General features: G+C 39.1%; 1 protein-coding gene across 3 annotated transcripts; it reads left to right on the forward strand.

Annotated features, from left to right (window-relative positions):
• The first annotated feature begins 4542 nt into the window (after window positions 1-4542).
• Window positions 4543-55119, forward strand: LOC111154256 (thioredoxin related transmembrane protein 3). Of its 3 annotated transcripts, XM_022513757.1 has the most exons (16): window positions 4543-4738; window positions 5765-5819; window positions 12930-12969; window positions 14154-14277; window positions 21856-21901; window positions 23241-23321; window positions 26925-27024; window positions 27630-27707; window positions 38035-38101; window positions 40513-40611; window positions 42948-43005; window positions 43193-43246; window positions 44068-44124; window positions 48297-48426; window positions 50237-50305; window positions 51708-55119. In XM_022513757.1, the coding sequence occupies exons 1-16, from the start codon at window positions 4693-4695 to the stop codon at window positions 51963-51965; spliced, it is 1362 nt and encodes a 453-aa protein (XP_022369465.1). In that variant the 5' UTR covers window positions 4543-4692; the 3' UTR covers window positions 51966-55119. The 3 variants fall into 3 exon arrangements, with proteins under 3 accessions (XP_022369465.1, XP_022369466.1, XP_022369467.1); XM_022513758.1 differs by lacking the exon at window positions 23241-23321 and having other exon boundaries at window positions 4577-4738; XM_022513759.1 differs by lacking the exons at window positions 4543-4738; window positions 5765-5819; window positions 12930-12969; window positions 14154-14277 and adding an exon at window positions 15155-15189.
• The last annotated feature ends 16970 nt before the right edge of the window (window positions 55120-72089 follow it).

The following is a 72089-nucleotide window of genomic DNA, read 5'->3' on the forward strand; positions in this document are numbered from 1 at the left end:
CCTCTCTGAGGGGGCTCTCACCAAGACAAGATACAAGTATCAATCTCACTATTAGCAATAAACAATGTTGAAGGGCTGTTTACAACCACCATAAAACTCTTTGGGTCCAAGGTTATAAAAGCAACATTATTAGTAGTCCTGTTTGCGTGTTTCAGGTACTGCAAACAGAGGTTAGTGCCAGAAGGAAACTTTAAAGCAAAACAGTTCAGGTTGATTCCAGGACTGCGAAAAATTAACCTGAACAGAGCACTATGCTGAGGAACTGTTCCTCTAGTCCTGGTTTACTATTATGATGGAAGGTTGATATGCATCAAATTCAAATTATTCTACTGCATTTATTTAAATGTTACATAAATTTCATCTTTGATCAGGTACTGTGGAAAATTTACACAGTTTTCCCCCTAATGTTAATCGACACTTGGTTTTTCTGAGAAGAGAAAGCCTAATTTAATCTCTTTTTGGCACATTGCTAGATCTGGTTTGATAACATTTTATTTGGAATTTTTTGCATTTTTGTTCATGAATGAATTGACCTGTATAATTCCTTTCTCACAAATGCTTCCTCTGGTTTTGAAACCAAGTTTCTACTAGCCTTAATGAACGGACTGAGGAGTGTTTTCTATTTTTTTTTTTTTTAAGTTCTCTGGAAGAGTTTTGTTTGTTGTTTTTTTTTTTTAAGATTTTATTTATTTATTTGACAGAGAGAGACAGAGAGAGATCACAAGCAGGCAGAGAGGCAGGCAGAGGGAGGGGGGAAAGCAGACTCCCCACTGAGCAGAGAGCCAGATGTGGGGCTCGATCCCAGAACCCTGAGACCATGACCTGAGCCAAAAGCAGAGGCTTAACCCACTAAGCCACCCAGGCGCCCCTCTGGAAGAGTTTTTAATAGATTTTTTTTTTTTTTTTCATAAAAGATAGCAACTTTTATGAGACACTTTCAAACTTTTGATTTGATTTCCTTCATGGTTATCCTGTTACCCTTCTAGTTCTTGAATTGATCTTGGTAAATTTATATTTTAACTTTTTAAAAATAACTTTTTGTTTATAATTTCTTTGATTTTGTTTAATTTTTTTTGTCTATACTGTGTTAAAGTTGCTTATCTCTTTAACCTCTGATATCTGTATCTATGTCCATGCTTTGGTCCTAATATTAATGCAATTACACTGAAAAAACAAAATGGCAACATAATCTTTATACATTTCACAGTGTGGGTATTCTTCCCCTGTGCCTGGATGAAAATTCTATCAACTCCATCTATATAAAAGACCTAATTAAGTTGAAAACACAGCTCAATTATTTGCATACTCAGTCTTAATATTAACAAAATTCTGAATTAGATTTACCTTAAAAAAAGTTTCCCTTTCTCCTCCTGAGATTGTTTTAGGCTGGAATGTTGCAGTGGGACTGGGGGTCTTGATTCACTTTCTTTTTTGCCTTTCCAAGTGAGTGAACTGGGGCTTTATGCTTCAAGGGTCAGTATACAGAAAGGGAACATGAGATGTGTACAGGTGTTCTCTTACCTGAATTGGTTTCCCTTGAATTGGCTTCCCCGCCTCTGGGCTTGAAGGATGATTCAGCCTGGCTCTAGGAAGGTGGCCCTGATTTCTGGATGTTTTAGGTGTTTTCTCATTTCCTCATTCTTTCTCATGAGCTCTTTCAAGATTCACTAAAACAAGAAATTTGTCCATTTTATTGTTTGCTTCAAAAACACACTTTGGGACCTCTTTTGAGTCTACTATAACTTTTTCTTTTTCCCTCTCTGAATGAGTTAACATATAAAGCATTTAGAACACCACCTAATTCAATAGATAAGCCTTATAAGTGGTTAACTCTTACAACCTACTAGGAAGTAAACTGTACCAGGGTCCCTTTTGTTCACGCTATGTTCTCAGTGCAGTTTTTGGCAAATAAAACAAACATCCCTGTGTATCTTTTGTGCCATTCTTCTTCTAAAGTCTTTTCATCTACTTCTTAAAGAGAATAGTTAACTAATTTTCATTTTTTTCTTTCTAAAATAAAAAAACATTTACATCTATAAATTTCTCTACACAGATTTTGCTGCATCCTATAATTTTAAGAGACATTTTTTTTGGTTCACTTCTAAACATATTTTAATTTCTATTACTTTTTATAGAGATGTTATTTAGAAGTGTTTTTAAATTTCCAGATTTAGGGAATATTTTTATCTTTTATAGATTTATAATCTTACTGTGGTGTGGTCAGAAAATACACTGATGGGGAGCTTGGATGGCTCAGTTGGTTAAGTGTCTGCCTTTGGCTTGGGTCATGATCCCAGGGATCTGGGACTAAGTCTCACATAACGCACCTTGCTCAGCACGGAGCCTGCTTCTCCTTCTGCCTGTGGCTTCCCCTGCTTGTTCTCTCTCTAACAAATAAAATCTTAAAAAAAAAAAAAAAAAACACTGATAATACCACTTTTTTTTCAATCTGTTTAAACTTACTTTATGATATGCTAGGTCTGTAATTTTCTTCAATGTATGCTACATTATGCATTCCCTGCCTATTTAATGCAGAGTTTTATAAGTGTCCACTTTGTTCTCAAACTCATATTCTCAGGACCTCTGTAAACTCTTAAAAATACATTAAGAACTCCATAGACCTTTCTTTAATGTGGGTTGTATCTAATATTTACCAAATTTTCAATTAAAACAGAGACTTCTTTTAAAAGCATCATTTAATACTAACAATAAAACTATTACATGCCAAGGAAAAATAACTACTAAAAAAAACCTTGATTTTTATTTCTAGATCTTTTCACCTTAGGTATTTTACACAAAGCAATCTAAAAATGAATGGTATTTTCTGGATTTATTTTCCTTCAACAGTAAAAGATCTTCAGACCAGAGCAATAGTATCACCTTGGGAACTTGTGAGAAATGCAAATCCAGACCTACTGGCCAGATTCTGAAAGGAGTACTTAGAAACTGTGTTTTATCTAGTACTCCAGGTAAATGATGCTCAGTACAATTTGAGAAGCACTTTTTAACACCATGTAATGATCATCTTTCCATTAAAAAAACTTATATAGCTATATTTACTCTTAAACCTGCATCGTTAGGGTATATATACAGAAAGTACGCAAACTGTAGGGGCAGAGATCAATGCATTTTCACAAAGTGAACCAATCTGTGTAGTAGGGTTCAGATCAAGAAAGAAAACATTACCTGTACCCCTGCCTTCTAACACTATTAATTTCCCTGATTTTAAACTTATGTACATAAAGTCATACAGTTAATACCTTTCTTAAATTGGGAAGAACCCAGCATAACTCCAAGGGAAATTGGCTGATCAAACATTTGTAACATTAGTCACAATAGGGTGACTGAAAGCGGGAGAAAAAAGGGAGGGAGAGCATTCTGAAACAGAAAGAGATCTGTGAGGCAGTGTTGGGTTAGAAAAAGAGCAGCTGTAGAGTCTGAAACTGTTTCAAATGGCAATTCCATCATTTGGAGCTATTAAGTAAATTACCTTTTCTGAGCCCCTGGACCTAGGTAATTCCTACTTTGGGAACCTGAAGGAGGATTAAATATTTACGCACATTAAACTCAAAATAGACTAGACACGCAATTAAAAAAAATGTTTAAATCTGTTGAAGGCCCACAATGGATACTATGCTGTATGCATTAAATGGGTGAAATCTAGGGCTTGCTCTTAATCAGATCGTAATTCAAACTTCCGGTCATTAGGAAGAGAGTTTTCGGAGATCTCTTCCTGTTGGAATTCTGAACCCACGATGACCTGGCTGACATCATAATCCATTTCTGTTCTCATAACACATGTTCAATAATTGACTTAATCTAAATTTTCTGATATTTTGGGTCCTATAAAAATGTCACCTAAATCAGATGTGGTGATTGCAGCAGGAATCACCTTACCAAAAAATATCACTTTTATAAATATTCTGTGTTGTGTAGGTGAAATAGCAGAAAATATTTTATAGTTATTCCTCTTAACAAAAGGAATCAGAAAATAGGAACAAATCATCAAAAACTTGTATTTTATAATCAACTTCACTTTTTCAGGTTCCAAGAGAAACAGTTTTTAAGACAGGACTCCTTTAGTTGGCAAAAACGCATTAATAGCGCTTACTACCAGAGCAGAAATCTCATTTCGCAAACAGGGTCAAAGAAGATTCCAAAAAATACACGGAGCTTCACACATCCGTAGCCTCCCATCTTTCTACACACGCTGACACCCACCTCTTCTCACGAATTTGATCGCTCGCGGCACAGAAGCTGCAAGCGAAAGACCCGGCAGAACTGAACTTTAAACCGCATTGGAGTGCATCTCACTTTCCTCTCTAAATTTAGCTGGGATCTAACCTCCCGGAAACGCCCCCCAACTCCACACGCCGCTCCGCCCCGCAGGAAGGCGCCCACTCGCTAGGTTCCCACGCTCCCGAAGGCAGCGGGAAGCACACGGACTTTGAAGGCACGACTGCGCAAGCGCCCAAGTTCCACGCATGCGCCGTAGTTCTGCGCATGCTCAGAGGCGGAGGCCGGAGGGGGTCCTGAGAGGGTGGCGGAGGCCGGCCTGCCCCGCCCCCGCTCTCTGCGCCGCGCTTCCCATCTGCGCGCCCACGGGCAGCTTCCCTTTCCCGGAGGGCAAGTAGCAGCCGCCGGTTTTTTCTCGTTCTTTTCCGTGGTTTTTGCGGCTCTCCTGGAGCAGGCATGGCAACTGGGAGACGCAGCGCCGGCCTGCGGCTCTGCGCCACAGGTAAGGGCCGCCCGGGGCAATGGGAGTGGGGGCGATGGGACGGACGCGCGCGGGGACCCTCTCCCGGGTGGGTCGGGCCTGGACAGGTCTCCCGCCAGGTTTCAGAGAGGCTCTGGGATCCTCCGAAATATACCCCGCTTCTGGGTCCTTCCCCTAACGCGGATGTGCCGGGGATCAGTGCCAGAAAAGGATGCGCCTGTCTTCCATTTGATTCTTTGCTTCGTGTGGCAGGAAGTTTCAACAGCGCTGACTCCGTTCATAGGCGAGAAGGCTCCGCCAGCCTAGCTTGTGGCCAGACCTTGCTTTGGCTTTAGGTTCTGACTCTTGGCACGTCCGAAGAATTTTTACCCACCGGGGGGTATGGCCAGAGACAGGTCGTGATGGCCAAGGACAGGTCATGATCAGGTCGCCGGACCGTGCGGTGTGAGAAGTGATCAGAGTAGGTGGTGGCCTTTCTCTTGCCTCCTTTTGCCACCGTCGAATGCCCTGTCCTCACTGTGGTGTGTTCACTTCCTCCGCAGCCTTTTGGTTCCCCCTGTGTGCCGGGCTATGAGAACTGTTAGTGTAAGAGATGTCGCTCAGTTTTGCTTCTACCTATGAAGTTGAAAAATAAATAAGTAAATAAATAAAACACAGTGTTTTGAATGTGCAGTTGGAGTTTATACAGAGGAGGAGATAATTACTCCTGGAGAAATAAAGAAGAATGATTTCTGTGTAAAAAAAAAAAAACAAAAGATGGAATGGAAAAAGGAAAAAAAAATGAGAGTAAAATTATGTTGAAAGAGAACCTGTGTTTCAGCTTTACTAGCCTACACCTTGCGGGTCACAGCCTGGGTGCCTGCAGAGTGAATAGGAAAGCAATAGACTACATATGCTTAGGCATTGTCCGTGCCTTGGAATGGATCAGTGATGGATTTTATGGTAGACTGTAAAAAATCAAAAACATTTTATAGATGACTAAGCATGTAGTGTGAAACAAATCAGCACTTACTGTAAACATTTTGTCCTTTTTCCCTTTTTTTTCAGTTTTTTTACTTGATATGGCTTTCTGCAAAGGATTTGTAGAAGATTTAGATGAATCGTAAGTATATATGTATTTTAAATGGTATCTTAACTGTTTTAAACTCTGGAGTTCTCTAAATGTTTCCATGAATCTATTTTAATAATAGAAACCTTAGTGACTGGTGTTCATATGGCACTAATTTTGTTTCAGAAGTTGTCCTGAGTGCTCTTATAGATGTACAAAGTGGGGTTGTACTCAATAGAGTTTACTGACGGTTCTATATTCTGTTTTACCATTCTTCATTATATTTGTTAGCTTTTCTGCTTATATCACGATTGAGCAGGTGCTGGAATTTAGTAACCATACTGTATATTTGTTTTTATAGTACCATAGCATTAATCAGAAAGTCTTGCTTTTAGTAGGTAGGTGGGTGAGGAGTCCTGTTCCAGACAGACCATAATCCTGTGTGTGATCTTTCGAGTCTGATCATAGGTAACTGCAAGGCTTTTCCTGGCAGGCCTTGGGGGGAAGCTGCTCTCCCCACACCAGACTTGGTGCACAGCTAGTGCATTGCAGTCTCTGGAGGGAGTTGTAGTCATAGACCCAGGCCCCGAGGCTAGCCAGGCTCACATGCATATCTAGCATGTACAAGTGGCCTCTTTTGGAGGCCTCCTTATTGGGGACCTTACCTAGAGCACTCCTAGGCATCTCTACTGAGACCTCCTTATCTAGGGGGTTGGCTGAGCCATTCTTTGCTTGCAGTACTTTTCCACTCCTGTCCCTTTCCTCCTTTCCTTCTCCTTCCATGGGTTCATAAGGAGGCAGAAGCCTTTGGTTCAGTGCTCCTCTGCAGTGGGGTGAATTCTGTCTATGCTGCCTCCACCTGACCCTCGCTTGGTACTGTTTCACTCGAAAAATGGAACATTGAGGAACTGGTTCCTTTTTTTTTTTTTTTTTCCCCCTGTTGGCTTATGTTGTCACAGTAAGTAAATAAAGTCTTGACTATTACTTTCAGTTTGACTTGTTGTCCTAATTAACTACCTCTACACAACAAAATAGTTACAGTAGCAGGGTGGTCATATGAACACAGTGCTGTTCTGGAAGAGTCAAATTCCTGAGGATCCCAGGGAGCACTTTACTAGCCATGCTAGTGGATATTGGGGAGTGACAGCAGATTCTGAAGGGAACCATGGTGGGGTTTTTGTTTTTGTTTTTGTTTCGCTTTTGAGATTTTATTCATTCATATGAGAGACAGAGCATGTGCAAGAGAGAGCATGAATAGGGTTAGGGGCAGGGGAGAGGAAAAAGCAGACTCCCCACAGAACTGGGCTTCATCCCAGGACCCTAGGATCGTGACCTGAGCTGAAGGCAGACGCTCAACTGTCTGAGCCACCCAGGAGCCCCTGAAGGGAAAACCATTGCTAACATGGAGGTAATCTTATTAAACTTGGTGTCTTGAGGGCTGTGTCACTATAGACTTCTTCCTTTAGAATGCCCTCACGGTGGTGACTTTCACCTGGGGGTAGGAGGGTGGCAGAGAAGGAAGGAGCATATGGGCAGGCACAGATACCTAAGATCCTCTCTCTCTCACCTGGATACTGTGTGAACTTGACAGGTTTGGCCCACCCGTGACAAGTTTCTTGTCAAGGAAGAATGCTGCCCCACTCTCACAGAGGCTATGGCCTCTGTGAGCCATCTTGGTGATCCCTTGGGTCTCCATGGAGAGACTAGGACACACTGGATAATGAGATTATTAGACAGACTCAGATTTCTAGGTCTCTGTTTGCTTCCTGCTTCTTACCAGACCCACGTGAGCCTCCTCACCACATCACTTCATTCAGTCTGTGACACAGTCCAAGCCTTAAGTGAAAAATATCCAGACATGGAAGAAGCAGCCACCCTACTAAGCCAGCAAAGATTGACCAGCACAAAGAGTGACATAAGCGTGGGAACTGAGCACCCTTTCGTGGGCAATCCAGACGTGAGCCTTTCTAGAAAAAAGTCTCTGAGTCTGTTTACTCAATAATGGGGTCTCAAAGGAGGAGAGTGATAGCTCCTTACTGGGCCCCTTGTGGCCAGATGTTAAGTCACAGGAGATCTGATGGGCAGCCCCACTAGGATCAGCATGGTGACAGCCCCTCTGTCACAAACTGTGTCCCCACCAGATGAGTGGAAGAGCCCTAAACGTCTACCCCGACCTAGAATAGCTGTTACATTGAGGTCCCCCTATCCCCAGGGTGAGCTCGACATCCTGTGTCAGCGTTCATTGGGAAAGTGGGGGAGAAATGTACTTCTCGGGCCTTTGGGATATCCATGCACAAGAGAGTGGGATCTCTAATTCCCCTTCTACCAGGATGAGGAGGACACATAAAATGCCTCCCAGGTTTGAGTCTGTGATGACCCTTTTGCCCAGGCTTGGCTCAGGGTGAGTACTTTCAAGCTGCTACTACTAAATGTGTTACTGGCATAGCTGTGTTGCCTCTGTGTACTCCCAGTCACCCTTGTCCCTACGTGTCAGTGGGAATTGCTATAATTAGGGCCATTTTAATGGAACATGTGGAAGACTGTAAACCTACTTGGTTGGTATCTCTTAGTCTTCTGAAAACAATATTGGCTGCCTGGTGAGTAAAGGAAACAGTCATCCTGATTGCTGAGCTGAAGGAAGACAAAGTGCAAAGTGCTCTGTGAGAGCATTTCTCCATTCAATAGCCCCGTTTGGCCTTTGCACAAGGCCTTGGGGACCAGGAGACTGCTATTGCTGGTAGGTCCCTCACTACTCTGCACTTGTCATCAGGGTACCTGACGTCATGAAGAGGCTACTGGAGGTAGCTTGGTCTGTGGCAATTAACATTGCAAATGCCTTTTCCAGTATCCCTCCCCAATGGGCTGATCAGGGTCAATTTCCTTCATGTGGAACGGATTCCAGCACATTTAATGTCCTTCTGTAAGACTCGTTAATTCCACATCTATATGCTATCAGTGGGGAGGCCGTGGTCTGGAAAAAATCTTGCATCTGGAGGGAGCACTGGCTTTTTACTGTGTTGATGAGAACCACCCTAGAGGGCCTAGACAGGGCACTGCCCAGCAAGTACTGGATGCCATGTTGACCCACAAGTGACATTGTGGCTGGGCTTTTAACATAGGCAACATACAAGGACCTAATTCCTGGCCCTGATCTGGGAAGCAGAGTAACATCCATTCCTGAGGAGACTTACCAAACTTTTGACCTTTTTTGACTGCCCACCACCCCCGCCCCGGCTAAAAAAAAGGAGGCCCAGGGATTGGTGGGCCTATATGGCTACTGATGCTGTCACACAGCCCTGTGGGGACCTTGATGGCACCCTTCCATCAGGTTACCAGAAGGGCTGCTGCTCTTGAGAGGGGCCCCAACCAACAGGATTCCCTGAAGGCCCTACGGCAGGCCACGAGGCCTCCCCCTTTCCTGATCTGCTCCGATCCGCAACCGCCATTTGAATTACACATGTCAGCAAACTCAGGTCACTGATCAGAGCCTGTGGCAGGAGGACAGCACTATAGGCCAGAACAGACCAGTCGTTGGCTGAAAGGTACACCCCCTTTAAGAGATGATTATTGCCCTTGGATGAGTGCGGTAGTAGGCTCACGAGCGGACTTTTAGTCACCTTGCTAAAAAGGCCCGTTCTGGGTCTCAAGTGGAGAAGTAACTTAGAGGAGCCCATCTGGAGTCTTGCAACTCCATGAAAAGGTCTCATGAGTGCCACTCCACCTCGGCAATAACACCAAAGGAGGCATTGCCTCCTCTGGCCCAATGGGGACCCACACAGACTGCTAGGACCTGGTCACTAACGGCTCCTCTGGGTTAACTTACGGGAATTGGGTGTGGCTGCCATCCAACCTGAAGGAGACCCGTCCTTCATCAAGGGTGGTGGAGGGCCCTACACCGTGGGCAGCTTCGTACAGTGTGGAAGATCCTCTACCCCACTCTTCCTGCACCTCCTGTTTACTGCTCCAGCCCCAGCAAACGAGCTCTGCTGTTGTCTCATGGGCTCTGGCTAATGGCTTGGCCATTTGGTTGTGTAGCATATAAAACAGGGCCCCCTATGGAGTTGAGACATCTGGATGGAGATCATCTGCTCCTCCTAAGTGTTTTTTCCTAAATGTTTTTATAACCTACAATTAAATTAGTTTCAGGTGTACAGCATAGTGACTCAGCAGTGCTGCATGTAACGCAGCGCCCATCAAGAGGTGTCTTGTAGCCCGTGTGGATGCTCACCAGAAAGGCCCCGATGCTGCAGAAGGAGACATAACCAAAGACGTAACGTGCTTTTAGCTCAGTATGGAAACTGAATTGTTCTCCGCACCAAAGCAAGTAGGTGCCCAATCATTTGCCTCTGGAATCCCGAGAGGATGGCCCACGGAAGGTCAGACAGCATCCTAGACTAGGCTAGCAGTACCCGGGCTGCCACTGTGGCGAGAAGACAAGAAGACAGCATGAAAAAGCCTTCTTCTGGTCAGACTTTGGTCGAGGCTAAGACTGCTGCCCCCAGACGGTTTCCTTCAAGTGAGTGGGCCAGGCATTCTTGGCAGATAGAACAGGTTGGGCTCCTTGTGCCATCCATCATGTCCCAGTATCAGTTGACTCGTTCTTCGAGTTTCACCTAGCCATTTGCATGCGTTCCATGGACCCCAGCCACACTCTCCAGACCCTGCAAGACCACATTTTTTCCCTCTTCGGTTTCCCTGAGAACACTGCTTCTGATAACAGCCCTGGAATTTATGCTCAAGCTACCCAGCAGTTGGCCCGGTCCTGGGCGTACAACAGACTCTCTGAACTCCGTATCTCCCCTAATCCATAAGGCTGCTTGAGTGTTTTAATGAATATCTGAAGTATGGGCTTGATGAATGGGAGGGGACAAGATTCCCCAGCCTGGTCTACACATCTAGGCCTGGGTCTCAATGCAGCAGTTCCCTAGTCAGGTATTTTGTCCGGTTGTCTGTCCCCTTCCTTCAGTTTGACAGTTACTCACTCTACAGTCTCTGTTGGGGACCCTATAAAGGACTTCCATGCCAACTCCTTCCTGAAGACTCAGATCAGTGGGAGATGAAAATGGCTATTAAACATTAAGGACTGGGAGACCATAACCTCCTGCATTCTCCCCCTGGGGTACAGAGTATGAGTTTTTGCCTCAAGAACAGTGACCATCAATGAGAGGTGTCTAGTTCAGCAACTTGCTCACAGTGGCTGTATTGCTTTGCCTGAGTAGTTCCATTGTGTATACAGTGGAACTTTTTATTAAGTGTGAGAGGAGCAGAGGAAGAAGATCTGGGTTTACCAACCTGGGGGATTGACTGAGGGTGCTATCCTTGCCCATGGTGCAGGACAGACTATGTCACATCGGGACAGATGTGAGCGCCGTTGGACTGAAGAACTCAGATAATGGACAGGTGTTCTCTTTATCTTAACTGTAGGTTCAAGGATCTTCCTAAAATATCCCCATAAAGAACTTTTGTCATTTATTCAGTATAAATTAGATATAGATCACTGTGCAAGGTACTAAAAGATGAAACAAGCATATTTATGGTTGGATAATATGTAAAAACGTGTGGAAATTGATAAGAATCCTAAAGAAGATTAAAGACAATATGGAGAGATTGTTTCTAGCTGCGAGGAATTCAGGAAGGCATTATGGAGTAAGAAATGCTTTTAGCAGGATAGGATGTGAACGTAAAAAATATATAAAGTCAGATAAACACTGTGAATTTAGCTGTGATAAATACCATGGGTTGATTGGAAATCATGTGATGCTTATATTTGAGTGGAGCCAGCACATGAGAACGTGTAGCAACATATACTTCTTTTTGTAGGTGACGGAAGGGTACCTAAAAAGTCTCAAATTAAGAGTAACACGATCAGATGATCACAGCTGTTTTAGGAGAACTCTTTAACTGCAGGCCCTTGTGTCTGGGGGTCCCCAAAAGCACCCCCAGGCTTGGTTATTGACCAGGAGCACTCAGGGGACTCAGTCTATTGTGGAAGTCACAGTTAACGGTTTATTGCCGTGAAGGGGCACCAAGCAAAACCAACAAAGGGAAGAGCCATTGTGGAGTAAATTCCAGAGGAAACCAGGAACAAGTTCCAAGAGTCCTCTCCCAGTAGAGTCGCGTAGGGTGTGCTTATTCCTCCATCAGGAGCTATGACCACATGTGTGAAATGTTCTCTACCAAGGTAGCTCATTAGAGACTCGGTGCTTAGGGATTCTTATTGGGGGGTGGTCATGTAAGGACCTTCCTGCCTGGTCTGTACCAAAATTTCAGACTCTTGGAAGGAAAGCAGATGTTCATCATAAAACTACTTTGTTTGCACAGCGTTGGAACAGTGAGCTATCTTATCAGGAAATGGTGGAAATCCTCCTGAAATTCAAGTTCCCAGATGCCAACCAAGGGCCAGTCTTGGAAGCAGACCTTGTTAAGGACAGCAGTCTCAGCTTAGCTATTAATGCCTAAGAGTAAATGGAGTAGAGGGGCCAGGAGCTGAGGCTTGTATCTGTGTTTCTACCAAGTCCCACTTAATTTTTTTTTTAATTTATTTTTTAAGATTTTATTTGAGAGGGAGAGTGAGCATGAGTAGGGGGAGCTGCAGGGGGAGAGGGAGAAGCAGACTCCCCCACCAAACAGGAAGCTTGACGCGGGGCTCGATCGCAGGACTCTGGGATCAGGACCTGAGCCTAAGGCAGATGCTTAACAGACTGAGCCACCCAGGTGCTCCAATTTTTGTTGTTGTTGTTGTTATTATTATTATTATTTTGTACTCCTGATGATCAGTTCTGTGCTTTTTAAAAGATGTTTAATGGGGGTGCCTGGGTGGCTCAGATGGTTAAGCATCTGCCTTCGGCTCAGGTCATGATCCCAATCGAGCCCCACATCAGGTTCCCTGCTCAGCGGGGAGCCTGCCTCTCCCTCTCCTTGTACTGCTCCCCTTGCTTGTGCTCTCTCACTCTCTCTGTCAAATAAATAAAATCTTAAAAAAAATTAGAAGAAATAAAAGATGATTAATGGATAAGATTTAGAGGTCACTTAGTAAAAATTTTACATAAAAACTTGAAAGAATTTCTTCTATGCTCCAGTATTTATCAGTTTATCAGCCCTATGTATTGTAAAGTAGAAACAAACATGCAATCGGAGATTTGTTTTCTCATGTTTGTTTTTTAGGTTTAAAGACAATCGGAAAGATGACATTTGGCTTGTAGATGTGAGTATATAAATTTTTGTGCTAATTACCCCTGCCATTTTAAGTATGATTTTCTATTCTCCTCCACATAGATAGGGTAATATATAGTTAGTGTTTATGTATATTACCCAGTTTTTGTCACATAGTATTATGTAGATTATTATATTAAAATGAACATCAGAGCCTTAAGGTTCCTAGCAAGGGAACCTGTTTTTGCTGAAATTCTGAAGAGGTTGACATATGAATTATGTCTGAGGGAGATTGCTGTATGATTTTACTACAAAATACACTCTTCTTTTTTCCTGTTATGCAAGAAATTGTTTAGGTTATTATCACTTGACAGTAAAAAATTTATTTTCATCATAATGGGGAACAAAATCAGATTTTCATCTTACTTTTTTCACTTTCATGTTTAGAATGTTTGGGATTTTAACTTGCCCCAGTAAAAATGTAGTAGAGTGGCAGCAAAAGAGAGAGAATAAGAACGGCAAAGTTGACAGATGCTGAAGCAAAGCGATGGGGCGTGAGAGTCCATTGTTTAATTTTTCCTCTCTTCTTTTGTGCATGTTTGAACATTTCTACAATGTCGAAAGTAGGTAGATCTTATTTCATGAAAGTACAAGACGCGGTTTGTTATACCATTTAACTGGAGGAACCTGTTTTTACCTCAGCCCTCTGGTGATCCTGAAGAAAAAGGAACTGTGATTTTAGATTAATCAGCCTTGTCCCTTTGCCAAGCCAGTCATCTTAGTGATTTCCCATCCCTTACTAGTAGTTACGCTTAAAGTAGCAAAGGTACCTATAGTGTTGGGATTTTCATAACAGAAATAGACCAGTGTTGGTCGTGAACACTTAAGGGAGGTGTGTGTGATGTACGTGTATTCGTCTTATATATGACACAGACTGGCTTTGGACAAAGATGTTTTTACTGTAAATTTTCTGTTTTAAATAGGAATAAGTAGTCATTTTTAAATGAACTTAAGGTAATATCAGTGTTGAGGTATATGCTAGGCGTTAAACTAATTAGATTCGTGTGTGTGTTTTGCCTTTTATTACGTAACTACTTTAGAAATTATATTTAGACTTTTTGTCTAAAATGAACTCTTCATCAGATCACTTAGTCAAAGAGATTCTTTAAAAATTAAAGTTGATATACGCAATAGCACAACATTTCAGTGGTTGTCTTTTCTTTTTCCCCCAACAAGTTTTATGCACCATGGTGTGGCCATTGTAAAAAACTGGAACCGATTTGGAATGAAGTTGGTCTTGAGATGAAAAATATTGGTTCTCCAGTTAAAGTTGGAAAGATGGATGCTACCTCCTATTCCAGTAAGCATTTGCTCAGTTTATTATTTTACTATTCTCATAGTGAAACGGTGTACTGAACGTGAAGCAGTATTCAAGGTAGGAGGAAGAAATACTTACTTTTTGCTCAGGTAAATTAAGGTTAATCGTAATAATTAAAGATTGTATATTTTATGAGTTAAATGATTTAGCCATCAAACGTGTAATATGTAGTGTATATTACTCTTCTGCCTGACATGTATATATAAGCCACTGTTTCTACTTTGAGCCCTCTTGAGAGACTCTGTTTACCCGACGCAGCTACAGAAATTTGAGTGTCAATCTGTGGATGTTGCTGTGTGAATTCAGAAGGAGAGTTGTCTGAGTAGCCATAGATGATGTGGGAGAGGAGGAGATAGAGACCTATAAGATGAGATGAGGTAGAAAAAATACAAGGGAGGATCAGGATAGTATTCACATTAGAGAGAATATTACAGCAAAATCTTAACAGTTGAAAATGAGCTTAATAAGTATGTATGAGAGAATAGGACGTCCTAAAGCGGAGGTTGGCAAACCACCTTTGGACAGAAACTGGCCCACTGCCCATTTTTGTAAGAGGGGCTGTATTGGAACAGAGTCACATTCATTTGTTTACTGTTGTCTTTGCCTATTTTCGTGTTCCACTGGAGGAGTTGAGGAGTTTCAATAGAGATTCTGCCCCACAGTGCCTAAGATATTTGTTATCTGACCTTTTACAGACAAGTTCACCAATGCCTATCTTAAAGGATTTGAGAAAAGAAGAATTTAAGTTTAGAGAAGTATGAAGTATCATAGAAATTTGGAAAGAGCATGGCTTCAGAAAGCAGACCTGAATTCAAATCCTGCTTCTGCCTGCTACTTTTGCCATGTAAAATGGGGAGAGTTTCTTAACATCTCTAAGCTTTGATGTCTACATTGGTAAATATTTAATTGTCATGTGTCTTTCATTGGTTTTTTTTTTTTTAATTAAATGATATAGCACATGTCAAGTCCCTTATAGTATTCAATACATGTAGCTTCCCTTTTCCTTTAATCAATGAAGCAAGTGGAATTATGTAATGCACATTTCTTTTTAGGAAATCAGGATTATACTCAGGATACAGCTTTGGAAAAGGACAGGCCTATGTTTTTGTTTGTTGGTTTGGTTTTGGTTTTTTGTTTTGTTTTGTTTTTTAAAGGTTTATTGACATGTCAGAGAGACGGGGTGATTGCGCGCACAAGCATTGGGAGCGGCAGGCAGAAATAGAAGCCGGCTTCCTGCTGAGCAAGGAGCCTAGTGTAGGACTCGATCCCAGGACCCTGGAATCATGACCTGAGCCAAAGGCAGATGTTTAACAGACAGAGCCACCCAGGCTCCCAGGACAGGCTTATGTTTTAATCCCATATCTCCCTAGTGCTACTTCTGGGTCTTTGGGGAAGGCCTTAACCTTTCAATTTTAGTTTCTGTGTTTGTAAGTGAGAGAGTACTAATCCTGAAGGTTGGGAGGATTGTATTATCATTTCGCATGCAGAATTCCTTGCAGAGTGCCTAGCGCACATAAGACGACGTATAAGACCAGATTTTAGGGGTCTGTCACGTCATATGGTGTTAAAGATTTTATCAGTTGTCTGTTGAGAGGTAATGGGCATTTTTGAGAAGCAGTTGATTTGATAAAAATGTTTTTGGCAGCAACATGTACAGTACAAAAGAAAAGCATTTAGTCAAGAAAATCATATAAGTCCATTTTTGTATGCATCTTGGTGCTCTACAAAAAGATGCTGGAAGCCCAGACTTAGTAATGACAGTGGAGTGAAAGGGGACACAGTAATCCTCACAGACATCTTCAAGGATGAAATCACAGATGTGATAGTCTGGCTCTGTCCTATAAAGAAGAGCAATCGAAAGTAGTAGGACATGATTCTTAGCGTAGTTGCTGAACTACACAACTGCTGGTTATATGGAAAAGAATAATTCATTTTCTGTGTGTTTCCATGTTAGCAGCTGCTGTGAATTTATGGGATTTGGCTTCCTGATGTTCGGGAACAGGGAACTAGAGAGCAGTTAGGTGTGAGGGATGGAATTATAGTCAAACAAGTAAGTTGTTAAAACTTTGAGAGGAGACCAGAGCGATAGCAGGAATTACTGTAGACAGAGACTGATTTCTAGAATTAAGCTTTTTAACAGTGTTTGAGAAATGACTGGTTTCACCCATTGCTCCTGAAAGTAAGTTCTTGTATCTAGGCTATCTTGAGTCCATCAGTCTTGTTTGATTAGAGCTGTGTGTGCCTATGTTCATTCACGTTGTCAGTCGTATTCACTCAAGTGTGTTTACTAGCTAGTGTGTTAGTCTCTAGAGATTAAAGGAAGACCAAAACAAATCCATCTGGTCCAGGAAATGCTTAATCTAATAGAAGGAAAAATACGAACAGACCAACAGGTAGAATAAAGTCTCAAGCATAATGAATTCTTGTGATCATTTGAATCATTTAACAGAGTCATAAGGTAGAATAATGTATAAAGGAGTGTGGGTATATAAAGACAGATAATCAATGAAAAAATAGTACCTACAAATCAGTAAAAACCTTAATGGTAACTACTCCTGTGATGCTACAGTGCTAATAACTGTTTACACTTAGTCTTTTTATAGTACCTAAGTCATTAGCTTACTCTTCAGTATGTGCCTGTGTGTGTCACTATTAAGTGACACTATGTTTAGGGCAAAGATAGCTAAGACTTCTCAGGAGCTTAGAAAAGGAAACGTTTTAAATGCTGTGATTAAAGTGCAATGTTCTTAGAGCTGTTAAAACTTCATATATGGTTTGTAGCGTTGTAGGTACTTTACGATGAGACTTTTTTATCCCGTTACTCATAATCCATTAAGAGGTTTAAATTTTTGCCTCTGATATGTGACTATTACAGATCTGTTCATTTAGCATCGTGTTATATATTACGTTAATAGGAGGAAGAAATGTCTGTAGGGCATGCAGAGCACATTATCTCAAGCAAGCCATCTAGCTTTGGGAAAAGGGAAGGGGAGCTGGTACATGAGGGTGATCTCTGCCAAGATTGTGATGGGTGTTTCCTATACTTTATGTCCTTTACTTCTTGGATGTGCAATGCTGAGCCCTCTACCCCTTTCCTATGGTAATGCTTGCTTGTAAATCCTTATGACTACTTGCATCATACAAACGTAGCCTATTCAAAAATCACTGTGGAGTCAATATTCATTCAGTGAATATTTCAAGAGCCCTTAACTGTATGCCAGGATGTACCAGGCATATTCTAGGCATCAATGATGCATCAGTGGCCAAAACAGACAACAATCTCTACTCTCATGGAGATGGTATTCTAGAGGGGAGAGACAATAACAAACATAAGTAAATTGTTATGTTACTTAATGTTTGAGGTCAGCAATGGATGCATTTTCTACTTTACTGTAGAATCAAGATGTTTTATGTGCTCATGGAGAAAATACTATCTTCCTAGTATTTTTTTTTTTAAGGTGTATTTAAAAACTAGTGTCTAGAGATTGTACGAATAGATTTGGGGCATATAATTTTTTTTGGGGGGGAGCATATAATTCTTAAAGTTTCCTTTAATACCTCAGGGCAGCTCCACTATAAGCATTTTAGTAGAAACAGGTAAAGAAATTGAATTTTTTTTCCAAACTAGCTGTCAACATTATTCTATATCTAACTGTAAATACTGAAGGGTTGGCTGTTTCCTATGTATTTCATCCATCTCCCTAGGTCACTTTTCAGGCATTTCCACCATTAGTGTGTCTCAGCATTTGGTCTGCAGACCACCTGCTTAGGATTACCTGGGCTGCTCAGTGTAAATTTAGACTCTGGAGACCGACATCAGCCCTACCCAATGACAGTCTTTGAGACTGGGTCATGAGAATCTCTATTTTTAAAGTGGACTTCAGGTAATTCTGCTGCACGTTTGAATTAGAGAACCATGGAGTAAAGTATTATTCTGATGACTAGTTATTTATAGATTTATAGTATTGGGCTTTGGGTGGGATAGGATTATTCAGTGATCAAGTATAAAAAAAATCTCGTAGGAGTATTTGAGGATAGCTTATTTCTCAGGAGTGCAAGTGCAGAGATTGGAAGCACATGGCACCACTCTCAGTCCAGTGCATCTCTGTACAGAATTCTTGAACTAGAGAAATTTGAACTATCATGAAATATCCTGCCCTTTGTGTTTGGAATTGTATCAGAATTTTCTTGATGCATGGTTTTAACTGATAATGCTGTAATCAACATTAAAAAAATATATATAAAGGTAGATATTTTAGCCTCTTTTTCTGTACATAGTCCCTTCCAAAATCAAGTACTAGAATTGTTTCACATTTGTAAAATATGTTATGATGCTACCTGTAACGGTGTACTGATTTCTGTTTTGAAGCCACTGAAATTGTGTTTTTTCCTCAACGTAAGTGTGATACTTATTTTATGTTAAAGGTTATAATTTGATTCTTGTTGATGTGTAAACTTGGAATGACATTTGGCCAATAACATTCTACTTTTGTGTTCATAGATTATATTGTCAAATTAGTTTTACCTTTCTTTCTAAATGATAAGAACTTTTTGGTCAGTGATTCCATTTAAGGGTTGCTAAGTCTTGGCACTAAGGATATTTTGGGCCAAGTAATTCTTTGTTTGAGGGGAAGGGTTGCTGTGCATTGTAAGCTATTTAGCAGTATCCCTGATCTCCACCCACTAGATACCAGTAACACCCTTCTCCCCATCCCATTGTGCCCCCAAGTTACTGCAACCAGAAGTGTCTCTAGACATTGCCCAGGGTCTCCTGGAGGGCAGATTTCCCCCAATTGAGAACTGCTGTATTTTATATCCTCTTCATATTAGATACATAGTAACACTCAATAAATACTAAGAAAAATAGTATTTTGAGCTGAAAAGGATTTCACATTAATTACAGCTCCTCCCTTCTTCCCCTGCCCATTGTGTAGATGAAGTAACAGCAGGTCGTTAGCAATGAAATGACTAAGTAATTTCAAACACCAAAGTTAGAGGCAGAATTTGAACCAGAGTCTGAGATCATCATGATTCACTTCCAAGCCTAGCTCTACTATCAAGTTGTTATTTCAAGGAGAAAACAGGAAATAGGGGGCTTCATGTTCAACCTCATTTTATGAGCATTTAAAAGTATAAAATTTCAGAGAAGTTATTCATGTTACAAATGGATTCTTGACTTCGTGAAGGAATTAATCTCAGGTTTCTATGCAAACCATTGTTCTCTAATATGAAAATATAAAGAACAAAAGTTAAACTCAGACTTAAGCTTCATTCATAGTCCTGCTACCTAATCAGTGCTTGCATTCAAACAAGTTACCAAGTCTAAATATCAATTTCTTTACCTGAAAAGTGATATTAGTATTCTTCTCCTATTCACAGAATTATCTGGAGGTATAGTTGAAGGTCTACTAAAGTCAACTATAAGATATTTTTTATGTGATAGTTATTATATATACACTGATGTGTCTGCAGTTAATCACTTAACAGTGAGATCAGGATCCGAAATAGAAAGGAATTGGACCTATCATTTCAGGATCTCTGTGTGCCAAGCTCTCTCTTAGATTCTTTTCCGCATGTTTTCTCATTTCAAAATCCCACCCATAAGCTGAAGAAGATGACTGCTGTCCTCAGAAGGACAAGAGCTGCCTAGATGATAAATGAGAAGTTGGAATCCTAACCTACATCATTTTACGTCTATAACCCATGCTTTCCTTGCGTGATACATATATAAATTGTTTTCCTAGGGAAGCCTGAGTTTAAGGTTTTAGGAGTCACTGCCAGTTGAAATTCTATCAAAAATGGAGTTTAATGCTCAGAGTCAAGGTATAGTAGAGTGGGTGGCATTACATATCTCCATCTTCCAGATATGCTGAGGCCGGTGAAATGTGATAGGGTGAAATGTGGAGCTGGGGTTTTTTTTCTCTGAAACCTGTTTTGAGAACCACCATTGTATTTTCTTACTGATTGCATATTTTCTTTATTTGTTTATTAAAAAAACTTTACAGTAAATTAGAGAATTGATAGATGGGTATACCCACTCCGCCCACTCAGTCAATTGTATTATCTTAGTTTAAGGGAATTAAGGGCTGATGTTTTCCGGCCTCCTTAATTTGGAAAGGGGGGGATTAAGAACATCTTTTACTCACATTATCCCCCCAAATCATTTTCATATTTTTACTCAGAAGTCAATCTCCATAACCACAGTGTTCAATTAGACTCTGTTTGATAGTTAAATCCTACATTAGTGATGGCACAAATAAATACGTAATTGGCTTAATTTCACATAGCTATTCAGAGGCAGGATCTGTATCTCCAAAACCTATGTTATTTTTGTTACCTTTGCTGTTTGTGTTGCTTCTAAGAAAAACCAAAGTTGATCATTGTCCAAAACCTTCCAGGCACCTTTCTCTATATGTTTAAGGGAGAAACTCTGTTGATAACAAAGGAAGGCTGAGAGATTTTGACTGTTATTTGGCCACAAATTCACTTCGTCATCATTCTTGGGTGGAGGTGGTGGGTGGTGCTAAGAAACCAGGGTAATGGTGACTAAAGTGATTGATAAACCAGAACTCACATACAGTAGTGTCCTTATTCCCAACCACAGTTAAATGTCCTCGAAATAAATCAGATTAACAAAGGGAGAGATCATATGAATAAATATACTATATTTTATTTAAACTGGTATATGTGTAAATATATTGTATATTGTCTCTTAATTAAGATGGTTTCATTTCTTTGTTGTTCTGGTTGTCTTGAATCTGTAAAGTAGGACAGTATTAATTTGTAGTAGTGATTTCTATACCTCTTAAAGTCCTAATTCTCTATTTGATTGTTTTTGTTTCTTCTTTCCCTCAAAAAAGATGCCATCGTAGCAACTGTATCCCATTTTAATTAATGTGAGGACTTCAGAATAATCTTTGAAAATAACTAGAATTATTCTGGGTTATTACAAAAGCAGAAACTTCTAAAACAAGTAGATAAAGTTGCTTTTAGATCATGTATTGTCTGCAGAAATTAAGTAATTTTGCAAATACAGTTTATTTTTTTTAAATTAAAATACAGTGCCGTTCTTTTAAGTCTCAGAAAACACTAAAGGAAAGGATGCGCTTTGTTTGTTTGTTTGTTTGTTTGTTTTTTATTTTTGCAAGGAACCAATGAGACATAGAAAAAAATATTTGTCCTAGAAGATGAAATCAAATGACAAGTGAGACTTTATATATATATTTTTTTAACAAAAATATCTTTAACAAGAACATCTTTTAAAAGAATCTTTAAAAAAGTATCTCAGAGATAAAATTTTAACTATTCTTTTAGCAGTTATTCTTAATTTGTCATAGTGTTTTGTGTGGCCATAGGTTGGAGTATTAAGTAATTGTTTTGTATGAGAATGTCATGTTTTTTCTTTTTTGTATGTGAATTTATATTCTTTTTTAAGACTTGAAAACAACACAATTTTATGGGTTTGTATAAATACATATATATAAGTAAAAGGCTCATTTACTACCTAGTTTCTCATTTAAAAAAAAAAATTTAGAATTATTTATTCTTTTTCTTATCAAGGCATTGCTTCAGAGTTTGGAGTTCGAGGTTATCCAACAATTAAGCTGTAAGTTGAGTGTTGTATGTTTCTATGTGTATTTTTATTAGTTCACTCTGCTTACGTTTTATTACATTAATTTCTAGTAGCATCCGTGGAGGATTGAAGATTCGGGTTCAATGATTCTTTCTAGGTGCAGTATGTGAGCAGAGGAGAGGGACTGCATCTTCCTGCTTTTCTTGGTATTTAAGTGAGTGTGTTGTTGACGGCTGATTCACTGAGTGCGCTCTGAGTGTTTGCTGCGGGGCAGGCATCCTGCAGGACGAGACGCACAGCTGTACAGTGTGAAAGGTGTTTCACCCTGAGGAGCTCAAGGGTATATTCTACTGTATCACGTGACTCCTGTCTCCTAACAGATGTTACTTTTCTATAATGGAAATAGACTTACTTAATTAGAGAGGAAAGAAACAGAGAGAATCAAATTGATGGATTTAGTTCTAATCTGTAAGTGTTGGCAAAGTCTAATGTAAAGTGTATATAAATTGGGAGAAATGGTGTACTAATTCTAAGGGATTTATTTCATAATCATAATTTTATTGAATTGCCTCTTGAGTTTCATCCTTATTTTGGTAATATGCGAGTTGAGGAATATTTGGAAACTTATTTTTATAATTAAGTAAGTTATTTTTCAGTGTTTTAAAATCTCAGATTTCAAAATTTGACTAATTTTAATTTTTTATTTCTTGAGTTTTGTGTTGACTTCCCTCCTTGCCCTGCTTTCAAAAAATGTTAAACCTCTTTTACTTGTGTTAAGTAAATTATCCTTTTTGTTCTTTTTTGTTTGATTATAAATGTTGTATTGTGTTTTCACTTTTTTTTTTTAAATCTCAGCTGGACACATCATTACAGGCTTTTGGAAAATTGTCTTAATTTTATAGAATAGGTGTTTCATGCCTTGTTTATCTCTATAATCTTGGAGCATCTTTCAAGTTCTTGTGATGCTGTGTTGCTTAAAATTTGTTTACCTCTACCAAAATACTATTAATTCCCTGTCATTTTTTAAACTTGAGAAAATAGTGAGAATTATGTTGCTTTTACAAGCTCTTGACCATGAATGTGTAGATTATGCACTTTTCAGAAGCATAGACACAGTGCAACTATTAGATATAAAATGAACTATTTTCATGTAATTTCAATAAAATATAGCCTTTTTCTTTATATTTTGAATTGTTGGTCCCCTGTAGCCAGTTGTCTACTGTATTTCACATGATTATGGTACTTCTGAAACAACTCTGCATTTACTATTTTATATACTGTAATTTAACATAACAGTAGTGATTAGTGTTAACTATTAAAACAGTTGAAATAATCTAAACTTCTGTCCTTTTTTTTTTTTTTTCTTTTTAAGATTAAAGGGGGACTTGGCATATAATTATAGAGGACCACGAACTAAAGATGATATTATTGAGTTTGCTCACAGAGTGTCTGGGTAAGTTTTTATTAGGAAAGGCTTTCACTATATGATTACTAATATTTTATAGCAGCAATGTCCACAGTAGCCAAAATATGGAAAGAGCCCAGATGTCCATCAACAGATGAATCGGTAAAGAAGAAGTGGTATATATATATATATATATATATATATATATATATATATATATATATGCAATTGCATGTTAACCAGCCATTAAAAAGAATGAAATCTTGCCATTTGGAACCACATGGATGAAACTGGAAATCTTATATTAAGTGATATAAGTCAGTCAGAGAAAGACACATCATTTTCACTCATGTCTGGAATTTAAGAAATAAAACAGATGAACAAATGAGAAGAGAAGAAAAAAGATAAAAACAAGAGAGGGAGACAAACCACAAGAGACTCTTAACTGTAGGAAACAAACTGAGGGTTGCTAGAGGGGAGGTGGGTGGGGGAATGGGGTACCTGGGGGATGGGCATTAAAGAGGACACTGGATGTGATGAGCCCTGGGTGTTACATTCAACTGATAAATCAGTAAATTCTACTCCTAAAGCTAGTAATATACTATATAGTAACGAAATTTAATATATTATTATTTTTTTAAAGATACTAATACCCTAAAGTTAAATGCAATTTTGGGCCACCTGAGTGGCACAGTCAGTTAAGCATCCGCCTCTTGATTTTGGCTCAGGTCATGATCTTTGAATCATGAAACCAAGCCCTGTGCGGGCTCTATGCTGAGCTCCAGAGCCTGTTTAAGATTCTCTTTCCCTCTCTCTGACCCTCCCCACCATGCATGTACTCTCTGTCTAAAAAAAGTAAGAACACTAAAGCTAAATGTATTTTAATAGACCATATTGAACCCACATTTTTTTAGGGACTTAACCTGAATAACATCTTTCTATTCGTTTATGACAAAAGGTAGGCATATGTAGCATATGCGGAGAGATGTTTAAAGAAACAAGAGGAACTGTGATTTGTATTATATTTGTTAACCTTGTATTAAATTTACTTCATTTGTAGAAAAAAAAATTTCTTCAGTAGATTTTTTATTTTTTTAAGATTTTACTTACTTATTTGAGAGACTGAGAGCTCAAGGAGGGGGAGCAGAGGGAGATGGAGAAGCAGACTCCCCGCCGATTAGGGAGCCTAATGTAGGGCTTAATCCCAGGACCTCGAGATCATGACCTGAACTAAAAGCAGACGCTTAGCCCACTGAGCTACCTAGGTGCCCCTGCCAGTGGATTTTTTTTTTAAAAGATTTTATTTATTTATTTGACAGAGAGAAACAGTGAGAGAGGAGACACAAGGAGAGTGTGGGAGGGAGAAGCAGACTCCCCACTGAGCAGGGAGCCCCATGTGGGGCTCAGTCCCAAGACCCCAAGCTTACGACCTGAGCTGAAGATGGGTGCTCAACCCACTGAGCCACCCAGGTGCCCCTGCCAGTGGATTTTTAATATTTTCAGAATTTGATTACTTCTAACAACCTTGTGAATGGTAGCTTTTATTTTACTGTAAATTTTGCTTTTCTACTGCTTCATTTACATCAACTTACTTTTCTTGTTACTTAACTCCAGAGTTTTTAAAAGAAACCCCACAATATCATTGTTCTGATTAGACCTGGGCTTTAATCCCTGGCCTGTGATACTGGAAAATTCTTCTTAGATAACAGCTAAAATACTTTCCTTCATCTGTCACTTGCTGCTTTACCACCTGTGAGGTATTACTACACATTGCTTAGAATGTGATATAATTAGAACCCAGATTCTTTTTTTTTTTTTTTTTTTTTTTTTTAATTTATTTGACAGACAGATCACAAGTAGGCAGAGAGGCAGGCAGAGAGAGAGAGGAGGAGAAGGAGGCAGGCTCCTTGCTAAGCAGAGAGTCCGATGCGAGGCTCGATCCCAGGATCCTGAGATCATGACCTGAGCCGAAGGCAAAGGCTTTAACCACTGAGCCACCCAGGCGCTCCTAGAACCCAGATTCTTATCGGAGATACAGATCTCTGAGATTTTACTGCTAAGGAGACAGTTTCTTCCATAAACATTTCCTGTTGGTTTGAATGTGTTGATTTTGCTTTTTCATCTACATCTATCTTGCTGGGGTGTAAAAGTTGGTGCTTGTAATTACTTAATGCAATTATGTGGATCTTATTCAAGAGTACATTTATCAAGGTAAGTTAACCTATGTTGACTTTGGAAGTATAAGCGCTTTCTTGTGAGTTTGACAGGATACATTGATAACTTTAAATAGCTTTAAAGTAAAATTGAAATATCGCAATGGGTTTGTTGAGTGGCATGGCACTGTATGGCTTGAATTATTTGAGAGAAAGGCAGAATTAGGAATGACCTTTTTTCAAGTTTGCAAAGCTTATTAATATAATTTTCACTGTATTTTCTCATTGATTGTATATTTCATTTTCTTTATTTGCTTTCTGAATAAATTGTGAGATAAGTTTATATTATATGAGGGGATATATGATACGAGGGGATTACGTGAGGGACTGATGTAACTAAAGGTGACTCTGTTGCAAATGAAATTTCATGACGCGGTCCTGGGGTTGCATCACTTAGCAGCTAATTACTGAAGTACAAGAATAGAGGCTCGAGTGGAGTGATGCAATGTACGTAAGGAACGGTGCATTTTGAAAATATGTTTGCCTTTGCAAACTCTATTCTTTCCAAATTTAGTGGAGAAAATTCTGACAGTATAAACATGCCTCTTTTTTAGTTTTTTAGTAACATTTTACAAGTGATAAATTTTATAATAAATTTTGATGTAATTTCTCAGTGTATTTGGCTTTGAAATATGCTCGCATAGTAAAAGTCTTTGTAGAATTTTGTTTTCTTTTTATAAGGTTCTTAGGTATTAATAGGACTACCACTTTCCATTTTATTTTTTCTGAAAAGAATAACATACTTATGAAACATTTAGATTTTAACCTCTATATTTTATTTTTTATTTAAAAAAAATTTTTTTTAAGATTTTTATTTATTTATTTGACAGAGATCACAAGTAGGCAGAGAGGCAGGCAGAGAGAGAGAGGAGGAAGCAGGCTCTCTGCTGAGCAGAGAGCCCGATTCAGGACTTGATCCCAGGACTCTGAGATCATGACCTGAGCCGAAGGCAGAGGCTTAACCCACTGAGCCACCCAGGCGCCCTAACCTCTGTATTTTAAAACTAGCATTTAAATAGACATAAATCTTCTTAGCATTGCATTATAATTTTCTGGGATAGGATTTCACAGTGTGTTAGTGTGAATGATCATATGAAAGGGAAAAAATAATTCTCATGCGGATCCTTTTATTTGTGGCTGAGGACTCTAAATGGCTTATAGTTCTGTTCTTGCCTATCACGATGTTGGCCAAGATGGTACTTTCTAAAGGGATGTATTTTAAACTTATTTTTTAAATTGATAGATTAAGTTGTGGGTACTTTGTTTTCATTGTGTGAGTACAGTTTTGGTCATGGGCTAAAGTTTTATTAGATGTTTGTGGATTGGGTGATTACTTAAAATTCAGTTAATACAACATTAAAACTTTGTAACTTTAAAATTATGTATTATCTCTACTTCAAATGCAAGTTTATTTTCTGTTTGTTTTGTTTTCAAACAGGGCTCTAATTCGGCCACTTCCAAGTCAGCAAATGTTTGAACATGTGCAAAAGAGACATCGTGTATTTTTTGTTTACATAGGCGGAGAGTCACCTTTGAAGGTTATCAAATGGTTTTATTTTTTAAATTCACAAACACAGATGTATTACAATTTAATTTTCAGTAGAGCCAGAACTTTGACCCAAAAACTTAAAATTATTTCACTTTTATTGGAAATATTTTAGTTCAATCTAAGTGTTTTTCTAATGAAAACACTTGCTTGTATGTCCCCTGTTGTGTTTGCCTTCGTGAAACAGAAATGAATAAAAAGATGTTGCTTGCCCTGGTTATTCAGATTTTGTGTTACTTTTTAGCATTTTTGGCTCTTTGAGATTGCGGAGTGCAGTTTGAACGTAAACTTTGAAAATTGTTTATATGTGTGGATATATGCACAGATCTCTCCTGTAACTGTTGAACTAAAATATATGAATTAAGCTTATTTATTTAGGGGAGTATTAAAGCATTGAGTTATGGTGGTCTTTTACTTTAGAAACAGTTCGTTTCATTTGCTGCTTATATTCCATCATCTTTTCGCATAAAAACACTTAAGGCATCAAATTGGGATGGCAGGGCTGAGGATGATACTACCTGCTCTGAGTGTTTAATGAGGAATGAATTCTGATCTTAATATTTAAAAGTCACCTCTTTTCTATTTGTATCTTCACAGGAGAAATACATAGATACTGCTTCAGAATTAATTGTATATACATACTTCTTTTCTGCCTCAGAAGAAGTGGTTCCTGAGGTAATGTTTAAAAATGGACTGTAATGATCAATTTCATTTTTTAAATTATTACTTGATTTTATTTATCAGATTTATTTACTCATATGTGTAGAACAGTAAATGTGTTAACTCTTTTTTTTTTTTTATTTTATTTTTTTATAAACATAAAATATATTTTTATCCCCAGGGGTACAGGTCTGTGAATCGCCAGGTTTACACACTTCACAGCACTCACCATAGCACATACTCTCCCCAATGTCCATAACCCCACCCCCCTCTCCCAACCCCCCTCCCCCCATCAACCCTCATTTTGTTTTGTGAGATTAAGAGTCACTTATGGTTTGTCTCCCTCCCAATCCCATCTTGTTTCATTTACTCTTCTCCTACCCCCTTAACCTCCCATGTTGCATCTCCTCTCCCTCATATCAGGGAGATCATATGATAGTTGTTTTTCTCCGATTGACTTATTTCGCTAAGCATGATACCCTCTAGTTCCATCCACGTCGTCGCAAATGGCAAGATTTATTTTCTTTTGATGGCTGCATAGTATTCCTTTGTGTATATATACCACCTCTTCTTTATCCATTCGTCTGTTGATGGACATCTAGGTTCTTTCCATAGTTTGGCTATTGTAGACATTGCTCCTATAAACATTTGGGTGCACGTGCCCCTTCAGATCACTACGTTTGTATCTTTAGGGTAAATACCCAGCAGTGCAATTGCTGGGTCATAGGGTAGTTCTATTTTCAACATTTTGAGGAACCTCCATGCTGTTTTCCAGAGTGGTTGCACCAGCTTGCATTCCCACCAACAGTGTAGGAGGGTTCCCCTTTCTCCACATCCTCGCCAGCATCTTGTTAATTTTAGCCATTTTGACTGGTGTGAGGTGGTATCTCGTTGTGGTTTTGATTTGTATTTCCCTGATGCCGAGTGATGTGGAGCACTTTTTCATGTGTCTGTTGGCCATCTGGATGTCTTCTTTGCAGAAGTGTCTGTTCATGTCCTCTGCCCATTTCTTGATTGGATTATTTGTTCTTTGGGTGTTGAGTTTGCTAAGTTCTTTATAGATTTTGGACACTAGCCCTTTATCTGATATGTCATTTGCAAATATCTTCTCCAATTCTGTCAGTTGTCTTTTGGTTTTGTTAACTGTTTCCTTTGCTGTGCAAAAGCTTTTGATCTTGATAAAATCCCAACAGTTCATTTTTGCCCTTGCTTCCCTTGCCTTTGGTGATGTTCCTAGGAAGATGTTGCTGTGGCTGAGGTCGAAGAGGTTGCTGCCTGTGTTCTCCTCAAGGATTTTGATGAATTCCTTTCTCACATTGAGATCCTTCATCCATTTTGAGTCTATTTTCGTGGGTGGTGTAAGGAAATGATCCAATTTCATTTTTCTGCATGTGGCTGTCCAATTTTCCCAACACCATTTATTGAAGAGGCTGTCTTTATTCCATTGGACATTCTTTCCTGCTTTGTCGAAGATTAGTTGACCATAGAGTTGAGGGTCTATTTCTGGGCTCTCTATTCTGTTCCATTGATCTATGTGTCTGTTTTTGTGCCAGTACCATGCTGTCTTGATGATGACAGCTTTGTAATAGAGATTAAAGTCCGGAATTGTGATGCCACCAACTTTGGCTTTCTTTTTCAATATTCCTTTGGCTATTCGAGGTCTTTTCTGGTTCCATATAAATTTTAGGATTATTTGTTCCATTTCTTTGAAAAAAATGGATGGTACTTTGATAGGAATTGCATTAAATGTGTAGATTGCTTTAGGTAGCATAGACATTTTCACAATATTTATTCTTCCAATCAGGAGCATGGAACAGTTTTCCATTTCTTTGTGTCTTCCTCAATTTCTTTCATGAGTACTTTATAGTTTTCTGTGTATAGATTCTTAGTCTCTTTGGTTAGGTTTATTCCTAGGTATCTTTTTTGGGTGCAATTGTAAATAGGATTGACTCCTTAATTTCTCTTTCTTCTGTCTTGTTGTTGGTGTAGAGAAATGCAACTGATTTCTGTGCATTGATTTTATATCCTGACACTTTACTGAATTCCTGTACAAGTTCTAGCAGTTTTGGAGTGGAGTCTTTTGGGTTTTCCGCATATAGTATCATATCATCTGCGAAGAGTGATAGTTTGACTTCTTCTTTGCCGATTTGGATGCCTTTAATTTCCTTTTGTTGTCTGATTGCTGAGGCTAGGACTTCTAATACTATGCATCTATGGAGAGTATCATTTGGTTCTTGTTCTTTCTTTTATTAATGTGTTGTAACACGTTGATTGATTTGCGGATGTTGAACCAACCTTGCAGCCCTGGAATAAATCCCACTTGGTCGTGGTGAATAATCCTTTTAATGTACTGTTGAATCCTATTGGCTAGTATTTTGGCAAGAATTTTTGCATCTGTGTTCATCAAGGATATTAGTCTGTAGTTCTCTTTTTTGATGGGATCCTTGTCTGGTTTTGGGATCAAGGTGATGCTGGCCTCATAAAAATGAGTTTCAAAGTTTTCCTTCTATTTCTATTTTTTGGAACAGTTTCTGGAGAATAGGATAGTTCTTCTTTAAATGTTTGGTAGATTTCCCCCGGGAAGCCATCTGGCCCTGGGCTTTTGTTTGTTTGGAGATTTTTGATGACTGTTTCAATCTCCTTACTGGTTATGGGTCTGTTCAGGCTTTCTATTTCTTCCTGGTTCAGTTGTGGTAGTTTATATGTCTCTAGGAATGCATCCATTTCTTCCAGATTGTCAAATTTGTTGGCGTAGAGTTGCTCATAGTATGTTCTTATAATTGTCTGTATTTCTTTGGTGTTCGTTGTGATCTCTCCCCTTTCATTCATGATTTTATTTATTTGGGTCCTTTCTCTTTTCTTTTTGATAAGTCTGGCCAGGGGTTTATCAATCTTATTAATTCTTTCAAAGAACCAGCTCCTAGTTTCGTTGATTTGTTCTATTGCTTTTTTGGTTTCTATTTCATTGATTTCTGCTCTGATCTTTATGATTTCTCTTCTCCTGCTGGGTTTAGGGTTTCTTTCTTGTTCTTTCTCCAGCTCCTTTAGGTGTAGGGTTAGGTTGTGTACCTGAGACCTTTCTTGTTTCTTGAGAAAGTCTTGTACCGCTATATATTTTCCTCTCAGGACTGCCTTTGTTGTGTCCCACATATTCTGAACCATTGTGTTTTCATTATCATTTGTTTCCATGAATTTTTTCAATTCTTCTTTAATTTCCTGGTTGACCCATTCATTCTTTAGAAGGATGCTGTTTAGTCTCCATGTATTTGGGTTCTTTCCAAATTTCCTCTTGTGATTGCGTTCTAGCTTCAGAGCATTGTGGTCTGAAAATATGCAGGGAATGATCCCAATCTTTTGATACTGGTTGAGACCTGATTTAGGACCGAGGATGTGATCTATTCTGGAGAATGTTCCATGTGCACTAGAGAAGAATGTGTATTCTGTTGCTTTGGGATGAAATGTTCTGAATATATCTGTGATGTCCATCTGGTCCAGTGTGTCATTTAAGGCCTTGATTTCCTTGTTGATCTTTTGCTTGGATGATCTGTCCATTTCAGTGAGGGGAGTGTTAAAGTCCCCTACTATTATTGTATTATTGTCGATGTGTTTCTTTGATTTTGTTATTAATTGGTTTATATAGTTGGCTGCTCCCACATTGGGGGCATAGATATTTAAAATTATTAGATCTTCTTGTTGGACAGTTCCTTTGAGTAAGATATAGTGTCCTTCCTCATCTCTTATTATAGTCTTTGGCTTAAAATCTAATTGATCTGATATAAGGATTGCCACTCCTGCTTTCTTCTGATGTCCATTAGCATGGTAAATTCTTTTCCACCCCCTCACTTTAAACCTGGAGGTGTCTTCGGGTTTAAGATGAGTTTCTTGTAGGCAACATATAGATGGGTTTTGTTTTTTTATCCATTCTGATACCCTGTGCCTTTTGATTGGGGCATTTAGCCCATTAACATTTAGGGTAAGTATTGAGAGAGATGAATTTAGTGCCATTGTATTGCCTGTAAGGTGACTGTTATTGTATATTGTCTCTGTTTCTTTCTGATCTACTACTTTTAGGGTCTCTCTTTGCTTAGAGGACCCCTTTCAATATTTCCTGTAGAGCTGGTTTGGTGTTTGCAAATTCTTTCAGTTTTTGTTTGTCCTGGAAGCTTTTAATCTCTCCTCCTATTTTCAATGATAGCCTAGCTGGATATAGTATTCTTGGCTGCATGTTTTTCTTGTTTAGTACTCTGAATATATCATGCCAGCTCTTTCTGGCCTGCCAGGTCTCTGTGGATAAGTCTGCTGCCAATCTAATATTTTTACTATTGTATATTACAGACTTCTTTTCCCGGGCTGCTTTCAGGATCTTTTCTTTGTCACTAAGACTTGTAAATTTTACTATTAGGTGACGGGGTGTGGACCTATTCTTATTGATTTTGAGGGGGGTTCTCTGAACCTCCTGGATTTTGATGCTTGTTCCCTTTGCCATATTGGGGAAATTCTCTCCAATAATTCTCTCCAATATACCTTCTGCTCCCCTCTCTGTTTCCTCTTCTTCTGGAATCCCAATTATTCTAATGTTGTTTCGTCTTATGGTGTCACTTGTCTCTCGAATTCTCCCCTCGTGGTCCAGTAGCTGTTTGTCCCTCTTTTGCTCAGCTTCTTTATTCTCTGTCATTTGGTCTTCTATATTGCTAATTCTTTCTTCTGCCTCATTTATCCTAGCAGTGAGAGCCTCCATTTTTGATTGCACCTCATTAATAGCTTTTTTGATTTCAACTTGGTTAGATTTTAGTTCTTTTATTTCTCCAGAAAGGGCTTTTATATCTCCCGAGAGGGTTGCTTTAATATCTTCCGTGCCTTTTTCGAGCCCAGCTAGAACCTTGAGAATCGTCATTCTGAACTCTATATCTGACATATTACCAATGTCTGTATTGATTAGGTCCCTAGCCTTTGGTACTGCTTCTTGTTCTTTTTTTTGTGGTGAATTTTTCCGCCTTGTCATTTTGTCCAGATAAGAGTATATGAAGGGGCAAGTAAAATACTAAAAGGGTGGCAACAACCCCAGGAAAATATGCTTTAGCCAAATTAGAAGAGAACCCAAATCGTGAGCGGGGAGAAAGGGGATAAAAAGAGGTTCAGAAAGAAAAAAAAAAAAAAGAAACAATTAAGAAAAGAAAACAGATAAAGAAAAAAAATAAAAAAAAAAATATATATATATATATATATATATATATATATTAGATAAACTATTCAAAAAACGTTAAAAAAGAAAACGGTAAAAGTTAAAAAAATTTATCAGAAGAAGAGAAAAAAAAATTGAAAAAGAAAAAAAAATTAAATTAACTGCAAGGCTAAAGAATCATGGGGAGAAAGCCACGAGTTCCGTCCTTTGTTTTCTCCTCCTCTGGAATTCCGCTGGTCTCCTTGGTATTGAAACTGCACTCCTTGGTAAGTGAACTTGGTCCTGGCTGGGTTTCTTGTCGATCTTCTGGGGGAGGGGCTGTTGTAGTGATTCTCAAGTGTCTTTGCCCGGGGCGGAGTTGCACCGCCCTTACCCGGGGCCGGGCTGAGTAATCCGCTCGGGTTTGCTTTCGGGAGCTTTTGTTCCCTGAGCGCTTTCCGTAGAGTTCCGGAGGGCGGGAATGAAGATGGCCGCCTCCTGGTCTCCAGCCCGGAGGAGCTGAGAGCCCGGGGCCCCACTCCTCAGTGCGCCCTCAGAGAACAGCGCCCAATTACTCCCGTCACCCTGGCCTCTGGCCGCGCTCCGAGCTGACCGAGCCTGTGACCGGTTCAAGGTATCCCCGAGCTTAGAGCTCACTCCTCGGCTCTGTCTCTGTAGCCGGCTTCCGCATTCTAATACCTGTAAACTCTGCGACACTCAGACACCCCCGATCCTTCTGTGACCCTGCGGGACCTGAGGCCGCGCTCACCCCGCCTGGGCTTCACCCTGGTTAAGCCTCTGGAGCGATGTCCCTCAGCAGAACAGACTTTTAAAAGTCCCGATTTTGTGCTCCATTGCTCCGAGCTTGCCGGGAGCCGGCCCCTCCCCCCACGGTCTATCTTCCCGTCGCTTTGGATTCACTTCTCCGCCAGTCCTACCTTTCAGAAAGTGGTTGATTTTCTGTTTCTAGAGTTGTTGTTCTTCTTCTCTTCGATCTCCCGTTGGATTTGTAGGTGTTTGCAATCTTTAGATAAGCTATCTAGCTGATCTCCTGCTACCTGAAGTAGTCTCAGCCTGCTACTTCTCCGCCATCTTGACTCCTCCCCAAATGTGTTAACTCTTTACTACTGGTACTAGATTGTTAATAAGCAGATACCATGGATTCACAGCATTTAGGGACTGTTTATTACACTGATGCTTTTTTTCTCTTCAGAGTAATAGCAGTAGTAAGAAATGATAGCCCAGACTGTTAAATTGGTTTATATGTAATGGAGCGATTAATGTATTTATGTATATATATATATATTTTTTTTAAGATTTTATTTATTTATTTGACAGATAGAGATCACAAGTAGGCAGAGAGGCAGGCAGAGAGAGAGGACGAAGCAGGCTCACCACCGAGCAGAGAGCCCGATACGGGGCTCGATCCCAGGACCCTGGGATCATGACCTGAGCCGAAGACAGAGGCTTTAACCCACTGAGCCACCCAGGCGCCCCTGTATTTATGTATATTAATGCACATCTGCTGCTTATCTAATCATGTGCCGTGCCCTGTGTTAAGTCCTGGATCGTTGGTGAGAAGCAAACACATCAGGGTCGTGGGAGGGAAGAGCCCACGTTCTCGTGTAAAGAAAGTCTACTGAGTTCGGTGTTGCAGACGACAGCCTGAGATAGTCATCTCATCTCCAGCAAACAAATATGTGAACAGGACGTAACTGCTATGAAAAAAGTAAAAGAGCATTGTGGTAGTAGGAACATGGGAGTCGGATGGCTGCTTTGGATTGGTTGATCCGGAAATGTCTGTCTGAGAAGAAAATATTTGAACTGGGCCATATATGCTGTGAAGGAGCCTCGCAAAGATCTGTGTCCAGAATAAACTAGAAACAGGGAGTAGATATTACAAATGCCCAAGATAAGAAAAGAACACTGCTGGCATATTTGAGAAATAGGTAGTAGGCCAGTGTGCTATAATACAGTGAGAAAGGAGATAGATAGGAGATAGGCAGAGAGCAGTGGAGGCCTTGCAGGTCACGGCCATGCATGTGATGGGTTGAGGTTGGTGAAGGACTTTGTCTCGTGCTCATTTTAAGGACATTTCTCTGCTGAGAACAGAATGAATTGGATAGAATAGACCCAGAGATCAGTTGAACTCTTGAAGTAATCTGGGGAATTTAAGCTTGGGGGTTTGTAAAAGGATGGGAGAGAAGTAAAAGCATTGTTTTCTAGAGGTAGAATTGTTTGTGCTCACTGACCTGGAGGAGAAGGGCAGAATCAAGGATGACTCTTAGGTCTTTAGTTTAGCAGCTGGGTCGGTGGTAGTGTTATCTACGACCTTGGATTATTGCGAAAGAAATGAGTTTGGGAATGGGGGACTGATCAAGAGTTTTGAATTGTTCATTTAAACTTGGTTCAACATATTAGTTAGACATCCAAGCAGAAGCATCAAATTCTCAGGTGGATATAGGTGCCTGGTAGTCAGGCTGTATAAACAAGTTTCTTAGACATGGATGCAAACTTTTAAGGAAATAAATAGGCCCAGGACCTAAAGACTGCAAAGGATGACATGAGAAGAAAATAGCTGGGGAGTAGGAAAACAAGGTGAGTGAAAAGCCAAGATAAACAAATGTTTTAAAAAGAGGGTCTATTGTGCAAGATACTTGGAAAGTGATTGAGATCAGTTGAGGAAAATAACTGTGATACTTGTCCACGTGGAGGTTACAGTGGTTTTACGAGAAGGACAGGTACCTCATTGGTGTGATCTGGGAGACTGCAGATAAGAAATTGTAGGTTACAGGTATGGACTCTTCTCTTCAGAAAAGTCTTCCTGAGAAGGGGACTTGAGAAATTAAAGTTTTCCCTGAGAAGGGGGCCTGAGAAATTAGGCAGTGGCTATGAGCAAACATGAAATAAATCAAGGGAAGCTTTTTCTTTTTAATCGGTGTAAGTTACAGAAAATCAAAACAGTTTTTTTTTCCCCCACAAAGGTATGTCATATTACACATTTGATTAATTTTTGTTTAATATTTTTTAAAATATTTAAATATTTTTAAGACTGTATGTGTCTAGTGCTTCTTGCAATATGTTGTGTATAAATGTTTATCTTATAAATGTGTAATATAGTCTGAAATGATTTTCACTTCCTTGGGAGAACCTGAGACAAATCTGGTCGGCTTAAACTCATTTTTAGGTTTACTTAGTTTTGTCCCAGAAGTTTTTTTTTAGTATTTTATGTGTATGCATTTACTTTCGATGGGGAGGAGATGAGAGGAAGGAAGAAGAGCTGTATGTGCCATTAGATTCTCAAATCGATGCCTTCAAAGCTTAAGAATCTGTATTCTGGAATGTCTTAAAATACTTACTGTGGTGTAAAGGCCCAAAATGGATGGAATCTAGTTCTCAGCCCAGGCCTAGGAACTTTTAATCCATTCATCTCCAAGCCCAGTGGGCCACATTTTAGTATTAGACATGAGAATGTACACCGTACCCTCGTCTTGAAGTGTTCAAGCAATTTACTTGGAGTGCACCAGAGGACATGCTGTATTCTAGGCCCTGACCCCACATGGCACCCCCCCACCCCCAGTCCTTGTATAGTGACAGACGTTTTAGATCAAAATTCCAGCACCTAGAACTTCTGCGTGGGTAGGCACACACAGTATCTGCAGTGAGGGCATTCTTGTGGTTATTATTATTGACCTCTCAACTAGTTTCCTCAAACATTCCTTAATTATGCCTGCAAATACCAGTATTTCTCATCTCTCTCTCTCTTTTTTTTGTTTTTCCCCTGTGTATATGGTTGCAAAAGTCTGCTTAGGGGAATCAGTATTCTTTCAGAGTAGTATGAGGAATTTTACCACCACAGAGAATTCTCAAATAAAGACAAGACCCATAATTTTATATTTACCCCATATTTTGAATTTTAATGTTTGATCATGCAAAGCTTCCTTAGCTTTACGTCTAGTATTGATGAAATCCCTAGTAAGCATAATAAAGGGATATAAGGATGACTCAGGGCAGTTTCTGACTTCAGGGTACTTACAGGAGAATGGAGAAAAATGGCCTGTGGACAGATGACTGTTGTCCGTGGTAATGAGTTGAAGGGAATACGAGGAAGGAGGAGGGGGATTCAGAGTATATGCAAGTCAGTGCTGCAAGCTCCCATCTACAGAGTGAGGCCAAGTGCGGGTATCCTTGAAAGAGGGGGTGCCGGATGCTATCATATATGTGCAGAGTCCCTCCGTGGCTGCGTTGCCGGGAGCAGCTGAGCACAGGTGTCCGTGATGACAGAGACTTACCGAAGACCTTCACCACTGCCCTCCAGATAGCTATTTGCATGGTGCTATACCATGTTTTAGTAATTGTGTAAGAAATCATTCTATAGTACCTGAGGTATTCCTTCTCCCTTCTTTGTGATTTCCAGGACAGCATCTCTGTTTTTATTTTGTTGTTAAAGTTATTGTTATTAGTTATCTAATGATTATTTGTCACTGCTTTTCAGTATTATCACACCATGTCCTATTTCTACGTGGTTCACCCAGGGGGATACTGATTACTATAATGTCAGTATTTTGAAATAATGACAGCACAGGTATAAAAGGCAGGTACCCTCTGAAATAATTTCTTCTTATTAGTTGCCATTATAAGTTCCCACTTATAAAGCCAATTTACATCTTAAACCTGCTCTCACATGTGTTAGTGCATCTAGTTTTGCTAGTAACTGTGCAGTGAGGTGGAGACTCAGTGTCCTTGACTTACAGAGGAGGAAGCCAGTTCCCCAGGACAGCAGTGGACTCCCAGGTCACACAGCCTGGGAATGGTGGGGAAGGACTCAGACCTACCAGTGCTGGTTGTTGCCTTAGCCACTGGCTCTTTAGCTTCCTCAGAGCGTGTCTTGTCCTGTACTTCCCGGGAGGTCTTTGGTCTCTTATCAGCTCTAAGAACAATCCACAGTTTTCTCAGTAGCAAATCTCAGTAGCAAACAGGGCACTGTGCCAGGTGTTGCATAGAGATAAAACTGTCCTTGGGTGACTTTGGGATGGACTGTGGGAGTCTTTTTCATTGTTTGTAACAGTTTTGTTGTGGGTTTTTTCTGGTATCTTTCAATCCTTTTGAAATCATAGCTACCAACTAAAAAATTTTTTAATGGTAAAAGTTGTTTATACATCTACATCTAATTTTTTGCAGTATGTGACATTGAAGGAGATGCCCGCTGTGCTTGTTTTCAAAGATGAAACTTACTTTGTTTACGATGGTAAGTTCCAATGTTTTAACTCATACAAAACATGTTGAAATTAAAATGCTGCCCCTATTAGAGGACTTAGGTGTTGATGAAAGATTTGGTAGGTGCAGCTACTTCTTACATTTCCTGTTAGTTGAGCAACAGATTTTTCTTACCCTTCCACTTTGGTTTTTCTGTCTAGTGTGCTTTCTGGCTTCTGCCTTCAGTGATTTATTTTTTTCTTTTTTTGTCAGGTCATTGGCCTTTTGAGACACGAACTCTATGCATGCATTTCTGTACATCATTTTAAAACATTCAAAATTATTCATATTAAAAAAAAAGATCTAGGGGCGCCTGGATGGCTCAGTGGGTTAAGCCTCTGTCTTCAGCTCAGGTCATGATCCCAGGGTCCTGGGATCAAGACCCGCATCGGGCTCTCTGCTCAGCGGGGAGCCTGCTTCCCTTCCTCTCTCTCTGCCTGCTTATGATCTCTGTCTGTCAAATAAATAAATAAAATCTTTAAAAAAAAAAAAAAAAGATCTAACATTTCAGACTCACAAAGAGGTGAAGAAATAAAAGCCCTCAGTACTGGTGAGGGCCCTGGAGGACGTGACCTCTCCTGCTTTCGTCCGTCCCTCCCTGACAGGAGTAACCAACCGTTCGCCTGTTACTCGGCATTTCTTCACTCAAGTAAACACTTGCTGTATTTTTAAAATACTTTTGTTATACAAACCTACCTCGTAATAAAGACACTGCTAGAACAGTAAAATCCTGTGTATATACCCATCAACCACGTTAGGCAATTACCAAGATCTTAACATACTTGCTTCAACAATGTTTTTCTTCGCTGAAGTATTTTGTATTAAGATTTTATTTATTTATCTGACAGAGAGAGACACAGCAAGAGGGGGAACACAAGCAGGGGGAGTGGGAGAGGGAGAAGCAGGCTTCTTGCTGAGCAGGGAGCTGCTCGATGTGGGACTCAATCCCAGGACTCCAGGATCATGACCTGAGGCTGAAGGCAGTTGTTTGACCAGCTAAGCCACCCAGGCACCCCAGCTTTCAGATTTCTTGTTCTAGTTCTAGTACGAATTTGTTAACACTCCAGAGAGCCACTTTATCTTTGGAACAAGCGTCATCATATCTGTGTGGATGTAAATCTGCTCTGTAATCATAGCTAAGAAACCGCCCCTCCTCTTCTCTCCGTGTTTCAAATGTGGCCTCCCGGGAGTGGCCAGGAGGAATAAGAAAAGTACCTTTAGCTATGGGAGAGGCCGTCGTTTTCTGACTTGCAGGTGTTAGTATGTAGAGCCTGCCTGAAGCCTCAAATAACACAGAGACTTTACCTTGAATGCTTATTCTAATATTTAATTGTCAATAAGTTTTGATGCTTTGGGTTAGGGCTCAGGAGGATGGTTTATCTTCTGATGAGTTTCATGTATATCACTTTGAACAATCTTAAAACATTGGCTTTTGACTTGAAGTGGAGATTGTGGCCCCAGGACTCAACTCCTAGCTTTATGTTTATTTTCCTAATTTGTAAGTCCAAACCCATAAATACTTTCAGATTTGTGTTATGGCGCTTATTTTATAGGTTTGATAACTTGAAAATGTTTTGTTTAGCAATGCAAGTGACAGAAAAAACGTTATCTTTCACGAAATCATTAAAATCCAATCTTCAGCCAAACATATTGGTAGGCTTTTATATCAGCTTCTTTTCATGCAGTTATAATAATTGTTCACAGTTACCTAGGCATTATATTTCTAATCGGGACATAGTTTTTCTCTTGATATTACAGATGTTTTCTGTCTGCTTAGCAGGGGAATTATTCGATGTTGGAAAAAGGCTAAAGTACTATGGCTTCATATGTGTGTTGTGTTTTACATATGAGGAAGAGTTGTAAACTGAGGTAGAAATGTCAGAAAATAGAAAACAGCAAAGAAATTTTAATAAAAAGTTACTCGTATTGCCATCGTTCAAGGATAACTATCAACCCAGGATAACCACTTAGTTAGGAGTGTATGCCTTCATTTAATCATGCTGTCAGTTTGACTTTCAAACAAAGTTACAGTCATATTGTAATAATGTTTTACAACCTGCTTTACTACTTATTAATTTTTCAAAACCTATAAATGGTCTTCCTCAATCTGTCCCATAATTATTTAAATTATTTCCTGTTTAGGGTATTTCACTTATTTCCTTTATTTTTATTTCCTTATTTTTTGCTTTTTTTTTAAATGATGCTGTAGTGAAGAATTTCTTTGTCCATTAATGCTTTTATATGTCTCATTGTTTGCTTAGAATAGATTCCTAAAAATGAAATTTATGAAGTTAAGATTATGATTCCGTGTCAAGACATTTTATACATATTGCCAGATTAGAACATTATAAACATTTAAAACTCTTACTTACATATAACTTATTAGCTTTTTTTATTTTTAAGAGTACGAAGACGGTGATCTGTCATCTTGGATCAACAGGGAGAGGTTTCAGAACTACCTTACTGTGGATGGCTTCCTCTTGTATGAACTTGGAGACACTGGTAACAAGCGTATATACAACTCTCCATCATTCTGCAGAATTTTCCTTAATTTTTTTTCTTAAATCTGATTCTGTAGGAAATGAATTTTAAACTCTCTTTCATAATTTCCTTCCTTTTTAAGACTTGAATGCCAGTTCTTCTTCATGAGAATATAGACTAAAATACTAAAAAAGAAGCAGCATTTGTATGGGGAAAAAGATGAGTTAGTTAGGAAAGATTTACTAGTTAGAACTGGTAGCAACAGGAAAAGCAGAGCCTGGATGATAAGGAGATGAGAAGAAATAACGAGGAAGCTGTATTGGGAGCTGATTTTGTAGTAGGAGTTGGAATACACCTCATCACAACCTTTGAAACCCGCTTTTACTTGTGAGGAAAATGTGGGCGCCATGCTGGCGTGGTTCTTAAAGTCACAACATTGAAAATGACAAGCAAAGTAAATATATTTATAGATACAAAAATGAAAGCTGTAAGAAGCTGTGAATGGAGGGTCTCAAGTAGATGCAAACTGCCACGGTTCTAAGAAGTTACCATGGAAAGTTTTAGGAGGAATTGTTTTGTAAATTTATAATGAATTAGAGAACTCGTGAATATTATTGCCACATTTGTTTTCATTCACAACTTCATGATAAGGGGGACTGAAATACAGTTTTAGATTTAATAAAACGGGAAAATTGTACTCAAGGTTCAGCTTTTTATATGAGAAGTAGTATGCGTAGCTTTTCCTCTTCGTGATTTCCTGCTTTTGAGTCTGATTAAAAATACAAATTAGAAATGTTCTAATAGGTTCTCGTGGTGTTTTCAAACTCTTCGGTTATTTGCTCCGGCTCCTGAGCCTGCGTATTCATGTTCTGTGTCTGGCGACGTTTCCTTCTTTGTTTATCCTTGCAGAGGGATGCGTGTGTTAGCTCAGCACTAGACGTTGCTGTGGATGCTGTCAGAGATTGTGGGTTTACTTTTGGGTTCTTTCAGACTCACGGGAAGGGAAAGGGAAACAATGTAGGGAATACAGTAGCTTTGCTCTCAGTTCAGTAGTCATAGGAGACTGCATGACCTTGAGGTAATTAAAACCGGCAGCTCGGGCTCTATGCAGATAGTGTCTTCTCCCAGATGAGTTTGGAAAGAAGTTGGCTATGGAATGTTCTTTTTTTGTATCCAACCTCATTGCCCTTGTTTGGTTGTGCTGCTGCGGCTCTGCTCCTGCCCACTGTCCCACCTGGCCCCTCGCCCCACAAGCACAGACGTCCAGGCGCTCGGTGGTTTCGGACAGGCTTGTCTTTCTTGGAAGTCCTGGCAGCCGCGGTCCCTGCATCTTCTGCCGGCGCCTCAGTCCCCGTCTCCTCTCCGTCTGCTCGTTCCTCACTCTCCCTTCTCCAGCCCCACTGACGTCTCTTAGAAAGGCCACACACCTTGCATCAGCGCATCTTTATACCTGGAAGTGTACAGTTAATTTATGCTCATCGTCAGACTCAGACCGAGTATCGCTTTCTCAGCAAGTCTTCTAGGCACGCGCTCGAACTGCCGACGCTCACTCCAGTCTCTTTCCGAACACCTTCACGGCTCTCCTCCTTGTTAACCATACATTTTTGCTGTGTTGTAAATGATCTTTGGATGTCTCTATTGTTTTCCCTGCTAGACTGTGCTTCCCACTAGTTCAGAGCCGCGTCTGTGTGCGTGTCACTCCCTGGGGCCGGCCCTCAGCTAGTGAATGGTGCTTCGCAGGTGTCTCCCGGCCAGCTCTGAATGGGACCCTCACGCTCTGCTGCGGTGTCTGGTCTTCTGACTCCAGTACCAGTGCTCTGGTTACTGTGTCCGCTGGCGCTAGAGGATGTTCCAGACGAGTGTGATTTATGTTGTGTTGAGGGTTAAATTTGAGTCAGTTTCGTTTTGTGTATTAGTACTGGCAAGTAGGGACGTGACCCATGGTACTGGAGGGAATAGCATCTAAAAATCCTTCTCTTGTTATATGTCATTCTTTTAGAGTTACAGTAACTAATAATAAATTCCTTTTATCAATTAATAATACATTTCTTTTATTTCTTAATGTCTTAGATTTTGACAAAGTACTCATTTTAGTCAGTTTGTGGGTACTGTGAAAACAGTACAATTTAGTAAACTGTTAAATATTTACTATTATTTACATTTGGGGGATGGGAGGTGGGAGGGAACCTCTCACTTCCAATTGACTGATTCATTGATTCATTCGTGCGTAACACGTAGCATAATCGGAATTAAATTCTAGAAACTATTTACTAATTCCCAGTTCACAGCTACAATGATAATTGAAAAGTTTGTATGATGAGGGCTATTGAATTTAGATATGTCATTCTTAATTTCAGGAAAGCTTGTGGCTATTGCAGTTATTGATGAGAAAAATACATCAATTGAACATACCAGGTATAGTGTCTTGAAATAGTTTTAAGCTTCACATACCATCTAACTCAGACTTTACGTGGCGTAAGATAAAATTGATACAGTATCTTACTTTCCCCACAGTATTAGATAAGGCAGCAGATATTATAATTGAAAAATGATAATATATTTTTGAAGTGAAGAGATGAAATATTCATGTATTCTTTCACAGATTAAAGTCAATTATTCAGGAAGTTGCTAGAGATTACAGAGACCAATTCCACAGGTAGGTGCTTACGTTCAAGAAGATTATTTTTGTTCAACTATATTTTGTAGTATAGTACAGCAAAAGTGGAACTGTTTTATACTTGAAATCAAGATACTGAAATGAATTACAGTGTGTTCTATTTCAGTATGAATTGTTTGGACTTGCTCTGTCATACAAGTGAAAAAAAACTTTATAACTTGTATCATACTTGCTTCTTGATGGGATCTGGGATACATTTGTTGTTAGGAAGTTTGTGTAAGTACTCATTCATTTGAGATAAAGTTAAGTGAACAATCACAAGTTAGATATAGACAGATGATGATTATAACAGGAACTCAGACAGTAACTGAATATAAAAAATAAGTGATCTTGTTGCTTTGTGCCAAATCATTCTGTTTGTTGCTGCCATAACATACAGCCTATAAATTTGTTATATTATTTAATTATTCCCTTTTTATTCAGAGCCTTCTAATGATTTATCAGTGATATATATTTATATTTCTCCTGTTACATAGTAGGAGCATCTTCTTATAAGTCCTTTGGTAAACGAATTGGGTTATTTTTCTTAAACATATTTTAGTTAGAAATGCTAATATTGACCTACATTTTAAATATATAGAGTAGAGTAGAAATATCTTAAATTTATTTGCTCATACTCATATGTATTTTATCTCAGAAGCCATTAGAAGGCATACTCTTTTCTGCATTTATTTTATGTGAGTTGTATGTTAAGTGTTTACATGCTCCAGCCCTCACGTTCAGTTCTTTGTACACATTTACCTCGTTTTGTACCTAATATTGCTCTCTCTCTTTTTCTTTTGGTTATTGTTGTTGGTTAGGGATTTTCAGTTTGGCCATATGGATGGAAATGACTATATAAATACCTTGCTGATGGAGTAAGTAAAGTTCTAAATGACTGAGTGATTTTGCTCTCAATTTTGTCAGTTTTAAAATTTATGTTTCTGAGACACTGAAAAGCGTTACTAGCTGGAGAAAAAAGTGAACTTTTCATCTGTGCTGATGCAGATATTCTCCAAGTATTGTACTTTAGTTTTTAAATCTAAATTGGAAACTCACTGAACTTTAGTATTGCTCTGTATTAAAAATGTATCTCTCAATTCCATGTTAAAAATTTATTTCTAAATTCCATGTATTTTGGAAAGAAGACAGCATTCCAAAATTAAAAATCTTGTAGATTCTGTTTAACGCACACCTTACCTTAAGTTCAGTTTCCGTGAGTAAAGGTAATTTAAGTAGGAAGTTTTTACATTCAAGAATTGGCTGCTATACTAGAAGAATTTATTTTAACAGAGTAAAAATAACGTTACAGAGAAAATACACAATTCTAAAATAATTCCATCAGTTATGTTTATGACATAAAAATCTCATTTGCCACTTCAAAAAGTTGTTATTAGAAAACATCATACTTAGAGTAAATTAATTTCAGATAAGAAGCTACTCTGTGCAGTAGACATCTAGCATTTACTGTATGTCACACACTGTGTTTGGTATTCTTGATCCAGAAAATGAGTAGAGTCCCTGTCTCCAAATGTTCATAGTCTGCTGGGTAAGATAACATAGTATTTGCAAACCTGTACAAAAAGGTCTTTATAGTACAGGGTTCTAGAAATGTACAGGCTCCCACTCACACCCCATTACACACAAAGGCGGAAGGGATCAGAAGATGCTTCTCAGCGGAGGCAGTAATGAAGTTACATGGAAGAAGAATGCAGAGACATTATTTCAGGCAGGGCATCAGAGCACACACAAGAGGTGGTAGGAGAATGGAGCTCTGGAGGGTGTGGACCTGAAAACCAGCCCCTGAAGTGAAGATGAGGAAAGCTCACTGGAGACAAGTGACCTTGTCCATCCAGCAGCGTCGAGGTTCCAGTTCAAGTTAACATGATACTGTGTTTTGGTATTCTCCAGCTTTGCTCAGTAGCAAAGGGGTAGCAGTTGCCTTCATTCATGTTTCAGTGTATTACTCCATTTTATAAGTAAGAACACTGGGGAAATAAAAATGAAACTCACAACCCAAAATAACATTCAGAATTTTCAGTTGAAAGCCTAAAGTTATTTATATTCATTTTTATTTATTATCCCTCTTATTCCAATAAGAATGTGAGACTTTTTACTAGTGATATAAAGTACCAGATATAATATACAATGAAGAAATCAAGACAAAGGAAAATAAAGTAAAGGATCTATATCATTTTAGGTATTCATCATTTATAGGTAATTACTAAAGTTACTTGAAAATTTTGGCCCTGAATTTTTAATACTCAAAACAAAGTAGAAAAACATTATTTATACATTTCCCATAGCCTATAAAATAACTTTGGGTTATAAGGAGTATGGCAGACCTTGTAGAAAGCTAAGAGAAATTGTTATGCTATAGAAACTCACAGAAGGGGACACTCTATAGTAGAAATATGTTTTTGATAGGGATTTTTACAGTATATATAGTAGGGACTTTGACAGATCCATTTCCTATAATGTTCTTCAAGGCAAGCCAATATTCAATAAAACATTGTTTGTAAGAGGCTAAAGCCATTTGGGTCCAATAAGCAATTCCTTGATTCAGGGTAATATTCAGAATGTGTACAGATGGGTGGATATTCCTTCATGAGTATGATTATTAATGTGAGTTGTGAGATAGCAGAAATTTGGGGCTACAGTTGTGTTCCGAGAACAATAATCTCTACCACCAACACCTTGTTGCATTGTGTTGTTTTTTATTCATACCTTGTTTTTTTTTCCTTTTTCAAAAGAAGAGGAAGCACGTGATGATGGTTATGTGATAATAATTGAAAGTCCTTATTGAGCACTTAGTTCTGTGACTGGCACTATAGTGAGTGGTTCAATAGATGTTTTTTAAGTTTTACAATAACTCAGTGAGGTGTAAGTACTATTATTATTTCCATTTTACATAGATGAGGAAATTGAAATTTAGAAGAAACTCAAGGAAGTTAAATAATATGCCAAAGGAGGCCCAACAAGTAAGTTAAAGAGATCCAGTTCTCAAGTCCACATCTCATTCACTCCAAAGCTCTTCTGTGACATTAATATTGTCAGAGAAATTAGTGGAGTTTAATAAGTATGGCTGCCCAAGTATTATTATTATTATTTTTAAAGATTTTATTTATTTGACAGAATAGAGATCACAAATAGGCAGAGAGGCAGGCAGAGAGAGAGGAGGAAGCAGGCTCCCCGCTGAGCAGAGAGCCTGATGCGGGGCTCGATCCCAGGACCCTGGGATGATGACCTGAGCCGAAGGCAGAGGCTTTAACCCACTGAGCCTCCCAGGTACCCCTACCCAAGTATTTTTAACTTAGGACGAATACACGATACCGTGTAAGATAGTTATACAACAGCGCTGACTATGTTTTACATTGTCTCGAAGTAAGTAGGGTATGGTCAGGCCCTAAATCTGTTAAATTGTTTTGTTTGGGGTTTTTGTGAATGTAATTAAGAGGGAATAGGATGAAATGATGTTCAAATCAAATCGAATTATTCAAATTGAATTATTTCACAACAGATAGTTTCTAGTTCCACTGTGTATTTAACTTTTTTTTTAATAATACATGTTTTCATAGGCAGGCTAAGTTCTGATCCATTCTGTTAGAACTTTTTGCTACTTATGCATTATTACAACTAATAACTAAACTGCTATAAATCAGAAAGTTGTCTTATGTATATTTTATGAAGCGAGAGTGAAGCTAAGATTTTTTTTTTTTAATTCTGCGGTCAGCGATGGCCTGATGATAGCAGGTGATCCGCTGGCCTGATACCCAGCGACTTCAAGCTGTGGTATGTGCTCTCTCTCACGTAACTGGGCTTGGTTGACGGTGACTGGGCACAGACACAGGTGGCTCCAAACTGCCACTGAGGTTCTGAGGTTCAGGTCTGCACAGTCTTGCATGTCCTGACCCTGGCAGGCTATTTCCTGGGGCGGGGCGGAGTCGTGTGGCCATCACGGAAACTCAGGAAGACAAGCCTGTCCATGCACACACTCTTCAAGCCTCTGTTAACCTGCCCCTTGGCCAAGTCAACATCAGGGTCACATGAGCGTGTTTTGCCTAGCTGGGAAAAGGGGATTGTGTGGTGACGGTAGAGAATCAGAGCCACGTTACTTGTGTGGCGATTATACTGCAGTGTGAATTGCTTCTACTGTAAAGTTTTGTACTTCTGCATAATTTTCATAGAGACCTACCAATAACCACAAACCCATGTGCAGTTGACATACAGAATCAAGCACCTTCCTCCTTTTATGATTATGCAACAACCTATCCTTGAAAGGAGAAAAATGATTTCAGTGAAATGGCATTGAAGTATTTTCTAGTACTACTAGTAACATTTTCTTTTAGTAACATTTTCTAATAACATTTTCTTTTTGCAAACTGATGTTTGTGAATCAGTGAAGCACTTCCTGAGGCTGCGGCAGAATACGTAGGGGGATAGTAGTTCAGAGAATTTGGAATAGTATTTACTGAACACAGGGTAATGTGAATATTTAACTTGAGTTTTCTCACATAATTTTTACAACCCTCCAACTACTCACCTCTACCCATTAATACGTGAAAAGCATTAGGCTTAAAAAAATGGATTGTGCATAATAAGTTTTAGCTTAATCACAAATACTCAACTGTCCAATATTATATATTGGAATGTTTCCTTTCACTTTTTTTTTTTTTTTCCCCCTAAGAAAACAAGTGGGAGGGTGGGAGGAGGGGCAGAGGGAGAAAATCTCAAGCAGTGTCACCTCTGAGCGTGGTGCCAGTACAGGGCTCGGTCTTACCACCCTGAGATCAAGACCTAGTGAATTCAAGAGTCAAATGCTTAACCAGCTGAGCCACCCAGATGCCCTAAAATGTTTTTCATAATTTAGCTATTTTTTTAAATGCACAATTTGAAATTTTCTTCTTGTAAGCATAGGGAGGCAAAGCTATTCATCCAGCTTCCTTCTTTTGTGATTATAGTTACTTAGACATGATATAAATGAATATCAGAATATTTGTTATCTCTGTGTTTAATGTATATTTTGGTTTCTTTGTTTTTCTGTTTTCAGTGAATTGAAAGTCCCAACTGTGGTTGTACTGAATACTTCAAACCAACAATACTTTTTACTAGACAGACAGATCAAAAATGCTGAGGACATGGTGCAGTTCATTAATAACATCTTGGACGGCACAGTAGAGGTGAGTCCTTCGCTCCCAATTCAAGGGGACTTCCTGAAAGGAGGAGGCCGAGGAGGAGGTCGAGGAGAAACAAGCTCTCTTCTCGTCCTCTGATTCTGAAAGGAAGAGTCATCCCCTGGGGTGAGGGGCAGTCCTCCCCAGCTGGCTTCTCACACATCACAGAGCCACATTCTCAGACACATAGAAGGTTCTTCTGTGGAAGAAGCTGCTCATGGGTGGAAATGCCTCTTTCACGGTTGTGTGGAAGACGGTTTTGGTTGTCACAGTGAGTGGGAGGTGCTCTTGCCATTTGGAGTTGGGCTGTGGACGCTGAGAGGTCTGCAGGGTTCAGAGCTATCCCAGTATTAAACCTTCCTGGCCCTTAACCTTTCTGGGTTCAAGAGGCTAATTGGATTAAGTTACTCAGATTGCTTCTCCAAGAAAACCTGTGAATAAGACTAAAATGTGCTGAGAATCAGAGCCTTGGTGGAGAGTTCCAAATCCAATCATATAAAATATTTCTCAGAAATAATGAATGGAGAAAGGATAAAAACCTACCATTTATATCAATGTGGATGGAACTGGAAGGTTTAATGTTCAGTGAAATAAGTTAGGCAGAGAAAGACAATTACCATAGGGTTTCACTCATATGTGGAACCTAAGAAATAGTGCAGAGGACCACAGGGCAAGGGAGGGAAAACTGAATGGGAAGAAATCAGAGGGAGACAAACCATGAGAGACTGTTGACTCCCGGAAACAAATAGGGTTACAGAAGGCGGGGAGGGGGTGATGGGGTAAGTGGTGGATGGGCATTAAGGAGAGCACGTGATGAGATGACCACTGGGTGTTACATGCGACTAATGAATCATTGAACATTACATCCATAACTAGTCATGTACTATCTGTTGGCTAATTGAATTTAAAAAAGAAACCTGAACGCACAGTCTGAATTTTCCATTATTTCTATAAATCTTACTGCAGTGTCATTCAGCCCGGGTTGCGGCCCACGTTACAGGGCCGTGAAGTTACTTCAGCACACTGACCAGCAAGCATCTTATTTCAACAGACTAGAATAAAATAGAAAAAATATGTGACTTCTAGGCTTTTATTAAAGTTTTGTTCAGGCTTTACAAACTTTATTTGAAAGTTGACTCACAGGATAACAAGCATTTCTTTTTTGGGAACAATCGCTGAGTGGGCATTTCATATTTGTGAAAATAATACTTGTTGAAATGAAACTCACCTCTATGAGGGAGAACGCCTCTATGTGTAAGTTAGTGAAATCCAATTCAGACTGTTTGATAACAAAGCCTCGCATAGTTTGGAAATTTGAGTAATGAGCCAGATTTCAGGGATGGCCAAATGCAGAGATTTGATCAATTTTCATCAGGAATTTTTCTCTGCCTTTCAGCACTTTTGGATGAGGTGGGTGTGGGGTGTGGGGCGTGGGGGCTTCATTCTTAGGGAGACACAAAAGCAAAGATACCTGTAGCAACCTCAGTTTAACAGCTCACCTGAACCCTGGCAGTGAGGCAGGCCTGGGCTGCTGGGTCAGCCTCAGCCAGGCTGCTTGGAGTGTGACAGGGAGACTGATTCAGAAGAGCATCACAGTGTGTTCCCACAAGAAAGCAGATGAAACTGAGGCAGAAAAAAAACAACCAAAAAACAGTAAATAACGTACTGCATGGCTCTTTCAAGTGCTTTTCGTAATCTCGTAGGGTCAACCCTTGACCAGCAGTTGTAACATTAGAGAACAGAAAAATGAAGTCATGGTACTTAAATAACAATTTAATTGTTGTTTTTGTTTTTGTTTTTTCCTGTTAAACTTAAGGCCCAAGGAGGTGACAGCATTTTGCAGAGACTGAAAAGAATAGTATTTGATGCCAAATCTACTATTGTGGTGAGTTGTGACAGTCTGCTTAGTGTCACTGATAATTGAGAATAGGTAGGTGTATCCTTGCTTTATGTCTAATGAAGGCAAAATCTGAAATTTTAAAGGATTACGTAAAAATGCATCTTTAATTTGAAAGATAAGAACTAGTCTGTAGTTATATTAAGAAAATATATTCTTCAGGTGGAAATTAAGTTTCTCTAATGACTCATTTCTGTGTGATTGGTGAGTTAACTGGCATTCAGAATCGTTACCTCGGTGCCATGACTTCAGAGTGTCTTCCAGACTCTCTTCTCCTTCTGCCCTTTTCAGTCACTGGATCTGAATCTGCTTCAACTCTCAGTCAGCTTCACAGCACAGGCATTCCTAAATTTGTTTGAGCTTTAGACAGCTTTCGTTCTACTTCTCTTCTTGAGCTACTGATTCCATGGATGTTTCGTTAAGGCCAAAAGCAGTCATCAAAGTAGGAATCCTCCGGATCAGCTCTCACGACACTGTACCTCGCGCTGTTCTAACTTCCACGTGGTTTCTTCACTTCCTGTTACCCCGTCTCCCGTTCATTCATGTACCACTACACAATGAAGACGACTAAAACAGTCCACTGTGATCACTGTCCTTCCCTTTTCCAGTGACACATGTGAGAACACTCTCTCCATCTCACATGGTCTCATTATTTGTTGAATGTTGCGAAAGCGTCCCTGGTGCTTCTCGCTAGTGCTCACACCGCCTCATTCTTACTGATGCTCAGATTTCTGCCTCAGAACACCCATATTCTGGGAAGTCTTCTTCTGTTACCTCAGTCCAGAGTGACCTTGCCATCCTCTGAGTGTGCCTGTGTAGCGCTCGAGTTACAGTCATAAGCTATAGAGGACAGTAGAGTTGAAAAACCTGTACAGCAAAATTCCTTTCACTTTTCTGAGAACTAAGGAGATTGTGTATAAACTGAGGGAGATTAAGTTAACGTGGCTTTACTGCTAACCAGCAAGTAAAAAATATTTAAAATGTCATGTGGAGAAATGGGTATATACCATCTTTGCGGTAAATGACCAGCCTTCTCAGTGGGCAGATTCCTGGAGTGCAGGATACAGCTCCAGAGCTGTTGGCACATAGTTGCCAGAGATCTTTGTGGCTAATAGATTCATGTGAGCTTATAAAATACTCGGTGCCATTTGCTGTTGCAGGTACCTGGTTACACACACACACACACACACACACACACACGTGTAAAATTTCTGCCTCTTACATCGTCTTTAACATGTAGTGCTGAAGAAAGATTGACATTGATTCATTGGAACTAAGAGCAAGTTGAGTGGCAGCAAGAGGAGGAAATTTGCAGAGGTTTTAAAATCGCTCATGTATTTCATCCTGGAATACATAGGAGGAGAACTGAGTCGTGATTATCTTCCCGCAGTCTGTCTTCAAGAGCTCTCCGCTTATGGGCTGCTTTCTCTTCGGCCTTCCGCTGGCTGTCATCAGCGTCATGTGCTACGGCATCTACACAGCTGACACGGACGGCGGCTGCGCCGAAGAGCGGTACGAAGTATCCAGAAGCGACAGCGAAAGCCGAGGACCCACAGAAGAAAGCAAAGAACAGGAGCCCAGGAGCGGAGACGCCCTAGTGCCTACAGTGCAAGGACCCAAAGACGTATTAGAGAAGAAGAAAGACTGAGACTTTGCGAGTATAGAATATTTGATAGGATTTCAGATTATTCAAGAGCCTATTTATTGAATTTAGACATTTAACCATGATCTTTACAAAAGAGAATATGTTATTTGTATTTTGCTAGTATCAACTTGCATGGGTTAAAGTAGTCCTTCATAAGCAGGGAAATGTTTGGAGCAAAGAGATGATACGTTTATCCTGAAAAAAATCCAGACACCCCATCAGAATTCACCTTATAAATGTTATAGCAGATCAGTTCTTTTGCATGTTTCTCTATCTGAATATTCTGTGACACAATTAAGATTCTCGGGCAGAATATTTAAATTGGTCAGTCAGGTAGAAGATACATGTTTGATAAAGAAAAGCAATACCTTCACCCCCCACCATTCATTCTCCTCGTGTTTTAAATAAGATTTACATGGACAAAATTAAATCCTTAAAATGTAGGCACTTTAAGGAGAACAAACAACTTTTTCCATGGATGAAATTAAGATTATGACTTAAAAATAATTCGGTTTTATATAGCATAGCAATTTTATTTTTAGTTACTACTTTAACGGAGAGGAAATGTTCCTTTTTAACTTTATACTCAGTTACATTATGAAAATTTCATATAGATCTGTACAGTGGGAAAAAATAGTCTTATGTCTAATCTTTGCAAAATGAATGAATTTGACTGGAACACTGATTTTAAACCATGCCCTGGGACATGCTTAGCAGGTGTTTCAGTGGTTGCTGTAGGAAGGGGAGGGTCTCTGTTTTATATTGGAGTTTCTTGTAAAAATTCTCTCTGAGAAACAGCTCCTACTACTTTTTAAAAAGTAATATATATCAGACTTTTTGTTTATGGTGACTTTGTGGTAATTTATGATATGTGTGTATCTGTGTGTATATACACACACACGTGCACAATATATTTACGTATACATAGATAAAATTTATTGACATATGTCTATTATGTAATATTATGGGCATGTGTATGTTCATAATGAGTAATGAGTGACATAATCAGCCTGTCAACAAATTTATGATAACCCAGTGACTTAAGAGATCTGCCAGTTACCTTCTCTGCCCTGTCAGTTCTGACTCCCACTTCAGCCAGTGACCTGTCCTCTCTATAAGGATTTAACACAGGAATTCTATCCTGAGTAATGGATAAAAATTGGCATTGTTTTAAGCAACATTATGGTGTGTTTATTACAGATTATTTTTTAAGCCCTTCATTTGAGCTAAGTTTAGGATTTTTACTAGATGACCGTTGTTTGGGTGATGATTAGAATGGTTTTTATTAAAGACTGTAATGGTTAATCACTTTAAAAATATGCAACTCATGGTCCTGATCCTGAAGGTGCTTGGACTTCTGTCCTCAAGGCAGCTGCTGGTTGTCTCTGATGCCACGCTGGTCACAGCTGAACCGAAACTGGTATCTGAGTACTGAGAAGTTACTAGCAGTTGTTTTGTTGTATCCATGTGCTCTTGTAGCATATCATAATCAAATGCCATTAATTTAACAAGTAGATTCCTCTCCAGAGAGTAATGAGGGGTCCTTTTGGAGGATAAATACTAATGTTCCCAATGGTCAGGCTTGTTTTGCAGCAGCGGAGAAAGCTTCACTGGAGTCTAATCCCGTCAGGAAGGTAAAGCCAGTCTCCACCAGGGACAGTAGAAATTACAGAAAATGTCACGGTTTTCTTTTTCATGTTTATCATTATCAGATGTCCATTGTCTGCACATCTTTGGCCTTTGTCAGGCATCACTTACAGATGAAAGACATCAGTAGAGAAAGAAAAAAAGTGGAAGCTCAGCATGTCTCAAACGGAAGTCCAGCCACCTTGGTGTTCTGAGATTTGCCGGTCAGTGAGTTAACGTCTTAGTTCTCTGTTACCTTTTTCACAGCTATGTTGCCCCAAACTCTGTTCTTGTTTCCAAAGTGTGTCTGTTAGGAAACAAAATGTGTACATGGTTTGTAAATGCACAGTTTTCTTTCTTTTTGCATTAGAATTTTGCTTTTTATTTGTTTCTACTTTAGATATTATCAGACTTCTCACAACACAAATTTAAAATTTTTGTTCACTAATAGGCCTTTGCCTTTAATTTGGTATCTGCACTTAACTAGGAATGCAATTTTAATTTCAGGAAATATTACTCCCAAATAAAGTTAATTTCTTAATGAACCTAGTAGTAGAATATAGCTATCCTAACTCAGTGGTGAGTCAACTTATGATATTAATGAGAATATCCTTGAGTAAGTTGGAGTTTTGCCTTTTCTTTCAGTTGCAATAAAATTCTATTTCTGAATCCTAAAAATTCAGAATCCTAGATGGCTTGCTGTTGCTGAATCTAGTGCTCAGACAATATTATATGTAGGAGAAAGAAAGTATGTGTGTTTATCAAGCTTTGCATCCCATTATAGCTTGCAGCCTTTTTTGTTTTCTTCATCATACACATTAATATTTCTCTAGTTACTTTATCTGAAACTTATTTGAGGTGTATTAGAGCTGAAGTTGTATTTTCTTCCTCTCCCTTAGTGCTTCCCAGGTATCTGACTTAGAAATAGCATTAAGAGCCAAATGTCTAGAGGTTGATGGAAACTATGTGAGTAGTTACACAACTATATTATTTTTGTTTAGTGGATTTTTGTTGATGTTATTTGTGTTTTGCTTCAGGGGCTTTTTGGTTTGGGTTTGCTAAAAAGCAATTTACATATTTTCATCATTGTTTCATGAGATATGGAGGTAGGACAGGGAAAACTACTTCGCTATTCTTATTATGCAGACATTGTTCAAATAAACCAGTGTGGGATATTAAGACTATCAATTGGTGGGATTAGGTTTGCCATTTTATTTTTATAAATATATATTTTTCCTGAATGTGTCTGAGTCCAAGAGTGGGCAAAAAAATAATTTTCTACTTTGGACTAAATCTATAAAGGTTTTTGAAAGTCTGTATTACTAACTTGTTGAATTCATGAAATCTTGCCTTAAGGCACCAATTGTAAACCTTTGATTTTCTAAAATAAATTAATTGAAAAGTTTATTATTTTTACTAATTATGTTTTGTTTTCAACACTAATAGTTCCTTGTACAAGCAGAGGACAGCTAAGACTGATTTCCAGCAAATTATTTTTCCTTTTATTAAACTGTAAGCTATTGTCATTATAGAAACATATAATGAGTTTGAATAGGCGAGAAAGATCAGAGTGTTATCTAATTCCCTCATAGATGAAGAACCTGAGATTCTTAGGTTATATACATTTTTTAATTTGTAAAATCAGATTATTTTTAAACATTAATTTCAGGGTTTAGAGTTGGACTAATTGGTCTTGAGTCTGTGATCAGCAGCTACAGTGGTTATCTTGGACACAACACATCCTCCTGTCCTCTTCATTGTCAGTAAAATGGGAATTTAAAGCCTCAAGATATTCTTTTTTTAAAATAGCATCAAATGGGGAGAGTATATTATGAAAAAAAGTTTGTACAAATACTATTTTCAATAATCGATTTTTCATATGTTATGCCATGAACAGGTTTTTTTTTAAGATTTTTTTATTATTTATTTGATAGAGAACGAGTGAGAGCACGAGCAGGGGGAGGGTCACAGAGGGAGAAGCAGACTCCCCGCTGCGCAGGGATTCCCAATGCCGGACTTGATCCCAGGACCCCAGGATCATGACCTGAGCTGAAGGCAGATGCTTAACTGAAAGAGCCACCAGGTGCCCGAACCTGGGCACAATTTTTTAGTGAGAGTTGCTCTGGCACTGGAACAACAGCCCAGAAATCGGCTGTCCCCAACATGGGAATACTACAGACTAGCTGCTCATCAGGAGCGTCCCTGCTCAGAGTGACCGAATGTGTCCACTACGTGAATTCCCTGGGTGGTGACAGGCTCCCACGTCGCTGCCGAGAGGCTGGACTATGTTTTGAGTGTTGAGGCCCTGCTGTCAGTGACTGGATTCCAGTCCTGACTCCGTCACCCCTGTGCAGAGTTGGGAAGATGTCCACCCTCCCTGCTCCTGGGCTGATTCTAGGTGAATGGAACCCATCTCACCGGATTATGAGATTGAATGAGTTACACACGAGGCATGTTTAGAACATGGCTGGCACATGAAAACAGCTCAAATTATAACATGTATGTATCCAATTTATTTCTCATCTTACCCCTTTCAGAATTTGTATCGTCATTTACCACAGAGAAAAGCCAAGACTTTGAGAATATGAAATTCTAATATGTTTAAATTTGCTTGGCTTCTTTTTGCAATTCAAGCTCTAACATTTTGGATAGACATGAAAAGGACTTGATATTTAACATTGAAATTAAATATAATTGCAAATATTTAAGTTTAAAACATCTCCAAAAATCCTTTAGGTTTTGTGCTTTCAGTGAAAATGAATATGCGTAAGAGGATACAAGTATCCGGTGGGATTATCAGCATGTGTCTATAGTTTAGACGGATATTAATGTTATCTGAACACAGATTTAGAATATTAATGGATATTGGATATAGATGATTTGATTTTCCAACAAGCCATCCTGGACAATAGTCTTCAGCCCTCAGCTTTAAGTCCATCTCCCTATGAACTGAAAAGGGGTTTTCAACAACTAGTAAAAAAGTGGCAGTTATCTTGCAATTTATAAGTAGTAAAGGACGGCTATAACGTAGCCTCAGAATATTCTCAGTTCCAAGATTTCTACTTTTCTGTTTGCCTTAGTTTTCCTGTTCATACAGCCGGTTGTTCAACATAAAATCCTTGCTGTTAGGATCTTTAGCATCTCTGGGACTCTGGGTGAGAGACCCGGGGCGACCAGAGCACAACAGCCTTCTTCAACCAGAGGAAGGCGCTGGGTTTCCTCGGTGTGTCTGCGGCTCTGCCAGTCCTGGAGGTGGAGAGAAGGGGTGTGGGAGGCAGTGCACGGGAAGGGACCTTCCCAGAAGACTCTCCAGAGACAGGAAGGGCTTTCCCGGGCTTCAGAGAACCCACACGGAAAGGACTGACGCGTGAGCTGGACAGCCCTCTGTTCCGAGTTTCCTTCCGACGCTGAAACTCTGAGGCGGTAAATGTACGCACTACAGACCCCTTCTGTGTGGTTTTACAATAGTTCCTTCTCTTTCCAACAAAAAATTTTTAAAAATTAAAATTGGCCAATTTTAGTATGTTAAGTAAAATAAATTTCAGTTGTGCGGAGGAAGCAGTCCAGTGAAACGGAGGCCTACAAGGCGTAGCCGAGGACGTTCTGCCGGTGCGCGCTCCATGCGGCTGCGCCGCCGTCCACCAGCGCTCGCTTGCGGGTTTCCTTCCGGAAGTGGTTTCCTTCCGTCGCAGCTGGATGACGTTCCAGGTTCTCAACATGGCTGATGCTGATCCGTAGAAATTCTCTTCCAAACTGTAAGAACCCAGTCAAAATACAGTAAATACTTAGATTTTAATGGCTCATACAATGACTTTTAATAGTAAAATTTTTGAGGTTGTACACACAGAAATAATCTGTGTAAATAAATTGGTGTTAAAGTCCTCTGTCTCCTTTTTTTAAATTTTAAGCTGATTGTCAAAGGAACTTTATGAGATTCTGAATTGGCATAATTGAGATTTTAAGATCCTATGTCTTCTCCAAGCAATGCTTTATGTTCTAAATCCAACAACTGAAAGACTGACTTAATATGAAAGATCTTTGTTAGGTAGAAGGTGACTCTTTGCAAGGGATAATTTTGGAAGGAGTAAAAGATTCACTTTGTATCTGGATATAGGTTAGTTCACATTTTTCATGAAAGACTAATTAGGTAGTTTAGTTTCCAAGATTATTATATAAACCTCTCATGCCCAAATGACCACACTTGATGCAATCTATTCTCAGTTGTTGAAAGTATAATCTCGAAATCTGAGTTGCTAGCCTTCAAAATAATGTGTTACTCCCCTCACTGCCCCCTCTGGTCCTTGTAAATACAGCCATTCAGTTAATGTGTGAAACATAATAATAACTTTCAAAGGGCCAAACAATCTCTAGCAAGATATGATGAGAATTTTTGTTTCCAAATAGATCCACCGCTATTTATGAAATTATTAGATATTCCTCAGATATATTATGGAGAAAAGTCATTGATACTTTTTTTTTATATTTACAATATGACATATATAGTTTAAAAGAGCCTTGAGATAAACTAAGGTTGAGATCTCAGTAGAATTACTTGATAATTGTTTACATCTAAAAAATGACTTCACTTTTATTACTCATTTTTTTAGCAGAGTCAAAATGGGACGGGAGGAGGGAGGTCGTGATGTGTTCACCATTCCCTTCTGAGCAGTGTTCTGCATATGTGCGTACAAAGGCTGAAGTGTTATAGGACTTGGTAGAAAAATGTCAGGCTATTAGGGCATGTTACTACTCCTGTGCATCTTCAGGAAGGTCCTTACAAGAATAAGAAAGCTGGAAGGGAGCGTGCACCTTTGCAAAGAGAACCATCTGCCTGGGCTCAACACCAAATATGATGGACATAACCCTTTTCACTTAACAAAAGGCAAATTCCTTCCTCCAAGCTTAATTTAATTTAAGGATCACTTTCATATGTTGGGGAACAGTAGATCAATTAGAGTCTCCTGACCACATAACTTACTAGACTGCCAAGCGATGATCTAGCTAACTACCTGGTAAAATAAGGTATTTGTAGGAAGTAGTAATTGCCATGTATTTAGATATTCTTATATAAATTTCTGTGGGAAAAAGAATTTCAATAAATGGTCCTGACTCAATCGCCTCTCCCTATGGGAAAAAGTAAATGTTGATCCCTACATATATACCATACACAAAAATTAATTCAAGATAGATCATAAACCTAAATATAGAAAATATAGAAAAATAAAATAATTTACTTATAGAAAATCTTCATGGCCTTTGGTAGAGAACAAAGAGGACACAAAGAACAGAACCCTAAAAAAATCAATTGAATTGTATTAAAGTTAAGAACTTCTGTTTATGAAAAGACGCCAGTAAGAGAGTGAAAAGGTGGAGACATTCACAACACTTAAATCAACCAAAGAACTTGTGTCCAGAATATATAAAGAATGCCTTCAAATCAATAAGGAAAAGACAACCCAATGTGAACAATGAGCCCATGACCTGAATAGGAATCTTAAGAAAAGAATATCTGAATGGTCAAAAACCTGTTAACAGGTGCCCAACATCCTTCCTCATTCAGTTTCTTGATTTTAAAAATCTACATGTGGACATCTCGCAGATTTGTATCTTCAGCTTGAACTCCAGACTTTATGTCCAATTCAACCTTCTCCACTTGGGTGTTCAGTGAGCAACCAAACAACATATCCAAAGTACCGGTTGTCCACCAAATACCTGCTTTTGCTCAGTCTTCCTGATCTCAGTAAATGGTAACATCATCACTGTAATTACTTGGGCCAAACATCCTGGATCAATACGAGACTTCTTTCCTTCAACACCTCTTATCTAATCTGTGAGAAATGTTGTTAGTGATATCTTCACAATATACTTACAAGCCAGACTGCACAGCAGTGTGCAGGCGAGCAGCCTCCTTGAGGCTGCCACGTCCCCATCCCCAGGCTTCACGGCTTACACCACTCCCTGACTGCACACCACTATCCAAAGAGCAGCTAAACAGATCTTTTTTTATGATGTAAGGGAGACCATAGTATTTTTCTGCTCAAAACATTCCAGCAACTTCCTATCTTAGTGTCACAAAGAAGGTTCTTACCATGGACTATGTTAATGATTCAGATGTGTCCCCCCAAATTCATATGTTGAAGTCCTAACCTCTGGTACCTCAGAATGTGACTTTATTTGGAAATAGGGCCATTGCAGATATAAGTAGTTAAAATGAGGCCATACTGGAGTAGAGTGGATCCTAATAGGGGAAATTTGGACAAACACATACTCAAGGAGAATCCCATGTGAAGGCAGAGTTTGGGGTGATGCTTCTACAAACCGAGGAATGCCAAAGATTGCCAACAAACCCCATGGAGCCAGGAGAAAGACCTGCAGCGGGTTTTACCCCCACAACCTCAGAAGGCACCAGCCCTGCAGACACTTTGATCTTGGAATTCTGGCCTCCAGAAATGTGAGACACTAACTTTCTGTGGTTTAAACCCTATGGCTTGTGGTACATTGTTACAGCAACACTATAAACTGATGCAACTTATAATTATTTTTTTACAGCCTCCGTGCCCATGACCACATTTTTCTCCTACCCACCCTCTTTCTCATTCTGTTATATCCTCCCACCCTCTTACTCCTCTTATTTCCTTTGCACTTGCTGTTTCCTCTGACTAGAATAACATTCTCCTGGATATGTATGACTCACGCCCTCCTTACTTGAGGTCACCTCATCATTAACGCCTTTATTAACTATCCTGCATGAATTAGACTTCCTGGCCCCCAGTTCTCCCTAACCCCGTTGCTGCTTTTTTACACCAACTTCTTTATATTATGTGTTGTTTACTGCCTGCTTCCCTTCTTAAATACACACTAATGTAAGCCCTGAATGGTCAGAACATTATCTGGTTTTTTCAAGGCTACATTCTCAGTTCCTGAAACATGGCTGGCATGAAGTATATATTCAATAAATACTTACAGAGCAAATGAATGGAGGAATGAGTAATTGAATATACCGTATTTATATAATGATGTATTTATTACTTGTATGTTAGTGTTGAAGGTTTCTGATTTTAACAAAAATCACAAAGACTTATCTTAATCGCAGATTTTAAATGCATGTTCCAAAAGTATCTAAATGCTTACTGACTGAGCAATGGGAAATATAAGTAATTAACATGAAAGAGTCATATGCTTTGGAAATATTTTATGTCTTAGTATGGAAGACTTATATACTATTTAATTTAGGGCCCAAAATCTTAAAATCTATACAGTCATTGAAAAAAAGAAGAGATTAGAGATCAAGAACTATGAAAACTTTTAGGCAACCAAATATTCTCGAACCCTCAACTACTACTAAAAAGTAAACAATTAGCTCTTTTGCAAATAAAGGTCAGTCTAAAATTGTTAGCCTTGGCATATCTGGGTGGCCCGGTCCATGAAGCGTCTGATTCTTGGTTCTGACTCAAGTCATGATCTCAGAGCCCTGAGAAGGAGCCCAGGATTGGGCTCTGCACTCAGCAGGGAATCTGCTTGAGATGCTCCTTCCCTCTCCCTCTGCCTCTTCTCGCATGCACGTGAGTGCATGCCACGTGCCCTCTCGCTTTCTCTCTCAAATAAATAAATCTTTATAAAAAAATGTTAAAACAAATTTTTTAGCCTTGTGCTAATAATTACTGTATTTTAAGTTATGGATTCTTAACCAGGAGTGCTTATCAGAATTACACAAGCATTCACTGCCTCAGATGACCTAAAAGTATACAAGAGCCCGTTTGGTAGAAAATCCATTTGGTTGGTTTTGGATGAGCTTTTGCTTGAAGCCAAAACGAAGAGGAAAAAACCTCCCGTGGCTGATCTTACTGTCTACTCCCAGTTGCGAACCACTGGTTTAAATGATTATTAGGAAAGGTAAACGTGTCAGCGCCTTTAAAAGAGGTTGTGTTTTCCATGATTTCCCTGTGAGCATCCCAAGGCCAAACATGGTGGGAGAGCATGACACGCTCCGGGTCCCCTTCCTGACCCCGAGCGATCAGACTTGCTCGCACAACACTAGCAGCTTCAGGGAAGTGGTTTTTGTTCTTGTCAACAAGAAAGTGGGTTATGTCCAGCTGGGACCATTTATTTCTCTCCTCATTCTCCCCTCCTTCCTCTAGAGATGGGCAGTGTGGCTCAGTGCACTGCGATGAGACTTTGCTGTCGGAGGGGAGGCCACCAGCAAGGCACGAACGTGAGGGTGTCACGCTTGCTGGCTCCAGGTGTCCTCACAAGTCATTTGTGTAGAAAGTGAGATTTGGAATGCAAAAGTGTTCACGACTCTGCTTCTTTCTTCTACACCGTTCAATGTAGAACAAGTTTATATGTGACCAGGAGAGGGTCCCAGATATAAACTGTGTACGTAGACACCCATTTAACCATGTAAGGCAAAGGTCAGAAACCCGAACACCTCCGGAGGAAGGTACTTCTGCTCAAGCCCCTTGTGCTCAGCAGGCACACCTCATTTGTAGGTAACTGGACTCTTGTGATCAAAAACAGCTTCCTCCCTAAGAACATGGATTATATAACTTCACAGTGTTGGAGAATAGCAATAATAAGAGAACTAAAATGCCCAGTCTGTCCTGGAGCGTTGCCTGTCGTTACAAAGGAAGGGACAGCACCATGGCTTGGCCCCCAGTGGTTCTGCTTTTAGTCAATTGTATATGTTCTATTTAAAAAAACGCAAATATTTCTTATTGTAGATATTTAGGGAAACAAACAGGTAAAGCAAATGTTGCTACATGTTTACAACTGGTGGTTCGAAGTACAGGACCAGAGGGTATCCTGAACCCTTCACATAGAATCAACAATTACACTATTCTTACAACTTCCACGTAGGTTTCAAAGGTTTCAAAATAAATGTTGGGGGGAAAATAGAAGTAAGCATTACTGTAAACTCTTCTTTCATTGTGATAATTTCTAATGTACACCCAGAGGTGTCTTTAATATTAAATATAATGGAAATATACATTGTGGCTCTGAATAAAATGTACTCTGGCAGCTCTGTACATGCATTTTTAGAAGTACTGTGTCTCAAGTAACTTAGATGCCTAATGGCTTCATGTAAAATGAAAACCTTGATATATCAAAGATGCACATGAAAGGTTTGAACAAATTGGTTCATGGAATCTTAAAGGCTCTTGCTATTAAAGATAAATGAGTAAATCACATTCAAAAGCCATGAATCTAGATTGAAATTTTCATCCCTTTCAAGCAACTTGGAAAATAATAAATATATAAGCAGACATAATTTTTTTCAGGAAAGCATGTAAGTAAGTCTGACTGCCATCACTTATGATATCAGAATATTAATGTTAATAAAAGAAAAAAATCCAACCTAATTTATAGATCACCACTTCTTTGAAGCTTTCACTGGCCCTTTCACAGAATATTAATTTCTTCTTCCCACCATCTTGCTACACAGGACATGATATACACATATTTGGTATTTAATGTACAGCATTGCACTATTAATGAATTGAATCAATGTATTTATTTATTGCAAAGCTAATTATATTTTTAAGAGTTGACATCATGTGGCCTTGGCTGAATGTTCAATAAGAGTCTGAACGAACAATGATTGAATTGATCGTTGGGTAGACAGACAAGATAGAATTTTCAAAAAATTCAGAATGGGTATAAATACCCAAATCACACTGCTCCCCCAAAACCCTTCGAATAAAGGCTACTATCTTCACTCCCAGTTGCTTGGGAATGCCTGCATACGCATACACATAAATTTCAAAAATCATACTTTTCATGTGGCAATATTACAAGGCAACATTTCTATTACATATTTCCACAAAACTAGAAAACTGAAAAATGCCATCTGTGCAGAGACAGCTAAATCAATAAGTACAGTGTATCTCTGAAGCAGAACCACTAGCTGATTTTTGTAATACGCGCGTGTGCACACGTGCACACATACACACAGGGATTCATGGCAGGAATTTGGATGTCACGGTGGTAGGAATGGGCTGATAAGGCTGTGGTCTCTGCATGTGGTGCTTGGATGAGTGGTACACAGAGCAGGCTATCTGAACAGGGAGATGGACATAAGGTGGTGGAGAGCCAGAAGCTGACTGAAGCCCATGTCCGTTCTTGTTGCCTCTGACCTTGGTGGTAGGCGGATCCTTCTGAAACCTTCACAGCACTCAACACGAACACCTGCCTCAGAGCGGAAAAGCAGGACCCAAGGGAAGGTGGAGCATTTGCGGTCCCCACCGGTTCCTGGTTCATAGCCAAAGACTTGAAGCCTTCTTGCTGGGCCTCATATGGTTTCAGGGGCAAAAGTGTTTATTAAAAGGCACTAATCCCATCCATGAGGGCTGATCTAATCCCCCCCAGTCACCCCACCTCCTAATACCATCACATTCGGGGTAAGGATTTGAGCATGTGATTTACTGGGGGACACAAACATTCAGTCCATAATGGTGGTGGGAGTGAGAAATCCTGCAAAATGAGGTGCTTATATACACCTCTAGGTGCTTATATATACGTCCAACTTCCCTCCTAGAAGAAGGGAAAAAACTTTCCTCCTTCCTGAGTATTCTGAGTTCTTACTGTAACCCTTTGGAATGTAAATACATTTCTCCAGGAAAAAAGGCACCATTCTATCCAGCAAACCAGGGATGTCTTCAAATCCTAGGTCTCGGCAGCCCCACCCCGTCCTTGAAATGAAAATAATACCCCCAGAAGGCAAACTCTCCCAAGTTCCGTGCAAACAGTCATAAATTGCTTGGTGAGGTTTGCCTCCGGCCCAGGCCCCACATTTCAGTAAAATGTGCTCAGAAAGCTCTCACAATGCAGAAAGAGACATATTTTCTTTAAAGCCCCACAAGGGGTCAGCAAATATTTTTCTGTAAAGGGCCAGATGATAAATAATTTAGGCTTTGAAGACCACATATGGGCTCTGTCACATATTCTTTTTATTTATTTATTTATTTATTTTTATTTTTAAAAATTTTATTTGGTGGGGGGCAGAGGGAGAAGCAGACTCCCCGCTGAGCAGGGAGCCCCATGCAGAGCTTGATCCCAGGATCCTGAGATCATGACCTGAGCTGAACACAGATGCTTCATTGACTGAGCCACCCAAGCGGCCCTCTTCTATTTTTTAAAAACTCTTTGAAAACTGTAAAATCTTTCTTAACTCAAGCCCTCTTCAAAAACAAGCTCCAGGCTGGAATTGGTCAGCAAGCCAGTTTGTCTGGTAGAGAGAGAAAAAAAAATATTCACCGATGGATAGCTACGTATCAGACACAAGGCCGGGAGCTGGGGTGCGGGGGTGGGGATGGGGGCTGGATATGTGTTAAATTTGCTCCAGCAAAGAAATCACATCTGGAACAGCAGCTACAATTATAGTCAGGGCCTGATTAAGTGGTCAATAATCTCTTTCCATTCTTGAATACTCATCTGTTCTCCACGCAGGCAAAAGAGGAGAGTTGGATGAAATCACCATCCCTGTATCTTTTTATACCCCTGATGATGGCAATAATTCATACAGTGTTTTCAGGAATGTGGTACTGCATTCGGTTTTGATTTTCAAAGGTAGAGTCAGTTCCAGTGGTTTCCATTTGACTCTCTTCTAACCCTCAGTCTGTAATCAGTTACCATGTGGAAGCTGTTATACCTGTATTCTAGGTACCCATTCTAGAACCAGGAAAATAATTTTTATATATATACTGAGTAGCAGCATCTTTCCCTTAGTGGGATCTGACCTTCCCTTCATTTGAGGGACTCTGGATATATGAATCGGGGGTACACACATTAAGGGGCATGGCCCTCTTTCCGTGATTCAATTCGTTCTTCATCGACCTGCAGATTTGCTATTTATATAGATCGAGTAAGACTTTACCAGACTGCTCTTTGGTTTCAGTTCTAGGCTAACTCATATCAAACTGTGTGCCATTACCTGAACCATACTCACTTTGCCTTTCATTGATTAAGTCCTTCACTTGGCTTCTGCTACCCTGGGGTCCCATTATCCCCATTTGTTTGAGAGAACACTTCCAAGTGTCGGTTCTCTCCTGACTGGTGACAGGGAAGAGACCACAGAGTCCTTCGAAAGTGCTAGAGCTCCCTCATTTATTTATTTCTCGTAGCTGTGGTGAAAAATGTGTCTTCTGGGCCTTCTCAGCCTAGGTCTTGCATTATAAATCTACTCTAACATCCCCGTGTCCTGAAACCTTTTTATCAGACATCTTTATTGAAATATAATTCATTAAGATTTCCAAACCACTGTATCATTTCTATTTCAATAGATCTTATTAGCAAAGTGAAAAGGTTCAGAATTGTTTTCATGTTTTTGAAATGAGGGTAGTAAAGCTCCAGAAATTTTAGTGATGTGGACAAGGAAAGTGTAAAGGTATAAATAGATCATCCTCTAAATAAAGAATTTTGAAATTAGTATGTGAAGTGAAACATTAAAAGGTACATAAAATTAATCACATGTGATAAAGAACAATTAAGTGATATGTCTCAATTGTCAATTATAACTTGCTTCTTAAAGTCCAGAATGCTTAGGGCACCTAGCTCATTTGGTTGAGCATCTAACTCTGGAATTTGGTTTAGGTTTTGATCTCAGGGTCCTCCTGCTACTTGCTCTCTCTCTCAAATAAATAAAATATAAACAAACAAAATCCAGAATGCTCACATTACACCATGGAACTGCCAAAGGATTTTGGCTTCTAGAGATGCCCAGAATGAACCTAGGACAAATACTGTGTGATCCTATTTATATGTGGAATCTAAAAAATAGAATGGTAGTTGTCAGAGGCTAGGGCCTAAAGGAAAAGGGGAAAGGTTGGTCAAAGGGTATTAAGTTTTGGTTATGCAGGATGAGTAAGTTCTGGGTATCTAATGTACTGAACGATGACTATAATTAATAATACTGTGTTGTATTTTTGAAATTTGCCAAGAGATTCAATCTTTAGTGTTCTCACCGCTCACACACACACACACACACACACACACACACACACACAAAGGCAACTATGTAAGGTGGTGATATGTATGTTAATTAGTTGGTTGTGGTAATACAATTCACAATGTATACATGTATCAAAATATCACTTTGTATACTTTAAATATATACAGTGTTTATTTGTCAGCTATATTTCAATAAAGCTGGGGAAAAATTCTACCACCCAGCAACTGCACTACTAGGTATTTATCCAAAGGATAAAAACAGTAATTTGAAGGGGCACATGCACCCCAATGTTTATAGCAGCAATGTCCACAGTAGCCAAAATATGGAAAGAGCCCTGATGTCCACCTACAGATGAATAGATAAAGAGGAGATGATACGTGTGTGTGTGTGTGTGTGTGTGTGTGTGTGTGTGTGTGTGTGTGATATTACTCAGACATCAGAAAGTATAAAACCTTGCCATTTGGAACAATGTGGATGGAACTAGAGGGTATTATGCTAAGTGAAATAAGTCAGAGAAAGACAGACACCCTATGATCTCACTCATATGTGGAATTAAAGAAACAAAACAGATGAACACAGGGGAAGGGAAGGAAAAATAAAATGATGAAAACTGAGAGGGAGGCAAACCATAGGAGACTCTCAACTCTAGGAAACAAGCTGAGGGTTGCTGGAGGGGTGGTGGGTGGGGGGATGGGATAACTGGGTGATGGGCGTTAAGGAGAGCACTGGACGTAATGAGCACTAGGTGTTATATGTAACTGACAAATCACTAAATTCTATCCCTGAAACTAATAGTACAATATGTGTTACCTAAATTGAATTAAAATTTTTAAAAACAGCTGGAGAAAAATTTTTGCTTCTCGGTTCCACAACAGCCAGCGAAGATGCCTGCAGGATTGATTCCTAGAAAAAGATGTTGATTTATTTCTATATCCACACTCTTCACTTGTGTTCGTAAATCAGTTATGACCATCCAATTTCCCTTGCCAGCAATTGATTTAGACAGGGAAATGCGACATATTTTCTGTCAATTTTCCCCTCAAAATGCTTATCCTCAGAACAAAAGACACACAGGAAGATTTTTCCATCTCCTTTTGCTAACTGATGTGAGGTTAACATGAGAGGATCGGAACTCTGGCATCCATCTTGTAACCATGAGACACTAAGCTGAGAGCCAAGCAGGCACACTTCCACATGTGAGAGGATGACGAGAACCCTCACTTTAAGCTTTAGCTATTCTCTCACTGAACCCTGGAACTGTTCTTAGTATTTCCTGCTGTGTGCGATAATGCATTTTCTCATTGTTTAAACTAGCTTGTGATGTGGTTTTCTGTTGCTGTCAGCTGTGTGCATCTTAACTCTTGTACTATCTTCAAAAAGTTTATGAAGCACATTTAGGAGCAAATATAATCCAAGCATGATTTCTGCTTTTCAGCAGAATTTCTGCTTCTCAATGTCTATTTTCTAGTATCTAAAGAGGGGGAAGAAATCCTTGAAAAATGGTATGTGTAAGAATATAAAACTTTCATATTCTTACTCCTAATTTAGTGTGATGATGAGTAGTAAAGAAATTGCTTCACAGGCTGATTGTATAAGCAATCACTGTCATATCGATCAAGTAAGACACCAAGTGTATTCATGAATAAGTCTGCTTCATGGTTCTCCAAGATAAACTGGCAGGCTTAGAATTCTTGACAACTGAATTGAACTGAGTAATCCTCTTAATTTGTGTATGAATCAAACAAGTCACTTTTCAGAACCAAAAAACCAAGGCCTATCACACTTACATTATTTTTTTCCAGTAATCTTTTCAAAGGTAGTTTTTAAAGAAATCAGGTCTTGCTCTGGTCTCAACAGAAGGCAGGAACTAAAACCCTGTGTGTCTGTGAAATGTATTTGTTGCTGGTACAGTTTCTATTAGTTGGTTATAATTATTTTAGACATGCATGGATATAATGTAAATTATATAATATCTAATTTCCAAACAGTTTTGCAATCTATTTTAGCATTATGAAGTGTTATTTTATATCTTAATTACACTATAAAAGTGTTACTTTTGAAAATGAAACTTGACCTGCAAGTTTATAGAAGTGGCTTACATTTGACCTTTTTGAGAAAATAGATGAACACTATCTAAATAACACATTTGCCATCCTCCCGGTTATGCAAAGGGAAGGGGCGAGGATTTTTAGTTCCAAGTTAAACACAGACAAGATACAGCCAGAAACCAAAACCGAAAAAATAAGAAATGGAGTTACATAAATTGGAATTAGGTTAGGATAGGTGTGGAAATAAGGAATTTGAAAATCAATATTTAGAAAGCCTGCAAACAGGAACAAGGTTGGGTATAAAGATTGGACGAAGAAGGATTAAAGAAATAAAAGTGTCATATTCATGGACAGAAACTGGAAGGGCCATGTAGAACCATGACCTCACTGGTTTTGTCTCTTTCACGTGACTTAAGCTCGAATGTTGTTGTTGCTGTTGTTGTTGTTTTTTAAAGGTTTTATTTATTTATTTGAGAGAGAATGAGTGAGAGAGAGCATGAGAGAGGAGAAGGTCAGGGGAAGAAGCAGACTCCCCAAGGAGCTGGGAGCCCGATGCGAGATTCGATCCTGGAAGTCCGGAATCATGACCTGAGCCGAAGGCAGTTGCTCAACCAACTGAGCCACCCAGGTGCCCTTAAGCTCGAATGTTTAAACTTTAAGCAAAACCAGTCTAGCAAAACCAGTCTAGCACAAAACCTTGTGCCTCTCTAGGTATCTTAATAAATTTTTTTTTCAATAAACTTTATTTCTTAGAGGAGTTTTAGCTTCATAGCAAAATTGGGTGGTAAACATGGGACATTCTGACTTACCCTTTTCCTCTGTTCATGTGCAGCCTCCCCCATTGTCAGCATTCCCCACCAGAGTGGATGGTTGTGAACAAGGGGACCTACATTGACACAACTTAATCACCCCAGATCCACAGTTTACCTTTGGGGTTCACCCTCGGTGTTGTATAGTTTATGGGTTTGGACAAATGTATAAAAACATGTATCCATCATTATGGTATCACACAGAGTAGCTTCGTTGCCCTAAAAATCCTCTGCGTTCAGCCTGTTCTTCCCTCCTTCTCCCGTGACTCCTGATACCCGCTGATCTTTTTACTGCCTCCATAGTTTTGTCTTTTCCAGAATGTCACAGAGTTGGAATCATACAGTATGTAGCCTTTTCAAATGGGTTTTTTCAGTTAGGGATACACATTCAAGCTTCCTCCACATCTTTTCATGGCTTCATAGCTCATTTCCTTTAAGCTGTGAATAAGATACCATTGTCTGGATGGACCAAAGTTTATATATTCATTCATTTACTGAAGGACATCTTGGTTGCTTTCAAGTTTTGTCAATTATGAATAAACTTTCATGAGTTGGACCAAATGTTTTCTGTAAACAAAAGATTTCAACTCCTTTGAGTAAACTGGAGGCCAATTGTTGGATTTATGATAAGAGTATGTTAAGTTTTGTAAGAAATTACTAAATTTTACATTCCCATCAGCAATGAATGAGAGCTCCTGTTGACCCACATCCTCACCAACATTTAATGGTTAGTTTTTTGGAGTTCACATTTTAATAGGCACGTTGTTTTAATTTTTAATTGTTTGAATATGCATTTCTCTGATGACATACGATGTTAAATTTATTTTCATGTGTTTATTTGCTATCTGTATATTTTCTTTGGGGAGGTGTCTGTTCAAATCCTTTGCTTATGTTTAAATTGATTTTTCTTTTGTTTTCTTACTGTTCAGTTTTAAAAGTTCTTTGTATATTTGGGATAACAGTCTTTTATTAGACATGTCTTTGCAAATATTTTCTCCAAGTCTGTAGCTTGTCTCCTCATTCGATTGGCAGTATCTTTAATGAAGCAGAAGTTTTTAACTTCAGTGAAGTCTAACTTACCAATTCTTTCTTTCAGAGACTGTGCCTTTGAGTAGTACTTAAAAGGTCATCGCCGTTCTCAAGATCGTTGAGGTTTTCTCCTATGTAATCTCCTAGAAGTTTTATAGTTTTGTATTTTACTTGGAATTCTGTAGTTTTGAATCAATTTGAATGCAATCTAACAATGCTTTAATAGAGAGTTTTGTACTTCATTACATGGAATTGCTAAGGTTGTTACATAGTTTATTTGATATGAAGAAACTGTTTTTTTAGAAAACATGCTTCATAAATAATAGATGAAGGTTTGATTTTCAGTTAATTACAAAGAAAAATCAAAACCCTGCATATCTGTTGAATTAGGTTAATGACCTCTTCAGATTTGATCATTCTAGTACATTCCTCTTATGACTAATTTATAGAGAAAATTTTCCAAAATTAGAGAACCAGAGAGCTTGTTTTTTGGTAAAATGAACAATTGATAAAAATTTTTCACTACTTTTATGTACCAGGTTTTATCATGCCCTCATTTTATAGATGATAAAACGTGTAATTAGAGTTTAACTTACTTATGCAAGACCTCAGAACTAGAATGGTCGCTAAAACTCAGAGTTTTCCACTGCTCTTCAATTGTTTTCAGAGTGGGTTTGTCTTGGTCAGACCATTTTCAAATTCCTCTATTTCCTTTCTTGTCTAACACTTACTCTGTTTCAGTTTTCCTCCATACATATAATCTTTTCTTTAATGATATTTATTGCTGCTCTATCCTAAAAGAGTGTTTCATTCCCATCATAAAAGAGTATGGCTGTTTTATTTACTTACTCTTCCAATGTTTTGTTTCAGAAAGAAACTCTCTAAAATAGCACAAATGCCTTAGTCACTTTTGAAGAAAAGAGGTAAAGAAATGTCAAATAAGTTCTACCAAGTTAAAATCATTTGTTAATCCAGTCATCTAAACCAGACAACTATTTATTTATCTAACGAATAAGAGAAAGAATCTATCAACCATCAAATTTTCTCAGTTATATGACTAGCTGTGCAAAAGATCATAAGATCAGTCTTCATGTTATTGAGCTTCACAGAGTTCATAATCTATTTTAGGAGGTAAGGCAAACAGGATACAACATGTTTCTCAACTGCTAGGTGATAGGCACAGATTCACAAGTGTAATAATGAAAAAAAGTTGTGAAAATTTAAAAACAATTTACATGCCATAAGGTTTTAATGATTTTTTTGAATTATTTCATTTTAGAGTAATTGTACACTCGAGAAACAGATATAATCAGCATTCTCTTCTACAAATCAGGAACCTGGACCTAAGTGAAGCAGATCATGTGCCTGGTGTCATGGGGCAGGAAAACACTTAAGCCAGGACTCAAACCTAGTCTTCCCACTATTTTTTCATTACCTGTTCCTGGAGACATCCATGGATTACAACAGCTGGGGCATGTTCTTGAGGTGAATATTGGACATGAAATGATTGTTGAAATTTAAGTGAGCAATGAAATCCAAGATCATAGAATAGAATTAAGGCACGTGATGAATCAATGTGCTGCTAATACTAAGTGATTCCGTGTGCACAGTTTGAAGGGTTTATGACTGAGAGTCATGTGAATAAGGCTGTATTGTACAAACAGAAATC

Source organism: Enhydra lutris, unplaced genomic scaffold, assembly GCF_002288905.1.
Source record: "Enhydra lutris kenyoni isolate GAN:26980312 unplaced genomic scaffold, ASM228890v2 scaffoldscaffold36, whole genome shotgun sequence".
Taxonomy (NCBI): Eukaryota; Metazoa; Chordata; class Mammalia; order Carnivora; family Mustelidae; genus Enhydra; species Enhydra lutris.

What these genes read in the sequence shown, in the direction of transcription:
- LOC111154256 (XM_022513757.1), top strand. Translation starts at nt 4,693, where the DNA reads ATGGCAACTGGGAGACGCAGCGCCGGCCTGCGGCTCTGCGCCACAG. An exon ending in AACTTACTTTGTTTACGATG is followed by an intron (nt 38,102 to 40,512) that starts GTAAGTTCCAAT and finishes TTTATTTTTAAG; the next exon opens with AGTACGAAGACGGTGATCTG. An exon ending in ACATCAATTGAACATACCAG is followed by an intron (nt 43,006 to 43,192) that starts GTATAGTGTCTT and finishes ATTCTTTCACAG; the next exon opens with ATTAAAGTCAATTATTCAGG.